This window comes from Sitophilus oryzae, unplaced genomic scaffold (genome assembly GCF_002938485.1).
Source record: "Sitophilus oryzae breed Bouriz unplaced genomic scaffold, Soryzae_2.0 scaffold_1621_pilon_pilon, whole genome shotgun sequence".
In the NCBI taxonomy this organism is placed as follows: domain Eukaryota; kingdom Metazoa; phylum Arthropoda; class Insecta; order Coleoptera; family Curculionidae; genus Sitophilus; species Sitophilus oryzae.
Window position 1 is genome coordinate 1,250,664 of NW_022146305.1, and position 72,089 is coordinate 1,322,752.

Sequence of the window (72,089 nt, forward strand, 5' to 3'; positions counted from 1 at the left end):
CCTGGACACTTAATTACTTTATTATTATTAAAATAATTATTTACTGACACTTAAACATTTTTTCTACACGTACACGTTGTATACGATCTATAAACAGGAAAAATGTTTCCGTTCATATCAATCAAGTGCTTATCAAGTGGTTTGATAATAAACTCAAAAAAAAAGAATTAAAACCAATTAATAATTTTATTGAAATACAAATAAATTAACTAAAAGCATTTTTTCAAACACATAATATTTTTTAAAATTGGTTTTTTTTTTAAAAAATAGTGTTATTCTAATAATTACTTCGTACTATAAAATAACTAAGGAGGCTTTTAATTAAAGAATTATACCTTGATTGAAATTACATGGAAATAAACTAGTAAAGTGAAAAACGTATTCAGAGAAAATTCAGAGAAAGAAGTAAACAAAGAGGCATCCCAAAAATCATTTGAAGCCATTAAACCGCATCACTCTTCGAAAAAGTTTAAAAAATATGAAATTTTTTGGAGTAGATGCTTGTAAGCTCTTCCAAATATTTTATATGTTTTATTAGAGACTTTTATTTGCATTTTACAGATGGTATGATTCAGTAAATCGGTTATAAAAGTCGTACCTCTAGGCTTCCTATATCGTACCTACCATATCAATTTTCGAGACTCATCAAAATTTATAAACGTTCCTTTCTTCGTAATCAAACATAATTTACCTTCAAGAAAATCTGTTACTTGGATAATGTGACTTTCTAGGTTTTCCTAGTTCTCTCGGGTTCTCAGAGTTTTTAGACCTGTTTGATTTTATGATCTACCAAATACAAACCTCTTGCTCTTCTGCAAATTAACAGCAATTAGCCATATTTAGTGACCAATTCCACTTTTTTATCACAACCAGTTCCCTTTAATTGTCAATCAATCAAAAAAACTCGTACAAAATCAAACGTTAAATAAATACTAAAGAATTAAGGCCTTAAAAAAATATTTATAATTTTTGGAGGAAAAAAACTGCCTGTCAAAAATATGTATAGCCTAAACATCAAATTTAGTGATTGCCACAGCCACTGTACCATAAAGAGAAAACATATGGGTATCTATTTCTAAAATTAAATTGTCCGAATGTCATATAATAATGGCCGCAGCTGTCATGGAATTGAGCGCCCGCCCCCGCCCCCTCCTTAATCCGTCACTGAGCATTTACAAGCTTTTTTTGACAGGCACTCTGTTTCCTCCAAAAATTTAAAATATTTTTTTATCTCAAAAACAGTTATAGAGTGTTTGATATCAAAATTCATAAAAATTCACAGAGAAATTAAGTGTGTAATAAAAAATAAGGGCACCCATTTAAAATAAGAAAGTTGCTGTCAACTTCCTGTATTTCCGGAAGTGACGTCATATTGAGAATATTTTTAATCGATACTGATCTCGTTGTGAAAGAACGATGTGCAAAAAATCTTCGATCTAGATAATATTATAGTTCCCTAGAAACTTCAAATGCACGTTCGACCTACACCCTGTATATCCTCAACAATGGCATTATGGTGCACTGAACCGATGAATTACTCGATATATCTAAATACGTGTTCAAATAATATCCTATTGCAAAGTATACAGGGTGTTTCAAAACAAATGCGAAAAACTTCAGGGGGTGATTCCTTGTTCAAAATAAAGGGTAGTTTGCTTTATAATCGTTGGGTCAAAGTCCACCATTAGGGAGATATCGCGGTACAAAGATGGCGGAAAAATAATGTTTTTATTTTTTATCTTGAAAACGAAAAGAGATAGAGTAATGAAATTTTATGGAAGCATTACTGTTATGAAAACACACTTTCAGGTAATTTTTTACTTTTTAAAATGAGTGGAAGGGGTTGAAATAAACTACCCCTATCATTCTTGTTAACGAAATTTAAAGAAAAATTTTATCAAACACATGCAAATGCTTTAATTTGGATGGTTTAGTTCGTTTAGAAACTTTTTAAACTCACCGATTGGAAATTAAAAAATAAAATGTAAAGCATTACATGTCAGGACAAAAAACATTTTTAGATTAAGAATCTAGTGATAATAACGATAATAATAATCATCTAGATAATAACGTATTGCAGTAGAGTAATGTCAAATAAAATAATATTAGGAACATCCTAAAAAGTAACAGCGGCCGACTAGATTTTTTCCTAAAAAAATTACAGCAGCCCACTAGATTCTTTATCAGAAAATGTTTTTTGTCCTGACATGTAATGTTTTACATTTTATTTTTTAATTTCAGATCGGTGAGTTTTATCAAAAAAATACAAGAGATAAAAAAGTTTCTAAACAAACTAAACTATCCAAATTAATTTTTTTGCATGTGTTTGATAAGATTTTTCTTTAAATTTCGTTAACAAGAATGATAGGGGTAGTTTATTTCAACCCCTTCCACTCATTTTAAAAAAGTGAAAAAAATACCAGAAAGTGTGTTTTCATAACAGTAATGCTTCCATAAAATTGTATTAGTCTATCTCTTTTCGTTTTCAAGATAAAAAATAAAAACATTATTTTTCCGCCATCTTTGTACCGCAATATCTCCCTAATGGTTGACTTTTGACCCAACGTTTATGAAGCAAACTACCATTTATTTTGAACAAGGAATCACCCCCTGAAGTTTTTCGCATTTGTTTTGAAACACCCTGTATACCACTGTTATAACACCACGTATTATTATGTATATTAAAAATTATTTAATATTATGTATACATACTACTTTTAATCGGCATGATGTGGTATAACACCATTTGATTTAATAATCAAGAATGTCATTCATGAAAACCACTTAATCAGATAAAGAAAATAATATAAAACCATTGTAATTACTTCAAACATAATTAATATTTTATCGTAGAGTATTTCTGAAAACTATTTTACAGTGATTTCGATATGAAAATATTTACGATTGTTTTTTTAACAGTCCTATCCAGGTAAGAGAGTTTAAACCAGAAAAATAAGTAAATCCAGAGAAGATCTTAGGTAGTTATTGATTTTTTCCCTGTTTTTAGTTGTCTAGCTGCTAAGGAGTTTCCTGAAGACTTCCTGTTTGGAGCAGCTGGTGCAGCTTACCAAATTGAAGGTGGATGGGATGAAGATGATAAAGGTGCCAGTTATTGGGATGTTTTTACTCATATACCTGCTAAAATTTATAACAACGATACAGGAGATGTTGCTTGTGATTCCTACAACAAATACAAAGAGGATGTGGCACTTTTGAAAGAACTTGGACTAAAAAGTTACAGGTATATAATACAATTTTACGATAAAAATATTGGTCTATAACGCTTTATTGTAAAAAAAGCCAAAATAGCTTTTTTAGGGGATTATAACAAAATATCAAGTGTGCTATATTTTTGGAAAGGTAATTTTAAATTCTTTTCAGTTAATTAAAAATATAGAGGGTGTCCCAAATAAAAAATCAAATTTTCTGTTGGTAACTCTTAAATTATTAATTTTAAAAAAATTATACTTAAACCATTAAGTTCTACGTAAAAAGGTGCTTTGGAAATGTTTTTATAGAAATAAAAAAATTTTCATAGCGAAAAAGTTACAGCGATTTGTTAAAAATGCACATTTTTGAAAAACACCCCGTAACTTCGAAACGGTAACAAATATTGATGTGCGGTTTTCACCATCATATTTTTGATGAAAATTGAGCTCCAGACACCGATATTAGTTTTCGTCTATATCCTATAGAAAAGGGTGTTTCCATTTAAAAGCGTCGAATTTGGCCCACCCTGTACAGAGAAAGAAAACACAGTTGTATATTACTTAAAACTAATGACTATATTTATTCATGATGGACTGTGATGGTAAATAGCATTGTACAATTTTAATAATTATTATAGTGGTTATATGTCAACGAAAAAATGGTGTTAAGAATTGTACTAAATATCTATGAAAACAACTATGATAAAATACAAGACATGTAACGTTTAAGAGAATATATGAAATGTAGCATTACTTTAATTAATTCGATATATTTTATATGATGTTAGTGCAATAATAATATCTATAAAAAAGTAATACTATTACAAGGCGTATTGTAATGAAACCTAAGATCAAAATCATATTGTAACTACTAAATCGACATAAATGTTCTTAATAATCCAACCACTAAATATAGTCTGTACGATATTATTTAAAATGTACGTTATTAAGTGTTAAGACTGAAAATTGACTGAAAACCAGAACCTAAATCTACACTTAGCTGTTCTTGAGGCAATCCTGTTTCGAAGAGTAGCAGCGTGAGGTGGGCTCATATCTCTGTACTGTCTGTCGGCGATCCTGTTGGCCAAAAAACAAAAGGGGCCAGAATGAGGACACCATAAATCAATACAGTCGTAGATACTGACTAGGCTTAGAAATGGGAGCGAAGCAGCATGGGGCTTACGCTGTATCCATACTGTGGCAATATGGGGACACTACCCGTACCTTGGAACAATACTAGGACCTTGGATAATGTCCGTAACCTGGGCCATAAGCTTGGACACAGTCCGTCCATAAGACAACGGTACAGGGGAACACTACCCGTACCTTGGATACTATTAGGACCTTGGATAATGCCCGTACCTTGTAAATATTCCGTACCTTGGACCCCAAAAATACGAAAGTCTTGTTTAAAACCAAACAAGGTCTAATAAACAAAACAAACCCACCTCGAACTACTTCCGAGGGCTCAACAATAAATAAAGAAACCGTCCCTTCTCCCATGTAACATTCTGGAGGACAAAAGCAATAATAATAACGAATCTAATAAAGAAAACATCTCATCCTTACCTGTTGCTCCGAAATGGCAGCTGATTCAGATTATACAGCAAAATTTAAATAATCGCCATTTCTAAAAGCCGGGATTTGCAAAAGTGAGGCCAAGCGCGCAGAGTTGACAGAAGCGATGTTGACAGCGCGCGCCTCCACAGAACAGTGAAACGATAGCAGGGTTGGCGACTAGGGAACGTAAAAATTATACCAAGCGTGCCAAATAAATTATCAGGCCTGAACGATACGGAATCCGATGACGATACGCCAGACATCACACAAATCATATACAAAAAATACATGTAACGAACTAAAAACGTTTACATAATCAGTTACTGAACGATGTGTTTTTTGCTGCCTTATCTAGGGGCACAGTAGTGTCATCGTACCGTACCATCTTTTTCTCGAAGGTATTAGCGCACTTTTGACCACCCTGTAACTTCGTTGTGAATAAAGCAAAAATATTAATGTTTTCTTCGGATACTTCTTTTTATTCAAAATATTTTTTTAGGTTTTCTATATCATGGCCTAGAATTCTGCCCGATGGTACCCCAATAAAAATTAACCAAGCTGGTGTCGATTACTACTTGAACTTATTAAAGGTACGTACTAGGTATTCTAGCCAAGAACCATACAAAAAAGCATAGACCAAAGTTACAATTAACCCGTTTTTAGGAACTGAAAGCTGCAGGTATTGAACCAATAGTCACATTGTACCATTGGGACTTGCCTCAGTACCTCTCTGACCTTGGCGGATGGCTCAATCCACAAATAGCTGATTACTTTGGTGATTTTGCTCGTATTTGTTACAAATTGTTTGGTGATTACGTCAAATATTGGATTACAATGAACGAACCGTCGTCCACCTGTGTTAATGGCTACGAACAGGTATTAGAAATATTATTTTATACGCTTTTAGGTTGCAAAAATAAGTTAAATATTTGTCTATTATTAATGAAGGAGGTTTGAAAATTGTTTCTATTGTTTTTAGGGAATACATCCTCCAGGTGTGCCACTACCTGGTGCAGGTGCCTACCAATGTGCCTACGTACAAGTATTGGCGCATGCAAAGGCATGGCACATTTATGATGATGAATTCAGAGCCCAACAAAATGGTAAATAATAAAATTTTCTTTGTAGGGCCATTATAGATATACTGTGTGTCTGCTTCTTCAGTCTCAGGGCTTTAAGATAAGGCAGAGCAGGTATCTGAGACGGTTAGTTAGTCGTACCAAAATTTATGGCACGAATGTTTGTCGTCTCGGCGCACTCAAATCTGCATTTGCCGTTGTTTCATAGCTTCAATCTACTGAGATGTTCATTGAGATAGTGTCCATACTCCTAAGATTGTCTTTACTTAAATCAAGAAAAATTTCTCATTTTTCTCGGTCGTAAGTTCTGAGAAATTCCTTCGAGGTGTCTTGGAGAATTCCCATTCCAGGTTACGGAAGGAATTTTCCAGGTTCTTGATTTCCGATTTAAGATGGCTTCCACTTTAGTCCAGTTAGTAGAGTGTTATTGTCACTAAAAAGAAAATATTTGTTTACGAAGAAGCTATTAGATTCAGAATCCTCAGTAACAAATTTCTAATTTAAGTTAAAACAACCATTTAAAAAAGTATTTTTTCAAATTTGCAAAGTTGTTTTACTTTGTCCTGATTTACCAGCCCATAAAATAATTGTTCACTAATTTAACACACATCCAGTATAAACACTTACTATTACAGGTAAAGTTGGTTTGAACAATGTTTGCAATTGGCTCTACCCTAAAAGCAACTCAACTGAAGACCTAGCTGCCCAAGACAGAGCCATGGAGTTTACTGTGAGTATATTAAAAAAAAATTAAAAAAAACTATGAATATACCGGGTGCGTCTCAAAAGTGGCTCACCCCTATAACTTCTTTATTTTTTCAGATAAAACAACGAGATTTGGTATGTTACATATACTAACATACCAAATATCATTGTTTTATCTGAAAAAATAAAAAAGTTATAGGGGGTGAGCCACTTTTGAGACGCACCCGGTATAAGCTACCACAGAAAAGCAATATAGGCACATTTTACAAAAATATTAAAAAAAAAATCTTTCTAAAAGCAATTAAAAATATATTTTAGTGTGGACTATATGTCAACCCTGTATGGAATGGTAATTGGCCTCAGGTCATCATTGACAGGGTGAACTACACGAGTCAGAAGCAAGGGTACTCATTCTCTAGGCTTCCAGAATTCACTCCAGTTGAAATAGATTACATCAATGGAACATCCGATTTTTTTGCTTTAAATATGTAAGATCAAAGTATATCAAAGACCAAGACCAGTCTTGCTCTTTACTAAAGTACAACCATGTCCATACCTAACTTTGTAAACCTCGTAAGTACTCAAAACCTGTATTTGCAGGAGCAAAAAATAACTCTTTCAATTGATGTCTACAAAAAAGTGTCTACAATTATCCCAAAAACGTTGTTTCGAATATTTGAAACATTATTTTACAAAAAAAAAGTGTTTTATATCTTGTTTATCTATAGAAATGAAATAATATTTAAATTTTAAAGAGAAAAAACACGAAAATAATTCGGATAAGGCGGGTTTTGTTGCAGTATGATGCATATTACGGGTTTTTGCTACAGCAAGAATATTAGATATGATATTTTAATAAAATTAGGTACGGATTTGAAATGGATAAGACGTAAGTAATATTATCTATACTAATATCACAGATAACACATAATTATGTGTTATCATATTATGTGTTATCTGTGCTAATATATAAAATCCATACTGATTAATCACGATCCTGCTCAAACCACTCAACGTAAGAAGCTCCATTTTGGTATACAGGTTGATTCTAGGGTGTAGAAGTTCGATAACCTAGAAGTTCGGGTAACCCTCAAATGTTACATTATTTTTTATTTAAAAAACGGTCAAGTTTCAGAAAAAACGCTTAAACACGTATATTTTATTTTGTTTTTTTACATATTTTAAGATTTTTTAAAAATGTATACAGGGTGCTTCGAAAAATCTGGTCATTGATTAATCACGATCCTGCTTAAAGCGCTTGACGTAAAAAGCTGATTTTTGGAAAACAGATTGACTTTAGGGTGTAGAGGTTCGATAAGAAGGGATTTTTCGAAACTCGAATTCTAAGGGGGTGAAACTATCCCTCAAATATTAAAATATTTTTTATTTAAAAACCGTTGAGTTTTTCGGAAAAACTCTTAAACACGTATATTTTATTTTGTTGTTTTACATATTTTAATTTTTTTTATAAATTTATACAGGGTGTTTCATAAAATATGACCATTGAGTAATTAAGGCTCTGTGAATGGGTTAGGAGTGAGACGTTCCGAGACTGGAATGACAGTCCCGGAATGGAACATGCCAAGAAAATCCTAGCAGGGCCATCCAAACATAGAACAGGAGAACTCCTAAAGGCCGGTAGGAATGGAACGCGTGTGCTCACTGCAGTGTACACGGGCCACTGCCGGCTGAGATCTCACCTACAGAGGACGGGACTGGTGGAAGACGCCGAATGCCGACTCTGTATGAAAGATGATGAAACAATGAAGCACGTTATGTGTACCTGCCCCGCTGGGAGCAGGACCAGGTTTGAGATGTTTGGCAAACCCATGCTAGACCTATCAGACCTAGGAGACATATCGCCCTCAGACATAACGGCTTATATTAAGAGGCTGGGTCTTGAGGATGAACTTTGACGCTCTTGTAAATTAGAGCTTGTAGAAACTGAGCCACAATAGGCCCTCGCGGCCTCAGTGGAGGGTCCCCTATGGGACCCACTCTTAGTCAAATACAAAATACAATGTATCCCATTAGACCTTTTTTTTAAATTACATGGTTTTCAAAGGAAGGTATCGATAGTATGTCCCTCATTAATTTATTTACATATTTTCTTGATTAAGATATACGAGTTACCTAATTGAAAATGTTGCTGAAGAAGCTTTCCCAACCCCATCTCTTGATCAAGACGCCGCCTACAATATTTCCGGAGATCCATCTTGGACTCAAAGTGATGCTGCCTGGCTCTATTCTGTACCTGATGGTGCTAGAAAGGTCATCAACTACGTCAATGAAAAATACAAGCCCTCTGAGATCATAATCACTGAAAATGGATGGGCTGATTTGGGCCAGTTGGCTGACCAAGGCAGGATATCATATTTGAAAGTAAGTTTTTAAAAAATAAAAAAGGCTTGACCTAGGTAAAATTATCATCGGTTGTAATTCCCAACCGTCTTTGACGTCGTTTCTTTTTCGATCTTATGCTGTTAGATGTCATTTTGTAGGACTACTTAAGTAATATTCTCGATGCTATATTGGAAGATGGTATAAATGTAACTGGATACACCACTTGGAGTTTGTTGGATAATTTTGAATGGACTGATGGATATTTGTAAGTGTTTTTGTTTATTTTTGATAATAGATGTATATAGTGTGTGCTAAAAAATTGTCATATGAAAATACGAAGTGTCAATAAATGATGGTTTATTTTTTTAGATACAAATTTGGACTGGTCCAAGTGGACTTCAACAGTGCCAACAGGACTAGAACGATAAAGGATTCAGCAAGATGGTACCAAAATATAACTAGTACAAGACAACTTTTCGACTAAAATAGTACTGTTGTTAATATAAATTATAATAAAACCTTGAAAAAAATCTTGTTATGAATTTCAAGACAAGACAAGACTTTAATATGCAAGAAATTTCAAGAGTCTTGCAAGATTTCTTGAATTCAATATTTCTTGAAAGTTAGAATACATTTTTTTAAGTGATAATTAGGTCTTTGCGTAAGTTATGTCGAGTTTATAAAACATTTACATAGTCGTAATCACAATCATAGTCATAATCATAAAAGTTCAACTATACAATTCTTATAAACCTGTTGACATCTACCATGAATTTGGCCTTTAATTATGTTACCCAACTTCACTGATATAGAAATTATGATTATGAAAATGTTCTATAAACGCACATTAAAATTGCGTTGTGATTATGACGATGATTAAGACTGTGATTATGATAACGACTTATGCAAATGTTGTATAAACCCGGCATTAATATTGACCAGTGTTCATTTTTTTTTCTATCATGACCAGTGTTTTAGAGTTGAGAATGAAATAAAATAAAATCGAGGCAACAAACCGTATATTGGTAATTTGTATTATACACAAAATTATATTGGTATAATGGTATTATAAAAAAAACTAACGGTAGTTGAAACTAATGGTGGTTTCGTGGAGCACGCTATTTGCGCTATTTGGTACTACTTTTCATGCACGAAATTGCTCCGCGAACAAAAAGTAGTATCAAATAGCACAAATAGTACACTCTAGCATGACCTTTTCGTACACCCTGTGTCCAAACTTTTCCAACCAATCTTCCATAATAAAAAAATAAAATAAATACCATAAAAAATACAATTAACAAACGGGTAACCAAAATATGCTTTCTATGAAATAAAATATAGAAATATTATTACCTTTTTGTTAGAATGTAAAATTTTTCAAGACATTCAAAAAATTTCAAGAGTCTTGCAAGACAAGACAAGACTGTGCCATTTAAGAAATTTGCAAGACAAGACTTTGAAAATTTCTTGTCTTGAATTTCAAGACAAGACAAGAAATTGAGAGACTTTCAAGACAAGAATTCTTGTCTTGTGCAACATTAATTGTCATATTTTATGATAAAATAATTAAAATTATCTAATAGTAAAACAATACACGCTTTTTTTGAGTTTTCTTTATTTTTTCTTAACAAATAGAAAATCACAGTAAAATCAGTCAACGATTTGCCTAGAGGCTACCACTTCTTTGTACCATTTAGCAGAACTTTTCAAGGTCCTCGTTCTATTGGCATCATCGAAATCCACTTGAACCATTCCAAATCTTTGCCTAAAAAGAAAAAAAAAAGAAATTATGTCATGTTATATCTATTAAGAGTCGTGAAGCACTTACGAGTAACCTTCAGCCCATTCGAAATTGTCTAGAAGGCTCCAGGCAGTGTAGCCAATCACATTGATACCATCTTCAACAATGGCGTCCAAAATATTGGTCAAATATCCCTAGAAAACAAAAAAAGCATCCATAAACACACCGAATTTTACAAAAAAGTCTTGTAGCAAGTTTATTCTTGTACATAATTTTGTTCTGAGCAACAATATAAGCCAATATTTCTATCCCTACTTACTTTCCAATAAGCCAATCTGCCTTGGTCATCCAGATCTCCCAAATCCGACCAACCATTTTCAGTTATGAAGATTGCTGGTGGATTGTACGTCTTGCTGAGGTAATTCAGAAGGTATCTGATACCGGGTGGATCAGAAAACAGCCAACTGGAGGCGCTAGTAGGCCATGAAGAGTTGACAGTGCCTGCTACACCTGTTTTCGGTTTAAAAATTGAGATATATTTTTTTTTTTTTGTTGTTATATTATCATAGTAAGTTATTTTCAGGTAAATATTATGTTGATTGATATAAATATAGATTATAATACTCTGTAAAAAAATATATTATTTACCTAAATCGTTCCAAATAGAAGGCGTGCCTATAGGTTGATCATCCAGATAATTTACAATGCTACTTGTATACCTAGAAGAAATTATACAATATAATTTATTAGTATTTTCTTGAAAATTGCCATTTTTTTAAATTTTTTAAAAAATCGGTCATCTTTTTATGAAATTCAGCGATAAGTACAGGATGTGTTTGGAAGAAGTGCAAGTATAGTACTAATATATTTCGATCCCAGAAACACACCCATGAAGTTTTTTTTGCAAATAAAATAACTGTAGAAAATGTTATATTTTTTAAAAAATTGTACTTGCACTTATTTTAGACAAACCCTGTATAATTAAACACATATACGGATATACTCAAAAATTAATAAAACTTAAAAACTACCCTTATAAAAAAAATCAAAAATTGACTTACATGTTCAGAGACAAGAAGTCGGCAGTGCCGTTGATATAATCAATTTCTTCCTGAGTGAATTCTGGCAATCTAGAGAAGGAATATCCCTCAAGTTTGCTACGGTTGGCAATCCTGTCAATCATGATCTGAGGCCAATTGCCTTTGAAAATAGGCTGAGCATAGACACCACACTGAAAATACCAAAAAGCTCTTAAGCTGTGTTCGGCAGTTTCAAACGCTCAACGCAAGTTTAAGGGAAGGTTAATAAAAAGAAAAATACTCACATAGAAGTCCAAAATTCTTTGCTGTGCTTCCTTGTCTAGGTCGCTATCTGTAGCGGTATAGTACCATGAGCAAGCGACGTTCAAAGTGACTTTACCACCTTGTTTTTCTTTGAACTCCTTCTCGTAGATTCTGTAAGCCTTGGCATGAGCCAGAAGACTCACGTAAGTGCACTGGTGAACTCCTTCACCTGGCAGTTTCAAACCTGGGGCATGAGTACCCTCGAAATTAAAAAAAAATACTATATACAAGGTGTTATATGCTCCACAAACAGAATAAATGGTACAATAAGAAGTAAAAACCGTTCACTGTTTCGAACTAAACGAAGCAAAAATCTGAAAGGCGCATATTGACTCTCTATCTCCAGTAGTTTCCGAGATGCCCATAGAGAACATCGTAGGAAACTCACCCTGTATAACCGAGTTGTTATATTCAAGTGCATAGTAAATATGATCAGCAATCAAAAAACTATTCCCACAAAGCTTTTGAGTGGTTCATAGATTTATCTTTTAGTAATTTCCACTAATTTAAAACCACTTAAAGTTAATTTTAGCTTTATTAATTAATATAAATAATTTAATTGAAATAGTTCATTCATATATATTTTGTCATCTTATAACATTATAAAAATTATATAGCATACCCATCTATATACCTAGATGATTTTTGAACATATTTTAATCACTATATGCTATATTTCTTTGTTGGTACTTACATATTCATAGCCCTGGGTACAAGTGGTTCCCGGCTCGTTCAAAGTGATCCAATACTTGACGTACTCTCCGAAATTCTCGTAGCAAATCCTGGCAAAATCGCCAAAATAGTCTGCCAGTCTTGGATTGAGCCAACCGCCTAACTCCAGAAGATATTGGGGCAAGTCCCAGTGGTACAATGTGATCAAGGGTTCGATACCCGCTGCTTTCAGTTCCTTTAAACAAAAAAATAATTTAGAAATACTATAATTTTTATCAATAAAGCCAGCAAATAGTATTTTGCTAGTTTAGACCAACAAAATCCTGTTTTTAAAGTTATTAAAATTTTTATTAGATTTTTGATGTTTTTTTTAATAGGTACTTACTTTGATCAAATTTAAGTAATAATCTATTCCAGCTTGGTTAATTTTGGTTGGAGTGCCATCAGGAAGAATTCTAGGCCAAGAAATCGAGAACCTGGAATAATACTACATTAAAAAATTCAGTTGGGATTAAACATGATGATTAATTCTCATTGTTACATGACTTTAACAGTCAATAGAATATAGGTACTAAGGGCTGGCAAAGGTTAGTCTTGGGTCGAGATTTCCGTATGTAAGAAGAGTACAATGCGTTTATAATGTACTGAACAAAGAGAGGACAGTAAACACGTTGCCAAACGTATCAAATAAACCGAGAAACTGTGCACATCGCTAAGAAACGTGGAAGGGGATATAGCAGATTTGTCGCAGTTGACCGGTCGACCCAATCAAGACCTCTATCATTACTTAAAGTTCTAGGAAAAGGTGCACGTCATACGTTCAGCTTCACGATTTAATTACGTCTCGTGATACTTAATTTGTTTATTTATTAACGACGCGCGTTTTCAACATCGCTTCTGTCAACTCTCTGTGATTTAACGGCACTTTTGGTTTGACCGTTTTGGCCTGTCAGACGCCATTAGTCCCAATTTTTTAGAAATGGTGATTATTTAAATCTTGCTGTATAATCTGAATCAGCTGCTATTTCGAGGCTTCAGGTAAAGATGAGTTATTACCTTTTATAGATTCGATATTATTATTGAATATTTTTAGGGTAGGAGTTACGGAGTATTTGTATTTTGCTGGCACGTTGGCGTCCCTTTTCTTTTGTCCTCCAGAATGTCACATGGAAGAAAGGACAGGTTGTTTATTATTTATTGAGCCCTCGGAAGTATTTCGAGGTAGGTTTATTTTGTTCATTAGACCTTGTTTGGTTTTAAACAAGAGTTTCATATTTTTAGGGTCCAAGGTACAGAGGTAGTGTCTTATGTACGGACATTATCTTATGTACGGATGTCCTGTGGACGAGTGTCCCCAGTAAGAATGATTTTTTCTTACATATAAGTGCCACAGCGTGGATGTAGCTTGAGTCCCATGCTGCTTCGTTCCCAGCTATAAGCTAGTTAGTTACGGCTGTATCAATTCATGGTGTCCTCATTCTGGCCCCTTTGGTTGTGTTGGATGGCTGAGTACAGAGATGCGAGACCACCTCACGCTGTTACTGTTTAAAGCAAGATTACATAAAGAACAGCTAAGTGTAGATTTAAGTTCTAGTTTTACATTTAACATTTAAAACATTTACAGTCTTAAACAATAACGTACATCTTAAATAATATCGTACAGACTATGTTTAGTGGTTAGTTGTTAAGAACATTCATGTCGATTTAATATTTAATATAAATATTAATATTAAATATAATTTAGATCTTAGGTTTCATTGCATTACATATTGTAATGGTATTACTTTTATAGATATTATTATCGCACTATTTTAACAGAGGAATAACCAAACATAGATTCTAGAATCTACAGGTTGCAACATCTTCGATTTAGCATCATATGGAATATATCAAATTAATTAAAGTAATGCTATATTTCATATATTCTCTTAAACTTTACATGTCTTGTATTTCATCGTAGTTGTTTTCATTGATATTTAGTACGACTCTTACCACCACTTTCTTTGACATATAACCACTATATATTTATTAGAACTCTACAATGTCATGTACCATCTAAGAACATCATGAATAGATATAGTCACTAGTTTTAAGTAATATACAACTGTGTTTTCTTTCTCTGTACATGCCTGGCGCCCAATATTTATAATTTCGAGTTATTATTGTTAATTAGTTTCTTTCCAGTGAAATACCTTATCCACGACTGCTCTACCAACGAAAAGCTGCCGTTCGCAGTGGTAATGTTTTAAAAAAACGCTACAGTGCAAGCTAGAAACACTTGCATTTTTGGTAAAAATAAGTGGAATTGAGTGGGTGTTCGATAGTGGTCACGCTATTAAAACTCTGAATTCAAAAATCGACATCTCGAAATCTATTTGAAATAATAGATTGTAGTTTTTTCAAGAACTTTGTTAATATTTCTGCTGTAATTTCTTTGTAGACAGTATGTGAAAGTCTTTATCAATGAAAAAATTACACGATTGCTGAAAATTGCTATGCTCTAAAAGTAAATGGATGGATTGTTTACAATTTTTGAATGGAAAAAACAACCTCTTCGAATTTTTCTTATGTAAACATATTGTAAAATATCCGATCTTGAAAATAAAAAAAGTTTCAATATCTAAAGTTTTTCTTGAGTTGAGTTTGAAAGTTGAGTGAAAAGTTGAGTTTTATCGCGATTACTGACGTTTTCTCGTTATAAAAAAATGACACCCTAACGATATCCTTATAATTCCATTTCAGATGCTCAGAAACATGTCTAATGATTTTATCTAGTTATCTCTTGAAAAAAAGTCGTTTAAAAATAAGCGGTTTGCGATCGTGATTTTACTTTACTTGATAGGGAAAGGCGTATCGGCAACGCCGCAACAGCACACCGTCGCATTTCTCTCACTCCGACTTAATAAGATCCCTATGCGATTTACTTCCACACATGTAAATGCCGACCCAAAAGTAACAGTTGCCAGCACGGTATATTATTATTGTGCTGTACGTACCTGTATACTTTGAAACCCAGTTCCTTGAGAATGGCAACATCCTCCTTGTATTTGTGATAGGAATCACAGGCAACATCTCCAGTATCGTTATTTTTGATCTTACCAGGTGTATGGGCAAAAGTGTCCCACATGCTGGGTCCTTTGCCATCTTCATCCCATCCGCCTTCTATTTGGTAGGAGGCTCCGGCAGCACCAAAAAGGAAATCCTCGGGAAACTCTTTGACGGCTAAGCATCTTCAAATCCAAAAGAAAAATATCAAAATTTTGAGAAAAAAACACTTTTCTGCATTTTTTAAGTCAAATTTACCAAATTCTGTATTTTGTAAATGTGTACAGGGTGGTCGAAATTGGTCTGTTTTAACAGAGAAAACCTATTTCCTGACTAGATAGAGCAAAACCAACATAGATGCCATGGGCTCGATTTCTGAGACATGTTTAATGGCGTAAGCCTCCTGTTGATATTTTCACTGCCAACTAAGAACTGCCAACTTTTTGAATTTTTTACCATTTTGAAAATTGCCCATAACTTTTTTATTTCGCGGTATAATAAAATTCTGTAAAAACGTTCTAAGGCACTTTTTTATGCACAATTCAGTGGCGTCGTCAGTTTTTTTTCTATACTTGCTCTTTTTGTCAGAAATGATAAAAAATATAATTTTTTAAATGGAAATCATAGTTGGCTATGAACTTAAAAAAATGCTGGCCCTTTCCAACGATATAAAACCTAACGTTTCTCTCATTTTTAGAAATAAATAACGCCAGCATTTTTTTTTAAGTTCATAGCCAACTATGATTTCCATTTAAAAAATTATATTTTTTATCAAGAGCATGTATAGAAAAAAACTGATTACGCCACTAGATTGTGCTTAAAAAATTGCCTTAAGAACGTTTTTACAGAATTTTATTATTCCGCGAAATACAAAAGTTATGGGCAATTTTCCAAATAGTAAAAAATTCAAAAAAATCCCGTATCTCAGTTGGCAGTGAAAATATCTACAGGCGATTTACGCCATTAAACGTGTCTCAGAAATCGAGCCCATGACATCTATGTTGATTTTGCTCTATCTAGTCAGGAAATATGTTTACTCTGTTAAAACAGACCAATTTCGATCACCCTGTACACTATCTATTAACGAACTAAATACAGCCAGCAATAAAGTAGATCTCAAAATGAATTTGGCAAGAACTAAAGTAATATACAACGAACTAGTAGACAGACAAGACATGCTAATAAATGAAGATAATGATGATAATATCTATCACAAAAATACGATAGGAAAAATAATTAAAAAAATGATCCATACCCAACTATGGTTGCCAAAAGAACCGTTACGGTTTTAACAAACATCTTCAAGGATGTACGTACTACTAATTACTAAAATAGAAGAAAATCATTGTATCTAAGGTTATATATATTAGCAGTTATCATTAAGAGGCTGATAAAAAAGAATTGAAGTACTCAATATTTGTAAATAATTGAAAAAATCAACATAACAAAAATCGTTCGAGTGGAGTTCCCAACTTAAAAAATGTTAAACTTTGAAAATCCGCATCACGATTGGCAGGGTACTTGAAAAGATTATTTTATATCATGAAGTGGTATAGTGACTATATGGTTGTATACCTTGAATGTGGTAGATACTGATTCAGTATTGAAAATAGAAAAATTTCGAACTTCCATTCTTTTTTTTTTTCATTTTATGTTGTGCAGTTTTGACCAACATGCTTTGCAATACCTGACTTCATTGTTTCACTTTTTTTAAATTATTTTTGTGCTTGTTAAGTCGTACAATTAGTCTCTCTAATATACCTGGCAAATGCACTATTTCTCTTGTTTCAATGACTCCGGTCTTGTTTTTGTTAATAGGCTGATCTTTTCCGACGTTCCTTTTACATATAGAATAGTCAAGAGAGAGAGAGAGAGAGAGGTCAATTTCCTTTTGCCTAATACGTAAGCATGTATCAGCTTCTCAAGAAAGGCCATCTCACACTTATCCACTCAGGAACGCGGAGCAAGATCTTTATCTACCTACCCCACGCTCAGAGTTAGTTAAAAAAAGTTCAATATTATACAACTCGAAAAAAATGCACAATCACCTGCCATTTGAAATCAAATCCATAACATCATTTTCTTCACTTCCCAAAGCATTGAAATCTTATTTCCTATAGACAAGGCTTTCTACGCCGTAAATTAATCCGTATAAAGTCCTTAAGTGACTGACATACTGATTAATCACGATCCTGCTCAAACTACTCAACGTAAGAAGCTCAATTTTGGCATACAGGTTGATTCTAGGGTGTAGAGGTTCGATAAGAAGGGATTTTTCGAAATTCCAGTTCCAAGAGGGTTAAACCACCCCTCAAATATTACAATATTTTTTATTTAAAAAACGGGCAAGTTTCCGAAAAAATGCTTAACACGTTAAACGCCATGGTGGGCCCCAGGGACCTCCAAAGGAAGTACCCTCTACGCCACGGAGGTCCCCAGGGACCGCTCGGTATTCGGTTCAAATTAGTTTGTTCCATAAGCCAGCGGTCCTTGTTTAAGCCTGTTTGAGTATGATGGGCGAACCTCTCTGGTTTGTGCAGCATATATACCTATGCGAACTTTTTGATTTGAAAAAAAAAAATTTTTTTTTGAATTTCAAATGTTGAAAGTATATGACAAAATTATAACTTGGCCCAGAGAGCATTTTTTTTAAATTTTGACTGGCGCTTAACGTGTTAAACACGTATATTTTATTTAGTTTTTTTACATATTTTAAGAATTTTTAAAAATGTATACAGGGTGTTTCGAAAAATCTGGTCATTGATTAATCACGATCCTGCTTAAAGCGCTTGACGTTAAAAGCTGATTTTTGGAAAACAGATTGACTTTAGGGTGTAGAGGTTCGATAAGAAGGGATTTTTCGAAACTCGAATTCTAAGGGGGTGAAACTATCCCTCAAATATTAAAATATTTTTATTTAAAATCCGGTGAGTTTTTCGGAAAAACTCTTACCACCACTTTCTTTGACATATAACCACTATATATTTATTAGAACTCTACAATGTCATGTACCATCTAAGAACATCATGAATAAATATAGTCATTAGTTTTAAGTAATATACAACTGTGTTTTCTTTCTCTGTACATGCCTGGCGCCCAATATCTATTTTTTTGTTTATTGTTCTTAATTAGTTTTCTTTCCAGTGAAATACCTTATCCACGACTGTTCTCCGATGAAAAGCTGCCGTTCGCAGTGGTAGTTGTTTAAAAAACGCTACAAAGATCCCTATGCGATTTACTTCCACACATGTAAATACCGACCCAAAAGTAACAGTTGCCAGCACGGTATATTATTACTGTGCTGTACGTACCTGTATACTTTGAAACCCAGTTCCTTGAGAATGGCAACATCCTCCTTGTATTTGTGATAGGAATCACAGGCAACATCTCCAGTATCGTTATTTTTGATCTTACCAGGTGTATGGGCAAAAGTGTCCCACATGCTGTGTCCTTTGCCATCTTCATCCCATCCGCCTTCTATTTGGAAAAACTCTTAAACACGTATATTTTATTTTGTTATTTTACATATTTTAAGATTTTTATAAATTTATACAGGGTGTTTCATAAAAATATGACCATTGAGTAATCACGATTCTGCTTAAAGTGCTTGACGTTTAAAGCTGATTTTTGGCAAATGGATTGACTGTGGGGTGTAGAGGTTCGATAAGGAGGGGTTTCTCGAATCACAAATTCCAGGAAGGCGAAAACGCCCCTCAAATATTACAATATTTGTTATTTAAAAAACGGTTAGTCTTTCGGGAAAACGCTTGGACAAGCATAATTTATTTGTTTTTTTTTACATATTTTGAAATTTTTTAAAAAATCAAACAAGGTGTTCCAAAAAGTTGGGTAATTCATTAACCACGATTCTGCTTAAACTGCTTGACGTAAAAAGCTTATTTTTGGCAAACGGATTTTTCGAAAGTCAACCTACCCCTCAAATATTACCAAGTTATATAATAATATCGCCATATTGTTTTTTCTCATGCTGACATAAATGTGAGAAAACTTTATCCAGTTTGTATGTTACACGCTAGTTTACTATAAACTTACTAAATATTTTTGAATCTAATTTTTATTTTTTTATTCTTTGACATCGTAAACATTTATAAATGTTTATTTTAAACAATAAAACTGGCAATGCAATTTGTATACTTGTTTTGTATTCTCTTTTGTTTGTTTACTTTACCTTTGTCTACAAATTGTAAAAATTTTTGACATTAAAGGCATTTATTTATTTTTTTATATTATATAAAGTTGTTTCGTTTATAGTCACAATTGATAAATAAAATACCATTGTTGTTATTAATACACTTACCTTGAAGATAATATCACTCAAAAGAGCACAAACGTAATCATCTGATGGCATATTTTCAAAGCGTGTTTAAACTTTCAAGTTTTTACTAAAACAAAATCCATTTGCAAATGTTTTTTTGATTAAATTCGCTTTTTTCCAATAATTTTCTCAAGTATTTGTTTCACAATCATGTTTATAATAATACTTGAAATATTCAAATTGATAAAAGAAGAAAAATATAATGTCCTTTAAGATACAAGCACTTAAAGATGGTATGAGAGTAGTAAATGATTTTTAGATTATTCACATTTAATTCATCATCAGAACAACGACAGATTACCATTTCTAGATGTATTAGTTATTAGAAATACTAATAATTGCCTGGAATTTGATATCTATAGGAAAAATACGACCACACGCAGATATATTCCTAATGAATCACATCATAGTGTTAAACATAAAATGGCTAGTTTAAATTTCTTAGTTCATAGATTACTTAGTTTTCCACTTTCCAACGAAAGTTATGAAATAGAAAGAGATTACATTAGGAATGTAGCTGAGAGTAATGGATATTCTCCTTCACTGGTTGATAAATTAATAAGAAAACGTAGGTATAGGTTAATGATTTCTGAAAATTCGACTTTTCAAGTGGAGAAAGATACGTCTAAATATTTTTCGATACCGTTTGATAGAGAGTTATCCCGTGGTCTAAAAGGAATTTTTAAGAATGTCAATTATAAACTTGTGTATAGTGCTAATAATAAATTACAACAATTATTAGGTAATCCAAAAGATAAAACACCTCCACTGGAAAGGTCGGGTATTTATGAAATTTCTTGTAAAGATTGTAATCAGAAATATGTTGGGCAAACTAGGAGATCAATATTAACTAGATTTAAAGAACATTTAGCTCAGATAAGATATGGTAGACCGGATAAATCTTGCGTTGCCGAACATATTGTTGATAACGAACATTGTATAGATCTTAATAATTTAAAATGAATTAAACAAGTCTCAAATTACAGGCAATTAAATGCATATGAAAGCATCAGAATTAATAAATGTAAAGATAGTATGAACAGAGTCAACGGTCCAATTCCTTCAAGTTCTTTGTTCCTACTACTCTAGTGGCGGAAATCTAACTGTTACGCTCAGTGGGATCTGACTCGGTTGGCTAGATTTTGCCACGCCTACTCGGTGCCCACTGAGGGAGTACATAAACGCTCAACTTGTAGATTGTACTTTAGTTTATAATCATCTGCTGATGATGCTAATATGGTTAGCGAAACGGGCGTCCAATGTAAGTCCAAAAGTGTTTTTGTGTATTGTGGTGATTTAGTGTTTTTATTTTGCTGTGTAACACCAAAGGTTCCAACCCTCAACTGTAATCATCATCTCATTTTTTTTTCATCTCTTTATTTATTCATCATATAAAAATAAATATATCCTCATTAATCGTGCTTATTGCAACATTTTCTTTATTGATTTTTCAAGATATATAATAAAATACATAAAAGCTTTAATCCACGATTTTTCGGGCAGCAGCCAGTCTCTTGTACCAGTAAGCTGAATCCTTATATGTTCTTGTTCTGTTTGGGTCGTTAAAATCCACATCTACAAGTCCAAATTTGATCCTAGAATACATATAAAATTAAAATACACCCTGATAGTCGAAAAAAATAAAAATATATTACTCGTAGCCGTCAGTCCACTCAAAGTTATCCAATAAGCTCCATATGACGTATCCAGTGACATCTACACCATCTTTGACAATAGAATCCAGAATATTTGTCAAATAACCCTAAAATTTTGATATATTTAACTTAAACATAAAGAAAAAGTAAAAAGCAAAGTATGTATTGATTTATTGTCATAAAGAAAAATAATAATAACAATTAGGCATATTAGACTAAAATAAAAACGTGGGGCCCCTCTGAAATCCTACCTATGGCAAAGCATATCTTTATACTTTGGTAGATCATGAGCTCGGGGTTCGCTGGTGAAGCCGCCACGGCTGGTTATTGATTGTGAAAATCTCCAGTTACGATTATAGTAAGTCGATGCAATCCACACTTAGTATAGAAGAAAGTATTACAGCAATAGTTAATGGGCCCCACGTTTTTATTTTAGTCTAATATGCCTAAAAGCTATTCTGCCTAGTACTAAAATATTTCTGAACTAGAAGTTCAAAATACCTAATTGTTATTATTATTTTCTAGTTTTCAGATAAAGTAAACGGTTTTATCTTATGTACACATAAGATAAAACCGTTTAACTTAAAAGTTTTTTTACCGATTTTTTATTTTCTAGTTTTTAGTATTTAACGGAAATGCCTACCGAATATTCCTCATTCTATTTAATTCATTATTATATAAATTAATATATATAACAATTAATTATAACAATAAAATATAAATTATAATAATTAATTATATTTAAAATACCTATTTGTTAATATTTTATTATTTATATTTATTTTAACATTGATATTATTATAGAGAATAAAAAAAAACGCTATTTAACGTTAATTTTTTACACAACTGTTCTGGATACGACTACTCATGCCCTCACCTAATACGCCATTTTGTAACGACGTCCATCTTGGATTTTAAATTTTGTCATAATCACAGTAGTCTACTAGTGTAGCCCTTTCATTTGATACCCATATTGAGGGGGTTGTGAAAAAATATGAAATCCGCCATTTTGTACCGGCGGCCATCTTAGATTTACAATGTTATTGATATTAGTATATTGTATTGTCATCGGAACTAAAGGTGTGTACCAAATTTCAGATCAATCTGACAACACGTAGGTACTTAAATTTCAATTTCTAATTTTGACCCAAATAAATAAATACCATACGGGTCGAGCTAAATAAAACCGTTTAAAAATGTACTTACTTTAATATAGGATATTCTGCCTTGGTCATCTAAACCCTCTTCAGCCCAACCATTTTCAGCAATAATTATATCAGAGGGGTTGTAGGTGTCTTTTATGTATTTCAGGAGATGTCTGACACCTGGTGGATCAGATGTCAACCATGATGCGGAACTCAAGGCCCAAGAAGATCTTGTAGAAAGGACTACTCCTTTAATAAAAAAGAGAAAACAGTTAAAAAGGGACCTACACGCAACGACATCTGGGAGATTTGAAATGTACAGTCTTTGGCTTCAGTAGTTTTTTTTTTTGTAAAAAATATTCCATTTTATTTCTTAAAAATATTATCTGTTGCTGGAACAAAACATGGAACTGTCGCAATCCCTATGCGGCAGTTTTGATGGAAGGCTATAATTGTGTGTTAACTATCAACATTTTTTTTATTTTTTACGCAATGATTTGTCTCGTTCCATTTAAAAAAATACAACTTTGATATTTTTTATTTATTTGGGACACTCTGTATCTTGTAAATATATTTTTAAATTGTAGCTCTAATAGTCCTTCAACGAACCCAAAACTTACAATTTGTAAAAATCTAATTGTTTAGCTACAATACTCCGTGTCGTATGTGGTGAACAACCCTGTATAGTACGGCTAAGATCAGATTTCCCCAACGGACTACAAAACTTTTGATTGCGGATTGCTTCATGCAAAATAGAATTTAGATTAAAATTATAAGTTAGAATGATATACATCCGGCATAACTGCATCCTGGATGTAGGTCCATGGAACTTAATGTAACTTCAGACCTGACTCTTTTAAATCTGCCCATCTCTAGTAGCTAAATAACCAAAAAAAAACTAGTTTAAAATGTTCAGCATGCTTACTTGAGTCTGAACTAAGAGACGGGGTGCCTGGATCCGGTTCTGCCCTGTTGGCAACCACCCTATTAGTGTACCTACAACACACATGAAAGTAGAAAAGCGTCTAAATAAAACTACAGTCTGTTTAGTGATCGTTCAACGCTACGTCATCATTAGTTCCGACAAGTGAAAGAGAGTGAGTTCGATAATATATTATGACGTACCGTTATACAATGATTGAACAGATTTTACAGTAGAAAAATATTAAAGTTTACACATTTAGGGCCAAATAATCGTAGGTTCCTTTGATGTAATTTATTTCTTGTCTCGTAAAAGAGGGTAATCTTGAAAAATTGTAGCCCTCTAGATGGCTTCGGTAGGCTATGCGTTTTTTTAAACCTGCTGGCCAATCGCCCTTATACAGGGGATGAAGAAAAGAGTTACACTAAAATTAAACAAAACAAAAGTATATATAGTATGACACTGAATTCTAGATGAAAATGTCTACAGGGTTGTTTACCAGATACGACACGGAATATTGTAGCTAAACGATTAGAGTTTTACAAATTGTAAGTTTTGGGTTCGTTGAAGGACTATTAGAGCTACAATTTAAAAATATTTTTACAAGATACAGACTGTCCCAAATAAATAAAAAATATCAGAGTTGTATTTTTTTAAATGGAACACCCTGTATATTATTACATTTTTAGTTTCTACGATTAAAATAAAGGTCAATTTGATAAAGGTTTATTACGCTTAAACCTTGCCGTTTTTGAAATATTTTCAATTTTGTGAAATTGCAGTCAAAATGTTAAGGCTTAAGTTCTCCAAGGGTATCAAAGTTTTTAATATTAAATATTTACTGAAGTTTATTTATTGATCAGTTATTGTTTTGCAATAATAAAAATTATACTACCTTATACAGAGTGTCTAAAATTTTATTTTAAATAATTACTAGCTTTAAACTGCAACAACTTGTTTAATTTAAATGGAACATCCTGTATATTTTATGAGAATCAGATGCACAATTTAATTGTCTATCAAATTGTATTACACCATTTTTTACCTATCTCTTCAAGTTTCCGTAGAAAATGCATTTTCTTGTAATTTAAAACTCATTTATATACCCATGGAATACTGACATTTTGAATTATTCTTAAAGATATACCAAATTTTTAAAGAGTACAGATACTAATATTGTCGATATAGTTTATTTATTTCATTAAAAAATAAAAAAAAATGTTTAAATATTTGTTAAAGAGGACCAATTAATATGATTCCAGTTTCAAACTACATTAACTGACTGTTTGCGTTGATTAATAATAATTGTTCCAGATACTAAAAAAACTGAATTTTGTATGTGTATTAGTCAGTGTGGTAAAAAAACACCTTTAAAACGATATTTCATTTTTTGACAAATGCTTATTTATAACAACAGAGACATTCATTTTCATAACTTATTATTATATTGATTTCTGATTCAAATCGACATTTATTTAGAATAATTTATTAACGAACATAATTAAGTATGTAATTAATTAGTATTTGGGTGGAAATAATGGTGGTATATTTAATTATTGGTATACTCTTTTATAAAGATTTAAATAGTTTTCTTTTTGCATACAAATGATAATATTACTAAGCTGTACATTTTGTATCTTTGCTGCTTTAAAAACAATCTAAACTGTCAATATTCCATGGGTATATTGATAAATGAGGTCTAAATTATAAGAAAATGCATTTTCTACTAAAAACTTGCAGGGATAGGTAAAAAATGGCATAATACAATTTAATAGACAATTAAATTGTGCATCTGATTCTCCTAAAATATACAGGGCGTTCCATTTAAATTAAACAAGTTATTGCCGCTTAAAGCTAGAAATAATTCAAAACAAATTTTTGGACACTCTGTATGAGGTAGTATTATTTTTATTATTGCAACACAATAACTGATCAATAATAGACTTCAGTAAATATCTAGTTTTAAAAACTTTAATACCCTTGGAGAAATGAAACTTTAAAATATTTCAAAAACGGCAAGGTTTAAGTGTAATAAACCTTAATCAAATTTACCTTTATTTTAATCGTAGAAACTAAAAATGCTATAATATACAGGGTGTTCCATTTAAAAAAATACAACTTTGATATTTTTTATTTATTTGAGACACTCTGTATCTTGTAAAAATATTTTTAAATTGTGGCTCTAATAGTCCTTCAACAAAACTTACAATTTGTAAAAATCTAACCGTTTAGCTACAATACTCCGTGTCGTATGTGGTGAACAACCCTGTATGAAGTATATTGTTGATAAGTATACGAAGGGTGTCGGAAAATGCTACAATTTCCAACTCGCCTTGTATTTCAAGAACTAAAAGGGCTAGAAGAAATATGTGTGAAGGATCTTTACTTTCATAAAAAAAAGTAGCAAAATAATGTAAAAACCGCATCTTTGTACATCTACTTATAAGCGAGACACCCTGTAAAACACCTGAAAATGAGACATCCTGTACTTATAAACCTACATCGATGTCCAAAAGTCTTTGTTTGGCCTCCTCGTCTTCGGTACTGTTGGAATTGGGATAAAACCAAGCACAGGCATGATCCAATGATATTTTTCCTTTTTGGACACCTCTGAATTCATCGTTGTATATGTGGTAAGCCTTGGCGTGAGCCAGGAGATGCACATAAAAACATTGGTAAATTCCTTCGCCAGTTAGTGTCAAACCTGGTGCATGAATACCCTGAAAATACTCATATTAGTATTAAATCTATTGATTTATATTTCGACAAAAATCTTACATATTCGTAGCCATTTGCACAGGTAGTAAACGGTTCATTTAGTGTTATCCAGTATTTCACGTATTTTCCAAATTTTTCGAAACATATTCTGGCAAAATCTCCAAAATACTCTGCTATCCTCGGGTTCAACCATCCACCAAAAAGGCCCAAATGTTCTGGGAGATCCCAATGGTACAATGTGACCAGTGGTTCAATGCCAGCTTCCTTGAGTGCCTGGGCAAAATTGTAAAATGCAATCGACGCGCTACTTTTAATGTTTTTGTCATAACTATATATACAGTGTCCCAATATTCCGTGGACATAAAACTACTACGTATTTTTGTTAATCAAAATAAGTTGTAGTACCACAAATTATCTTTATTATTACTTTATAAGAAGCTTAAAAAATGTATTAACTTTTTTTTTATTGATACCTTCTAACGGACAAACAATGCACTTTTGTATGCAGGTAAATTATGTTATTATTTTGATTCAAAAAATACGTACCGGGTGGCCAACTAAGAATGGACGCCGGCTGTATCTCACAAGCGACAGCCTAACATAATTTCTTCTCTTAATATCTCCGGTTAGAGAGTAGGTAGAAAGTTGCGGTTTACGCTGATATTTTGGAAATTTTGTGCTCTATTTAACTGTGTAAAGGGAAATATAGCCTCCCATTTGAATTTTTTATGCAAAAGCGCAATATCTGTTATGATGTCAAATAGCGCACTCTAGCTACCACGAAAAAAATTGTGGAAACACAATTTATACTGGAAATCATTAAGGAAAAAAAGCTCTTTTTAACGAGCCCTAGTTTGTTTAAATCGGATAACCTAAACCAGAGTTATCCTTATTTTAATAAAAGCAAGTTTAACCTTCCCCCACCACTTTATTTTATGAGACAGAGCAAAATACTCTGTATCAAAAAAATTACAAATTTCTCGATGTTTACAATAGTAATATTTAAAATACCTGTTCACCTGCATATTTTTGAGAAAAACCCTGTTTTCTGATTGGCTATCGGAGAAGCACCCCCTAGCGGTCATTTTTCGAACTTGAAAATAATTTCCAGCCATTTCTCTTGGCTGATTTACTTATTAGAATTTTTTTCGCAAAGTTATACGATAAGTAGTTTCTGAGATACAGCCGGCGTCCATTCTTAGTTGGCCACCCGGTACTTTTACCCGGAGTATTTTGAATACATAAAGCAGTTAAACTTTGGTATAGAAAATTAGTTGATTTATGAAAAATAATTTTGAAAATGTAATTTATACTCTCATTTTCATTCTAAACTGATCAGTATTTTTGAAGTTTAGAAAAAAATGTTGATGAAACACTTAACGAAAAATAATAGTTGTATTTTAATTACTTTGAGCAAATTTAGATAGTAGTTTACGCCAGCCTCGTTGATAGATACGGGAGTACCATCTGGGAGGATCCTAGGCCAGGAAATTGAAAATCTACAAACCAAAAACAATTTTTAACAAATTTTTATAGAACTCATATATACAGGGTTGTTCACCACATACGACACGGAGTATTGTAGCTAAACGATTAGATTTTTACAAATTGTAAGCTTTGGGTTCGTTGAAGGACTATTAGAGCTACGATTTAAAAATATTTTTACAAGATACAGAGTGTCCCAAATAAATAAAAAATATCAAAGTTGTATTTTTTTAAACGGAACACCCTGTATATTATTACATTTATAGTTTCTACGATTAAAATAAAGGTAAGTTTGATAAAGGTTTATTACACTTAAACCTTACCGTTTTTGAAATATTTTCAATTTTGTGAAATTGCAATCAAAATTTTAAGGCTTCATTTCTCCCAGGGTATCAATTAATTACAATTTGTAAAAATCTAATCGTTTAGCTACAATACTCCGTGTCGTATGTGGTGAACAACCCTGTATATATAAAACACAATATTATACCTGTAAAATTTGAGTCCAAGGTCCTTCAAGATAGCTACGTCCTCTTTGTATTTGTGATACGAGTCGCAAGCAACGTCTCCTGTTTCGTTGAGGTATTCATGGGCAAAAACATCCCACCAGCTTGGACCTTTGCCATCTTCATCCCAAGCACCTTCAACCTGATAGGCTGAAGAACCAGCTCCAAAGACAAAGTTATCGGGAAATGTGTCGTTAGAGAAAACACTAAATAAACATAACTTTAGACAGTTTTAAAGGGTATAGCCGGATTAATATGGGAAATCTCAGTGGCGTTGCGTGAATTTTTGCTTTAGGCATGCACTATACGAAGTAATAATAATATTAAAAAGCGTGAGCCCGCAGAAGGCGGATTTTTTTCGGTGCTGGGTCCAATTTTCGCCTAGAAATCGTTTAAAATCGTTAAAAAACAACTGGATAAAATTTTCTCACATTTATGTCAGCATGAGAAAAAACAATATGGCGATATTATTATATTTTGGCAGTTACTAAATTACCGTAAAATGGGGGGAATAGAAACATAGTGGTGAATAGAAACAAAATTTCTGAAAAAAATCAAATCACGATTAAAAATATTCAAAGTAAAAAGAGTCGACATATCTAATTTTTCTATCATTGGTAATACACAACAAAATGTAAAAACTATATTTTTATCTGTGGCAGCACTGTTTCTGTCAATAAGCTGATCAATAAATGTGAGATCGATTTATCACCTATTTTGTATGGCGCGAAAACTTTATAAATAAAATATTTATTTTTAAAGTAATACATAAGCTGGTACATGTAAGTTGTTATATTATATGTATTGTTAATTATTGTTAAACCTACTTAAATATGTAATAATTTACTATTTCTAATCACCTTGTTGGAAATAGAACAGATAAAAACCTTAACATCAATGTGTGTTTCTATTCTCCCGAATAGCAGGTGAATACAAACACAAATGTTATTTTTATTTAATATTTATATGCATATTTTTCAAAAATCAAACTATAAGTATACGCAAAGAACAAACAAAGACCCATGTTTTAAAATATTCGGGAAAATAATACCACATTTTTATCAACCGGTATATCGCTAATAGCCTACGAAACTGTTTCTATTCACCCCATTTTACGGTACCCAACTTTTTGGAACACACTGTATGATTTTTTAAAAAATTTCAAAATATGTAAAAAAACCAAATAAATTATGCGTGTCCAAGCGTTTTCCCGAAAGACTAACCGTTTTTTAAATAACAAATATTGTAATATTTGAGGGGCGTTTTCACCCTCTTGGAATTTGAGATTCGAGAAACCCCTCCTTATCGAACACCCCACAGTCAATCCGTTTGCCAAAAATCAGCTTTAAACGTCAAGCAGTTTAAGCAGAATCGTGATTACTCAATGGTCATATTTTATGAAACACCCTGTATAAATTTTTAAAAAATCTTAAATTATGTAAAACAACAAAATAAAATATACGCGTTTAAGAGTTTTTCCGAAAAACTCACCGGTTTTTAAATAAAAAATATTTTAATATTTGAGGGATAGCTTCACCCCCTTAGAATTCGAGTTTCGAAAAATCCCTTCTTATCGAACCTCTACACCCTAAAGTCAATCCGTTTTCCAAAAATCAGCTTTTTACGTCAAGCGCTTTAAGCAGGATCGTGATTAATCAATGACCAGATTTTTCGAAACACCCTGTATACATTTTTAAAAAATCTTAAAATATGTAAAAAAACAAAATAAAATATACGTGTTTAAGCGTTTTTTCGGAAACTTGACCGTTTTTTAAATAAAAAAATATTGTAATATTTGAGGGGTGGTTTCACCCTCTTGGAACTGGAATTTCGAAAAATCCCTTCTTATCGAACCTTTACACCCTAGAATCAACCTGTATGCCAAAAATGAGCTTCTTACGTTGAGTGGTTTGAGCAGGATCGTGATTAATCAGTATGTTTATATATTAGTATAGATCAGTCCAAGAAGATTTTAGAAAAAAAAAATTAGAAAAAAATAATCAGTAATGTCAACACTACAAATAATGTGGTTGTAATGCTGACATTACTGTTAACAATTTCAAATGTAATTCATAAAATACTGTTGATAACTTACCTTGCTAAGAATGTCAGGAATATAATACAGCTTGCAAAATTCATTTCTAATTCAGAAAAAAAACTGGTCAAAGATTCAAATAAATTTCACGTTTTATATGTTTAGACAGAATTGAAAAACGTACCGTTATAAATTAATAAAATCTGATAAAAAAAACAACTTGTATTATTATACTGAATGGTGCTTTTTTTTCTATTGAATTTCTCAAATTAAAATAAATACCATATACTAAAGTTATGTTAGAATTAGCCAATGTGAAATTTCTGAAAATATTTGAAAAAAAATTGGCAATTTTCATTTTGGGTTTATTTTATATACTAGGGTAAAATTAGTGATTATGTGTAATTACCAGTTATTATTAAATTACCGTATCACGAAAAATGCCTGCAAAATTGATAAACAATTTGAAATTAATCATTTTAACCGGTGACTTTATCATAATTCCCCATTAATTTTGTAGTGCCCGTGTCTTGTCAAAAAACGCGCGACCTTTGGATTGGTTTTGTGCGTTCTGTGATAAATTTTTCATTAGTAGACATAACATAAAAATTCACACATAGAATAACCCCTGTATTATACTTTTTATTTTCCTTAATTTTTAAGTAGATGGGTACTTAAAATCGTCAGCTTTTAGAAACTAATGTTTTCCGCACATCAAAATATGACTTATATTTTCTATTTTATACTATCCATATGCCTTTCCATTATAATTAGTACTCAGTGCGCTAATAAGCAGTTGTAATTAGTGGTAGTTGTTCTTTAATGGCTTTGTTGGAATTTGCAATAATATATAATTTATCTGCTTTATTTTACACGGTACTAGTATATGATTTATTAAAAAAATTGTTCTAGTTCTATCTAAAAAAGTTTTTTACAGTAAAAACTTATTATTATAAATATAAACCCTCTGTAAGTATCATACTGTATTTTTTATGATTTAATTACAAATGTCTATCTAGTTTTCAGATTTTTTCTTAAACTTGTATAAGACGATTTTGGGTCAACTTTCGCTTAGCTGAAATCAGTTATTAGAAAAAAAAAAAATTTTTGTCTTTAAAAAGCTACTGTGAACTACGGAAAACAACAAATTTTCCTGCGGAAATGCGTAATTTCCAAATTTCGCACTAGAATAACTGAAATCTGCTATAAAAAAATACATTTTGGGTTTTATTTTTAATATTTTTCTGAACATATAAACACAAAAATTTTCCTGCGGTAATAAGCTGTTTTCATTTTCTAAGGAAATTTATTAGACTTTAGAATAGCTGAAATCAGTTATATAAAAAATAAATATATTTTTGCCTTTTAGAAGCATTCACAACTGAGGAAAATAAAAATGTTCCTGCGGAAATAAACTGTATCTATCCATTTTCTGAGGAAATTTAATAGACTTTAGAATAGCTGAAATCAGTTATATAAAAAATAAATATATTTTTGCCTTTTAGAAGCGTCTACAAACTCAGGAAAATAAAAAATACATAAAAAATATCTTTTTATCACTTTTGAACCAAAAAAAATCATTTAAAAGTGTCTAAAATGCAAACCAATCTAATAATAAATCTAATAATATTTTTACAAAATCACAGTTAATTATTAAAATATAAAAGAAAACTGCATGATCCAATGATTTTTTGTTTTGAATCAGCCCTATTTACGTAAAGCTTTAATAAAAAACAAGAATAAGGCAACATTCTGAGGTACTTACAGTTTACAAGAACCTATATTATCATTTCTACAAGAATTGTTATTCCTCTGAAAGATATTTTCCCCACCCAGCACCCCTATTCGCTCCCGGGTCCCGTAAGCTGCTAAACTGAAAAATGTATGAAAAACAAAGTGCACAAAATGACATTGACACATTTCCGCAGGATTTTTTTTGTATTTCTTTGCTCGTAATAAGTTCATTTTTCATGTAACTGATTTCGGCTATTCTAAAGTCAAAGCATTTTTTATGTTTAGAAAAATATCTAAAACACACCCCGAAGACTAGTTTTGATGTAACAAATTTCGGCTATTCTAAAGTCCAAAAAATTAAAATGGCGCATTTCTGCAGGAAAATTTTTGTATATTTGTACTCCTAACGCCTTCTAGAACGCATATACCTATAGTCATTTTTTATATAACAGATTTCAGTTAAACGAAAGTTGAGCCACGATTTTGGCGGATTTCATAGTTCTACGCAAAGTTCAACGGAAAATATTCTATAAATTTTGATTTTCTTGAGAGTGTTGAAAAATATACGTTTTTGCGGCATTAGCATCATCATCGTTTTCAGCGTATTCAACAAGAATTTTGTTAAATTTTAATAAACGCCCTGTACATATACACTATTAAATCAAAGCCTGTAAAAAATTAAGTATAGAAAAACCTTACAACTTGGTCATACGTTTTAAACAAATATAATATAATCATTTAATATAGTAAAACAGCACAAAATATATCTTTATAATGGTTTAATCATTACATGTAGTTTTTTTATAATCGTGATAAGCTCTTTTAGTATCAGACCCTTTGATTTAATCCTATTATTTTATTATACACTAAAGCAATAATTAACTAAAATTGTTAAACTACTTATTAATGATTAATAATAAATAATTTTGCTGCCATGGCAACAAGAAAAAGGGAAATATTGAAAAATGCGATCGAAACAAAAACTAAACTGTTTGTTTACATTTGGCCTGTTTATGTTGGCTCAAAAACACCCATGTAGAGAGGGAAAAAGTACGGAAAGGATAAAAAACCACCCCTAAAGCTGTGTATAGTTGTCCCAAATATTTATGTTCTTCTACTACACACACCGGAAAATCTAGGGATATCATTTTATTAAAGTTAAAAATAAATGTTTTGAATAAACAACCACATATTTGTAGGCCGATTCTTTCTACTTCGATTGGAACGAAGTAGTCACACTAGTTATTTCTAAATTTGGGATATTTGCAGAAGTGTTTGTGCATTTTTTGTCAAATGTATAAAAAGCACCTAGCATCAATTGTTCGAATTTAACCTGTACTGGCTATGTTTTTATGATAACTGACCAGAATTCATTCAAATAACTCTGTTTAGTATTAAACGACATTATGGAGCGTAGACATCTTAACAGAGACGAAATGCTAAGGGGCATGGGTATGCTCGAAGCTGGAATGCGCCAAATCGACGTAGCTAGAGCATTAAACACAACGCAAAGTGTAATATCGCGATTAAGTGCACGCTACCGTGAAAGTGGTGTCAAATTAAATGCTCGACGCCGACCGACTCTTACAGCACCAGAGCTTAGTTTAATTCTCCAGGAAACACATAATGTAACCGTTAGACCTGACACTGTTCGCAATAGATTAAGATAGGTCAACTTAAGAAGCAGACGCCCCTGGAGAGCTCAACCCTTAACGAGAGGAAATCGAGAGGTACGATATTTGTGGGCTCAAGATCATGTTCAGTGGTCGAATGAACAATGGGCCAATGTTTTCTTCACGGATGAGTCACGCTTTGGAATTCATCCGGATTCGAAAAGGCTTAGGGTATGGAGAGAACCGGGAAATCTTATTCGGTTGGATCATGTTCAGGAAGTGGACCCTTATCAAGGTGGAACAGTTATGGTCTGGGGAGGAGTCCAGTTAGGCCGAAAAACCGATCTCGTTTTTCTTGAAAGGTTTCTAACAGGAATCACATATCGTGATTTAATTCTTGAGCCTATCGTGTTACCATATGGCAATGATTTTGGGAGAAACTTCATTCTCATGCATGACAATGCACGGCCTCATACAGCCAGAGTGGTAAATGAGTTTATCAATGCTCATCAATTAAACATCTGACCCTGGCCGGCACAATCTCCTGACCTCAACCCCATCGAGCACGTATGGGACGCGGTCCAAAGAAGAATTTTGAGAATGGGTATGCCTCGTGAAACTCGTAGGGATCTTGTTCGGGCCGTGAATGCAGCGTGGCAGGCTGTACCTCAAGAAGAGATCGACAACCTGATCAAGAGCATGGAGAGACGATGTAGGGCTGTAATGAACAGCAGAGGAGGCCATACCCTTTATTAAGTAAAAATGGTTTTATTTTTTTTTAATTCACAGTTTAGAATAAAAAAAATGTGTGTATTTTTTTGAGTTCAATAAAAATCAAGGTAAATTAGAAAAATTCGGTAAATTTCGCATTTTTATTTCCAATACGTCCTGTAAACTATTTGTTTATTTTAATTTTATTATATCAGAAATGCAAATAATACAACAACTGACGATGGCTGGATAAAATTGTAATATCATTAGACTTTTTCGGTGTGTGTATTTCCGCTTTAATTTTCAAAAAAAATCCGTTTTTTCAAAATAACTCAGCAATCCTTGAAATTTTTAAAACTTTTTTGATGATTTGAACATAACTTTTTTGATGATTTGAACATCCCAAGGCGCAACTATCGTATCTATTACGGTTTTCGAGATAGCAATGCTCGCACCTCGAATTTGTAGCGCCCTGTATAGTAAATTTTATTAATTTTACTGTAGTCTATCTTTTTTACATGTCTATATGGTACTACTAGTTAAAGAGCAAGTTAGTACAGCACAGGAAAAATTACATTTAAAATGAAATCACTATTACGAGTATTGCATACGCTGCTATAACTTTAATTTATTGCCAAATATAAATGCATAAAATTAACGAAAAACAATTAAAACCGAATAAAAATGTTGCGAAAATCAAATAATACGAACAAATATGTACACGGTATATGTACCTGTATGCTCCGATGCTTCTAACAATCTAATGGTAACCATAGATCAAAGAGATAATGCATTAATTAGTGTTTTTTCGTAACACGTAGATACATATTTTTTTATGTATATATGTACCATTATATTGTTCCTCTATATTTCGAATCGATAGGTTCCATTAGCGATATACAAACGAACTGATATGTAGAAGTATGTTATGTCAATCAATAATATTCAAGTAAAAAAATCGAACTTCTTGAAACATTCTCTTCAATTAAAATCAACACTTTCTATAGGTACCACATCATTTTTTTAAATGTCTGAATTGTAATAAAATATACAGGGTGCTCCACTATTTGTCTCAAAACTTTCAGAGTCAATAGAAAAATCTTAAATAAATAATAACAAAAAGTCAAGTTAGTTTACACCATGTTCTGATAGTTCTTATGTAACTAATGATATTTTCAAATTATATTACCCTGATTCTGATATCATTAACATTTTCCTGCATTACCCATCATTAAAACAAATGTAATTAGATGAAACAAGCTCTTATATTGTCAGGAAAGCATCACTGCTTTCTACCAATATTTCTCCGTTTTTATCTCAACATAATAGACATTGTGGTACTAATATTTCATAGGTATGCCACCGTTACTGCCGGATTTATGCTCTTGTGATTTTTATTGGTACTAAAGTATATTATATCGAAACAATCTTCGCTTTGAGAGGATAATTTGAAGTGATTATGTTAAATTAGGGTATATTAGATGATAAACGTGCCCAGAGGTGGTATAACAAGGAAATTTAAATGGATTTATATTGTTTTATCATTAAAAAAGCGTTTGATTTATGAATTATGGCATGATAGAAGTTATACATCATTGATTACGTAGTTTCATTCATGCGTATCAATAAAATTTTTGTTAGTAGGTGACTGTACCTCCAAAATGACACCTTTTTTCATGCTAAAATACTTTTTTTGCATAGAGGTCAATTCTAAACTAGTATGAGATTGTGTGAGTGCTCTAAATACATTGGTGAACGTAGCAAAACTTAGTTTGGGCACCAGGACACGAGGATCACAAATGTAACGAAAAGACAGATGAAATAGTCAAACAAGGTTCAGCAATGCCATTTATAAGCCTAGAACCGTGCTAGAACCCTTCTGGGACCCCAAAGAACGTTTTTAAGTAACGTTTTAGCAGTATCTGTTAATAATTTTAGATTTTTGAGTATTTATTACATAGTAAATTGATTATACCCGGTGTTGCATCGTCGGACGGGACATAAGAAATCCCATGCAAATTTTAATGGGGTCAATTATTGACTTCCCTAATTATTTTAGAGAATAATTCTATTTAAGTTTATTGAAGAGCACTAAAACCCACATTCAAAAGAATAACTTTAGATATGTTTGATTAGCTCGTTTACGAGTTATCGCCGATTTCTTTTTAAATATTTCTCCTTTCTTATGGCCCTGTATTTTCTTATGAGCACCAGTCAGGGTAAAAGATAACTGTCAAATGAAGTTGTCATTTCAGAAATTTACCTACTGAGTGCTTTATTATTATTGAAAACTCATTCCTACATCGGAAATCTTAAAGGTGTATTTATAAATACAAATTCATATGAATTCAAGTAGATTAAAGTAATCAATTACAAGGTTAATTATAGTATTATTACAATATTCAATAACTTATTAATTTAGGTAGGTACTATTAAATTGTTAGAACTTTAGGATTTAAGAAGATGTTCAAATATTCCTCAATTGACTGTTAGACAATAACCCAGGCGATCATAAAATTCTCTTCTTACATTCGCTAGTTGGTAAACTGAAATTCTATTGCATTCGGCAGAAATAGCATCGTCTAGATTTGGGTATTTTGCATATTTTTTGGGTATCTTGTATATCCTGTTTTTTAAATGGCCCCAGAGAAAGAAATAATTTGGCGAAGTATCAGGAGACCGTGCTGGCTAATTTACTGTATGATTTAGGCCAATAACGTTTCCGTTAAAACTTTTGTCTAAATATTCCCGAACAGCCAGGGTACTATGTGCCGGGCAGCCATCCATTTGGTACCAAGCTTCCTGATTTTCCCTAGCGGCATTATGTAAAGCAGGTAAAATATGATTTTCGAGTAGTTCCAAATAATATTCTGCATTTAAATTTCGCGTAAGAAATAATGGCCCGATAATATTGCGTCCGAATATCCCTGCCCAAACATTTACTTTCTGTGGATATTGCATCCTTGTTTCGACAAACCTGTGTTGGTTTTCTTTGTTCCAATATCGATAATTTTGAACATTGGGATCATTATTTAAGGTAAACGTGCTTTCGTCAGTGAAACATATGTTTTTTAAAAATTCCGTATCCGTGTTTGCTCTTTCCATCATATCAAAACAAAACGCCTGCCGCCGTATTTCGTCCCCATCTCGTAGCTCTTGGTGCTTTTCATATTTGAAGGAATAGTATTTATGTCGTTTCAAAATTCGAAACGCTGTAGTGTGATCTATTCCTATTTCATCCTCAAGTTTCCTTGTGCTGATCTTTCCATCGTTCTCTTCCACGCACAATAAAACTTCCAAGTCGGTATCATTTCTGGCATCTTCTCTTTGTTCCTGCCTTGCTTCACATCTGCAGCTATTTATTAGGGTACCTTTGGTCTCAAATCTCTGGATATTCCTTGCGATTGTAGATTTTCCAGGTATCGGTCTATTCGGATACAGAGCAGCAAACATGTCCGACACCTTTTGATAAATGTTTCCTTGATAATACCATTTAATCATCAATACTTTTCCTTCGGTAGTGTAATTCATGGCTAATATTTTCGATGTAGGTATGAGTTTTTAATAATAATAATAAAGCACTAAATAGATACATTTTTGAAATAACAACTTCATTTGACAGTTATCTTTTACCTTGACTGGTGCTCATAAGTAAATACAGGGCCATAAGAAAGGAGAAATATTTAAAAAGAAATCGGCGATAACTCGTAAACGGACTAATCAAAAATATCTAAAGTTATTCTTTTGAATAATTGGAGAAGCCAATAATTGACCCCATTAAAATTTACTTGGGATTTCCTATGTCCCGCTCGACGATGCAACACCCGGTATGTACATATATCTATCCTACATCAAAATTTTTTTCCAAAAATTTAAGTTTGTTTTGAGAATTTAATCTCTCGTATGACATATAGAGTTAGAGTCGGACAAAATGTATCATCGATTGTCATTTCAAAAACCACTATGACGCGCTTTTTTCCTCTATCATAAACGGTAGTTCTCCCGTCAAACGACATACAATAACTCTTTCCTTATAAGGATCACGTAACAGATCTTCTAGATGATCTAGTTACACTTATTCTTCCTACCCCAGAATTATTAATTTCTGGTATACCGAATAGTACTACCACGTTAGTACCCCACCAAAGAAGTCTTATTATTGCAGTATAAATACACAACGGCAAGTACCATGAACATTAAGAACGATTCTTCATCTTCAATACATACATCTTTCACTTTATTAGTGCAACCACCCCAAATTTTGTAAGTACTCGTAGTACCACATCATATTGTACAAAAACTTATATTTGTAAATTTTTTTTAATTATATTTTTATGATATTAATTTTTTTTATTTTCAAATTTTGTACAAATATTTTGATTCTATTATACTAATGAATATTTATCATTTTTAATTTATTGTTTTTTCGTTAGTATTTATGATCGATAAAAACGGCGTCGAGTTGGTTTGGAAATGAACATCGATGACATTCCCTATATAATTTCACATATAAAAAGACAGCCATCTGCATTTCACAGCCATCGCTGACGCCGCTTTTTTTTGAACATGTTGTATTTGTCTGATATTGTTTATTATATAAATCTATATCTATACTAATATAGAAAATCCTTAAGTGACTGACATACTGATTAATCACGATCCTGCTCAAACCACTCAACGTAAGAAGCTCAATTTTGGCATACAGGTTGATTCTAGGGTGTAGAGGTTCGATAAGAAGGGATTTTTCGAAATTTCAGTTCCAAGGGGGTGAAACCACCCCTCAAATATTACAATATTTTTTTATTTAAAAAACGGTCAAGTTTCCGAAAAAACGCTTAAAAACGTATATTTTATTTTGTTTTTTTACATATTATAAGATTTTTAAAAAATGTATACAGGGTGCTTCGAAAAATCTGGTCATTGATTAATCACGATCCTGCTTAAAGCGCTTGACGTAAAAAGCTGATTTTTGGAAAACAGATTGACTTTAGGGTGTAGAGGTTCGATAAGAAGGGATTTTTCAAAACTCGAATTCCAAGGGGGTGAAACTATCCCTCAAATATTAAAATATTTTTTATTTAAAAACCAGTGAGTTTTCCGAAAAAACTCTTAAAAACGTGTATTTTATTGTGTTGTTTTACATATTTTAAGATTTTTTATAAATTTACACAGGGTGTTTCATAAAATATGACCATTGAGTAATCACGATTCTGCTTAAACTGCTTGACGTAAAAAGCTTATTTTTGGCAAACGGATTTTTCGAAAGTCAAATTCCAACGAGATGAAACTACCCCTCAAATATTACCAAGTAATATAATAATATCGCCATATTGTTTTTTCTCATGCCGACATAAATGTGAGAAAATTTTATCCAGTTTGTACGTTAATGGAAATTCTTGCTTTGCTTTATCATCACCATAACAAATGATTAATTCGACGCGAACGAAGTCGCTGGTACACGCTAGTATAATATATAAAAGATTCATTAGTACATCAAAAAATGCTTAATAATATCTAATTTAATCATTCATTTTATTAAAAAAAAAAGTTCATTAGGTACCCAAAATTTTTAGATATTTTTTACTTTATAATAATTCTTTTTAAAGATACTCTATACATATATAGATACAGTATTATTATTTTTCTTATTTAACCAATCTATATATTGATTGACACTTTAACAGATTAAAAATTATTAACTCTCTTATCATTCAAATACAAATCATTCATCAAAAAAATATAGAAAAGTTTCTTTAGACATGGTTTTATTGTTATTTATTACTTATTTTTCTAAGCTTTTATTTTTATTTTTTTGTTATTTGTTGATATCTGTTTCAGGCCAAGATGTTCAGGTTTTTCATACTAGCAGCTTTTTCTGGTGAGTTTTGTATTTTAAAATTAATTTTTTCAAAATATCTTAAATGAATTTTTTTGCATTCTTTTGTAAATTGTGTCTTTTTGTTTTTAGTGGCTTTTGTGACAGCTGGCCGACAGCAGAAGACGATTAGACTTGTAGTTCCTGAACAGCAAGTGCAAGCTTCAGGTCATTATGAAGAAGTCAGTAGCTACGGGGGTGACTATTCAGGTAAATATATATTATTGTAGAAAGAGAATATTGTAGAAATTTGAAAATTTCATTCAATATATCTTCGCATAAACTGGGGATTTTTAATAAAATAAATATGAAGCCTAAATACTTTATATTTTATATGTTTTAATATTTTTAGGTGGACAAGAAGGGCATGCCGTGGACGTAAATAAAGAAGCTTCAGGTGCTGAACTAACCAGCTTGGCTTATTCGTCAGCTGTCCAAGCTAAAAAAGCTGTCCAATCGCAGCACACCGCAGGAAGCCAGGCTGCTTTTGGTATTAAGAGCACCTTAGCCAGTGCAGCCAGTGGAGTAAGTCTATTTAAACTGCATCAATCTCATAAAAAATCGCATTTTTTTTCTTGAGATGTAATATTTTTTTCTTAAGATGCGACATGTTTTCTTGAGATTTAATATTTTTTTCTTCAGATTTGCTATTACAAATATGTACACGAAAATGAAATTAATTTTTATATAGATACTTTTTTAAACATATTTTTTTCTTGAGATATTTTTTTTTACGAGATACCAGACCAAGTTCAATAAAAAATGTGATCTATAAAAACGATTAACTTTTCTAATAAAAATAATAATAATAATTTCTGAGTACATTTTCCTGAGAAAATATTTTTTCTTGAGACATTTTTATGAGACTTTTTTAAGTAAACTGACTTTTCTCAGGCTGCTCAAACCGCTCAAGCAGCTCTTGTAGGTAAACAAGCCCTAGTCTACGCCCTGAAGAAACAAGTGTCTCAAGCTGAATCTCAACTATCTGCTGAAGTAGCTCAGCTGCAAGAGACCCAGCAAGCTGCCGAATTAGCTCATCAAGCCGCTCAGCAAGCTCAATCCGAACAAGCTACTCTCAGCGCTGCTCTAGCTTCAGCTCAAAGTAAGTGAAATATGTCTATATATGAAATATGTTATAATTTCACTTTTTATAATAGGCGGTGGTCAGATCTCCGAAAAAGCAGCTGCTGCAGCTGCCAACGTTGCAGCTTCGCAACAATCCATGGTGAACGAAGCCAAACAACGCTTGGGAACGTTGATCCACAGACTGCAAAGTGCAGTAGCTGAGCTCAGCGAAACTGAATCTGCGTACTACAAAGCATCCGAAGCTGCTCAGCTGGCTCAGTCCAATGCTGCAGCTGCTGGAGCGGCTGTTGTAGCTGCAAGTGCTAAGTCTGCCTCTTCTTCTTCGTCCCATTCTGGAAGTTCAGGAAGTTACCAACACCACTAAATTAAGAAGATTTGATGAGGAATATTGTATTTTTTAATGTACTTTTTATGGTCTCATTGCAAAAACGTTGAAAGCCTTTTGTAAATAAACTGATTTAAATATATTTTCTGTTGTTTTTAATTTCTACAAATTTAGAAGGTTTGAATGTTTTCTTTGTTATTTAAGTGATACAAATGTCTTTTGGTATCAACGCATTAGAATATGTTAAAAATAAATTATCCATTCCATCAGCATCTGAAGACATGGAGGACTTCTTCTTGTATAGCTTCTGGTTGCGAAAAATTCCAGGGGATGTTAAAATCAAAAACAAGAGTTGAAAACGCTTAAATTTGTCAAAAATGTAATAAATATATAAAAATATACAGGGGGTTCTCGCTAGAATAGTCTCTTAATGGCATGTTCCATCAGCATCTGAAGACATGGAGGACTTCTTCTTGTATAGCTTCTGGTAAAAATTCCAGGGGGTGTTAAAATCAAAAACAAGAGTTGAAAACGCTTATTTTTGTCAAAAATTCATTAAAGATATAAAAATATACAGGAGGTTCTCGCTAGAATGGTCTCTTAATGGTTTGTTCCATCAGCATCTGAAGACATGGAAGACTTCTTCTTGTATAGCTTCTGGTAAAAATTCCAGAGGGTGTTAAAATCAAAAACAAGAGTTGAAAACGCTTAAATTTGTCAAAAATTCATTAAAGATATAAAAATATACAGGAGGTTCTCGCTAGAATGGTCTCTTAATGGCCTGTTCCATCAGCATCTGAAGACATGGAAGACTTCTTCTTGTATAGCTTCTGGTAAAAATTCCAGAGGGTGTTAAAATCAAAAACAAGAGTTGAAAACGCTTAAATTTGTCAAAAATTCATTAAAGATATAAAAATATACAGGAGGTTCTCGCTAGAATGGTCTCTTAATGGCCTGTTCCATCAACATCTGAAGACATGGAAAACTTCTTCTTGTATAGCTTCTGGTAAATATTCCAGGGGATCATAAAATCAAAAATAAGAGTTGAAAACACTTATTCTTGTCGAAAATGCATTAAAGATAAAAAATATACTGGGGGTCCTCATTAGAATGCTCTGCAAATGGCCTGTTCCATCAGCATCTGAAGACACGGAGGACTCCTTCTTGAATAGCTTCTGGTAAAAATTCCAGTGGGTGTTAAAATCAAAAACAAGAGTTGAAAACGCTTAATTTTGTCAAAAATGCATTAAAGATAAATAAATATACTGGGTGTTCTTGCTAGAATGGTTTCCTAATGGCCTGTTCCATCAGCATCTGAAGACATGGAGGACTTCTTCTTGTACAGCTTCTGGGAAAAATTCCAGGGGATGTTAAAATCAAAAACAAGAGTTAAAAACGCTTATTTTTGTCGAAAATTCATTACAGATAAATAAATATACTGGGAGTTCTTGCTAGAATGGTCTCCTAATGGCCTGTTCCATCAGCATCTGAAGACATGGAGGACTTCTTTTTGTATAGCTTCTGGGAAAAATTCCAGGGGATGTTAAAATCAAAAACAAGAGTTAAAAATGCTTAAATTTGTCAAAAATGTATTAAAGATAAATAAATATACTGGGGGTTCTTGCTAGAATGGTATTCTAAATGGCCTGTTCCATCAACATCTGAAGACATAGAGGACTCCTTCTTGTATAGCTTCTGGTAAAAATTCTGGGGTGTTAAAATCAAAAACAAGAGTTGAAAACGCTTAAATTTGTCAAAAATTTATTAAAGATATAAAAATATACAGGATGTTCTCGCTAGAATGGTCTCTTAATAGCCTGTTCCATCAGCATCTGAAGACATGGAAGATTTCTTCTTGTATAGCTTCTGGTAAAAATTCCAGTGGGTGTTAAAATCAAAAACAAGAGTTGAAAACGCTTAAATTTGTCAAAAATTTATTAAAGATATAAAAATATATAGGATGTTCTTGCTAGAATGGTCTCTTAATAGCCTGTTCCATCAGCATCTGAAGACATGGAAGACTTCTTTTTGTATAGCTTCTGGTAAAAATTTCAGTGGGTGTTAAAATCAAAAACAAGAGTTGAAAACGCTTAAATTTGTCAAAAATGTATTAAAGATATAAAAATATACAGGAGGTTCTTGCTAGAATGGTCTCTTAATAGCCTGTTCAATCAGCATCTGAAGACATGGAAGACTTCTTTTTGTATAGCTTCTGGTAAAAATTTCAGTGGGTGTTAAAATCAAAAACAAGAGTTGAAAACGCTTAAATTTGTCAAAAATTTATTAAAGATATAAAAATATACAGGAGGTTCTCGCTAGAATGGTCTCTTAATAGCCTGTTCCATCAGCATCTGAAGACATGGAAGACTTCTTCTTGTATACCTTCTGGTAAAAATTCCAGTGGGTGTTAAAATCAAAAACAAGAGTTGAAAACGCTTAAATTTGTCAAAAATTCATTAAAGATATAAAAATATACAGGAGGTTCTCGTTAGAATGGTCTCTTAATATCCTATTCCATCAGCATCTGAAGACATGGAGTACTTCTTTTTGTATAGCTTCTGGGAAAAATTCCAGCGGATGTTAAAATCAAAAACAAGAGCTGAAAACGCTTAAATTTGTCAAAAATTTATTAAAGATATAAAAATATACAGGGGGTTCTCGCTAGAATGGTCTTTTAATGGCCTATTCCATCAGCATCTGAAGACATGGAGGACTCCTTCTTGTATAGCTTCTGGAAAAAATTCTGGGGTGTTAAAATCAAAAACAAGAGTTGAAAACGCTTAAATTTGTCAAAAATTCATTAAAGATATAAAAATATACAGGAGGTTCTCGCTAGAATGGTCTCTTAATATCCTGTTCCATCAGCATCTGAAGACATGGAAGACTTCTTCTTGAAAACATTTATTTCTGTCGAAAATTCATTAAAGAGAAATAAATATACGGGGTGTTCTTGCTAGAATGGTCTCCTAATGGCCTCTTCCATCAGCATCTGAAGACATGGAGGAATTCTTGTGCCTACAGCCTATGGTAAAATTTCCAAAGTGTATTAAAAACAAAAGTATGATTTATAGGCCATATTTTTTCTTATTTGTTCGAATATATTGTTAAAACTTGCAATCTTGGTGGCATGCACCGTCAAAATCTGAAGACATTTATGGCTTCTTGGTATTTCAACCATTATTTTTCAATGTTTTCAGCATGTATTGTGTTAACGGGTAGTGTTTTGAATACAGTAATGTTTCTTGAAACATGTTCTAATTTGTACTCATCACTAGATTAATTATATTAGAAGATAGGTTTGTATACCCTGGCCTAGCGCATTCGCCAAAAACAAATTTTAAATTATTATTTGATTGTTTTTTTTTGTTTTTTTTTCTCTTTATATTTAACAACTTGATATTTTTTTCTTCAAAAAAATATTGAAAAACCCAAACTTCAAATCAAATAAGTATAATATGTCTTTTTTATTTCAGAAGTTTTATTATAATGTAATTTTCTTGACACAATGGTGAAGGAATTATTAAATAGAAACAATTTTATTTTAAAATATGATAAAAATAAAACCACTTAAATAATTCCAAATAATTTTCTTTATTTCTATATGTTTTTATTCTTTTCTAAACATTGTTATACAATTTCTACAGCTATAATCTAATAAATTAATTAAATATTTATAATATATAATTAAATATTTCACAGACAATAAAATAATATTAAGTTATTAACTAAAATCACATAAAAAGAAATAATAAAAAATAGAATATTACTATAAGAAACATTTGCTTTGTATGGTTTAAATTTACCTAAAACAGAGATAAATACATAATAGTTGGTTTATATACAAAAATATCAACAAAACTATACTTTGTGATCTATATATTGAAGGTGTTTTAGTTTAAATTTTGCTATGTCAATAACTACAGTAAAACTGATGTTTTTGTCAAATATTAAAATTAAAAATTGCAGTATGTATATGTATTACTCTAAAAAATCTCGTCTTTTTTTTACTGTAGCAATATATAGACATAATAAAGCTTGAACTAAAATAATAAAACTAAACAGTTTATTTTTACGAAAGATATTTCAAAAGAATTGAGCAAATATAAGTAGAATTATATTTCTTTATTCATACATAATATCTCAAAAAATCATCGTTTAAAATATAAAGCATATTTTTGAATGTACAAAAGCATGATTTTTTTACTAGAAGAGATAGAAAACAAGATTCTGGCACTTATTTTAAATAAAAAAAACGCAGATAACGTTTAGTGGGTATTCATTAACTAAAAGAATTAAAAAAAATGTTTTTTTTTTGTTACACCATGCTACCAAACATTCTTTTGCCCCTTGTCAACATTAGACTGACAGCCATGACGGACAGCAGGAAAAAGACTAGGCCTAGAAATGACGTCAACAGTCTACACCTAAAACGCCATTTCTTATCGTCTTTCAATCGTTTTGACAGCAATTCTGAACGTGGAACGTCCAGTGTGAAGTCAGCTTCAGGTCGACCACCAGGCTAAAACAATTATTTAGAAAAAATATATTATTTTAAATAAATAAATTTCAATCTATTAAGTATAAGTCAGAGATATAGAGATAAGTCTATAGGGGAATTTATATATCATTTAATTAATTATATACTATTCTGTCCCCTTTCTTGAGATATAAATCATCATACAGTCTCAGTATCTCAGCCAGTATCTGTAACGGTTTGACAGAGCATAGTTCATCTCATAGGGTTACCATAATTTATAAATAGCTCTATACAGGGTGCTACAAATTCGAGGTACGAGCATTGGTATCTCGGAAACCGTAATAGATTGCCAAGTTGCGTCTTGGGATATTCACCAAGATGCTATCAAAAAAGTTTTAAAAATTTCAAGGATTGCTGAGTTTTTTGGAAAAAACGGATTTTTTTGAAAATCAATTTTATTTTTTCCTGTCGTTACATTTTAGAAAATCAAAAAACTAATTGCACATTCTCATAGCCACTTTATTAGGTCTATCTGATAGTATTTTTAGATTTCCAAATTAGCTGATAATTTGGGAGATACAAAGGCCAATTTAATTTTTTTAAATACGGACCTGCATTTTTTGTTTCAGATTTTGAAGGAACTCGGTCTCCTGAGTACAACGATATGTCACACTTTATACTTTTTATTTGTTTTGGGTACCTTAACAACAACAAAACTATTTAATTATTATTTATAATAATTTCCAATCCGACTCTGGCTTTTTAAATTATTTAATCATCTTGATGAACATCCCAAAGCGCAACTTTGCTCCAATTTGACCTTGTTCGTATCTATTACGGTTACCGAGATACCAATGCTCGTACCTCGAATTTGTAGCACCGTGTAGAGTAGTATACTGTGCCACCCTGTAATATGTCAGTGGTTCTATAGTATTTTGTTATGTCACCACGTTAAGACAATGTTTAAACGGTATTAAGTCACCATTTTGTATTTTTATGTGACTGTAGTAATTTCTTTGTTTCAAAAACCCATACAACAAAGAATATTGTGTTCAAAGTGGATGCCAACATAAATATATTATTTAATGTTTTGAATTGAGCACAATACAATAATTACTGTTCTTATTGCATTGTTCTTCAAAAGAATCATTCGTTTAAAGTAAAATAATTGGAGCATTACGTTCATGAAAAGTCAGAAATACGATTTTTATGCTCAGGATGTTAAGTGTGTGCTATACAGGGTGATCCTTATAGCTGAACAGTCGCGTTAGGATTTTCTAGATTAATTAAATATAATCTTTAGCGAGGATTTAAGTTATTTGAGGGATTTAAGATTTTTGGGAGATTTTTCATATAAGAATTAGTATTTTAGAACATCTCTAAGGTCTTATTTCTATGATAGTTTTTAGACACGTAGATACGTATAGGTTAGTGACTTTTTGGTATGTGCGACATATAAAGAAACGACATGTGATTAAAATTCTAGTTCTCAACAGTTTGGTTTTGATTGACATTAAAACAAGATCGATTAAAACCAAATTTGGTATAGGAATGCGCTTCAAAATGAAGCCAATTATAATAAAAGTTTACTTTTTCTTATTCCTACTATCGTTTAATAGCATTGTGATGTAAAGTTTATATACTACTAGCGTGTACCAGCGATTTCGTTCGCGTCGAATTAATCATTTGTAATGGTGAGAATAAAGAAAAGCAAGAATTTCCATTAACATACAAACTGGATGAAATTTTCTCACATTTATGTCAGCATGAGAAAAATCAATATGGCCATATTATTATACAGGGTGTTTCAAAACAAATGCGAAAAACTTCAGGGGGTGATTCCTTGTTCAAAATAAAGGGTAGTTTGCTTTATAAACGTTGGGTCAAAAGTCAACCATTAGGGAGATATCGCGGTACAAAGATGGCGGAAAAATAATGTTTTTATTTTTTATCTTGAAAACGAAAAGAGATCGACTAATGAAATTTTATGGAAGCATTACTGTTATGAAAAGACACTTTCTGGTAATTTTTTCACTTTTTTAAAATGAGTGGAAGGGGTTGAAATAAACTACCCCTATCATTTTTGTTAATGAAATTTAAAGAAAAATCTTATCAAACACATGCAAAAAAAAATAATTTTGATAGTTTAGTTTATTTAGAAACTTTTTTATCTCTTGTGTTTTTTTGATAAAACTCACCGATTTGAAATTAAAAAATAAAATGTAAAGCATTACATGTCAGGACAAAAAACATTTTTAGATATAGAATCTAGTGGGCAGCTGTAATTTTTTTAGGAAAAAATCTAGTCGGCCGCTCTCACTTTTTAGGATGTTTCTAATATTGTTTTATTTGACATTACCCTACTGCAATACGTTATTATCTAGATTATTATTATTATCATTATTATCACTAGATTCTTAATCTAAAAATATTTTTACTCCTGACATGTAATGCTTTACATTTTATTTTTTAATTTCAAATCGGTGAGTTTTATAAAAAAAATACAAGAGATAAAAAAGTTTCTAAACAAACTAATCTCTCCAAATTAATTTTTTTGCATGTGTTTGATAAGATTTTTCTTTAAATTTCGTTAACAAGAATGATAGGGGTAGTTTATTTCAACCCCTTCCACTCATTTTAAAAAAGTGAAAAAATTACCAGAAAGTGTGTTTTCATAACAGTAATGCTTCCGTAAAATTTTATTAGTCTATCTCTTTTCGTTTTCAAGGTAAAAAATAAAAACATTATTTTTCCGCCATCTTTGTACCGCGATATCTCCCTAATGGTTGACTTTTGACCCAACGTTTATAAAGCAAACCACCCTTTATTTTGAACAAGGAATCACCCCCTGAAGTTTTTCGCATTTTTTTTTAAACACCCTGTATAATTTAAGTCTTATGAAACTTTTTTTAAAAAACTTTTTGAAAACCACCCCAAAGGGCTCATGAAACGGCCGCTAAGTCCGGAAATAATAAACTTATAAAAAAAATTCATTAGGCGAACTTATAGAGAATGTTCTTCTGTACAATTTGCGTCTAATTATTTTGTTGTAGTACAGTTTAAAAAAAACACCCATATTGCTCAAAAACCACAAGGGGAAAATTTCCGATTTTGTTAATTTTACACTCAGAAGACAGTCGCTGAAAAACCCAAATACTCGTCAGCGAGTAATGGCAGTAGTAGTACTAATATTATGAGAGATCGATTCAATTTGGCGCGGTATTCATTACCAGTTATAATGAAATAAACATAAGGTACTACTACCATTAAACTTGACAACGGTACGAGTGTATTTTTGATTATTTAATTCAAATTTTGATCTAGATTAAGGTCTAGATCGAATGAGATCACGCTACCATAGAGAAATCTGGTTACATAAAAGAGCTGTTAAGTGAAAATAAATCATGTGTGTGCCCAATTATAAGTCTCTTACGAATGTTGAATTCCATTGATCTGTTGATTGTTGGTCCTGAATACGAGCGATTTTTAATTTATTTGCGTTGAGTTTCACTTGCGTAATAGGCTAAGAAGAACGGTTTAAAAATGATTCATTAAATCTACAGGCACAGCTGCAAGCTCACAGACGACTTAAGTCTTTTTTTGATCATCATTATGTATACTAATATACAGGGTTGTTCACCACATACGACACGGAGTATTGTAGCTAAACGACTAGATTTTTACAAATTGTAAGTTTTGGGTTCGTTGAAGGACTATTAGAGCTACAATTTAAAAATATTTTTACAAGATACAGAGTGTCCCAAATAAATAAAAAATATCAAAGTTGTATTTTCTTAAATGGAACACCCTGTATATTATTGCATTTTTAGTTTCTACGATTAAAATAAAGGTAAATTTGATTAAGGTTTATTACACTTAAACCTTACCGTTTTTGAAATATTTTCAATTTTGCGAAATTGCAGTATAAATTTTAAGGCTTCATTTCTCCGAGGATATCAACGTTTTTAATACTAAATATTTACTGAAGATTATTTATTGATCAGTTATTGTGTTGCAATAATAAAAATTATACTACCTTATACAGAGTGTCTAAAATTTTATTTTAAATAATTACTAGCTTTAAACGGCAATAACTTGTTTGATTTAAATGGAACACCCTGTATGTTTTATGAGAATCAAATGCACAATTTAATTGTCTATCAAATTGTATTATACCGTTTTTTACCTATCTTTTCAAGTTTCCGTAGAAAATGCATTTTCTTGTAATTTAGAACTCATTTATCAATATACCTATGGAATACTGACATTTTAGATTATTTTTAAAGATGTACCAAATTTTTAAAGAGTACAGATACTAATATTGTCGATATAGTTCGTTTAGTTCATTAAAAAATAAAAAAAAACTGTTTAAATATTTGTTAAAGAGGACCAAAATATGATTCCAGTATTGAAACTACATTAATTGACTGTTTGCGTTGATTAATAATAATTGCTTCAAATACTAAAAAGCTGAATTATGTATGAAAGTAACACCTTAAAAATGATATTTAATTTTTTGACAAATGCTTATTTATAACAACAGATACGTTCATTTCCATAACTTATTATTATATTGATTTCTGATTCAAATCCACATTTATTTAGAATAATTTATTAACGAATACAATTAAGTATGTAGTTAATTAGTATTTGGGCGGAAATACTGATGGTTTATTTAATTAATGGTATACTCTTTTATAAAGATTTAAATAGTTTTCTTTTTGCACACAAATGGCCTAGTAATATTATCGTTTTACTAAAAACGATAATATTACTAGCCTGTACATTTTGTACATTTGTTGTTTTAAAAACAATCTAAAATGTCAATATTCCATGGGTATATTGATAAATGAGGTTTAAATTATAAGAAAATGCATTTTCTACGAAAACTTGAAGGAATAGGTAAGAAGTGGTATAATACAATTTGATAGGCCGTTAAATTGTGCATCTGATTCTCATAAAATATACAGGGTGTTCTATTTAAAGTAAATAAGTTATTGCTGTTTAAAGCTAGTAATTATTTAAAATAAATTTTAGACACTCTGTATAAGGTAGTATAATTTTTATTATTGCAACACAATAACTGATCAATAAATAATCTTCAGTAAATATTTAGTATTAAAAACGTTGATATCCTCGGAGAAATGAAGCCTTAAAATTTATACTGCAATTTCGCAAAATTGAAAATATTTCAAAAACGGTAAGGTTTAAGTGTAATAAACCTTAATCAAATTTACCTTTATTTTAATCGTAGAAACTAAAAATGCAATAATATACAGGGTGTTCCATTTAAGAAAATACAACTTTGATATTTTTTATTTATTTGGAACACTCTGTATCTTGTAAAAATATTTTTAAATTGTAGCTCTAATAGTCCTTCAACGAACCCAAAACTTACAATTTGTAAAAATCTAATCGTTTAGTTACAATACTCCGTGTCGTATGTGGTGAACAACCCTGTATAAAATCCTTAAGTGACTGACATACTGATTAATCAAGATCCTGCTCAAACCAGTCAACGTAAGAAGCTCAATTTTGGCATACAGGTTGATTCTAGGGTGTAGAGGTTCGGTAAGAAGGGATTTCTCGAAATTCCAGTTCCAAGAGGGTGAAACCACCCCTCAAATATTACAATATTTTTTTATTTAAAAAACAGTCAAGTTTCCGAAAAAACGCTGAAACGCGTATATTTTATTTTATTTTTTTACATATTTTAAGATTTTTTAAAAATGTATACAACGGTACAGTTGAGGGTTGGAACATGGTTAGCGAAACGCGCGTCCAGTGTAAAAGTAAAAGTGTTTTGGTGTATTGTGGTGATTTAGTGTTTTATTTTGCTGTATAGAGGGTGTTTCAAAAATCTAGTCATTGATTAATCACGATCCTGCTTAAAGCGATTGACCTAAAAAGCTGATTTTTAGAAAATGGATTGACTTTAGGGTGTAGAGGTTCGATAAGAAGGGATTTTTCGAAACTCTAATTCTAAGGGGGTGAAACCACCCCTCAAATATTAGAATATTTTTTTATTTAAAAACCAGTGAGTTTTTAGGAAAAACCCTTAAACACGTATATTTTATTGTGTTGTTTTACATATTTTAAAATTTTTTAAAAATTTATACAGGATGTTTCATAAAATATGACCATTGAGTAATCACGATTCTGCTTAAACTGCCTAACGTTTAAAGCTGATTTTTGACAAACGGATTAACTCTGGGGTGTAGAGGTTCGATAAAACTTTTCTTTTCATATATTTTTATCGAAAATCTTTAACGGCGGCAACAAGTATGTGTTTACCATCTTTAGTTTCATAAAAAAATAGCAACTGTGAGAACCGTATCTTTGTACCGCTGCTCATAAACGAGAAACCCTGTAAAACACACAAAAATGGGACAACCTGTACAAAGTACCACGAAATTTAATTTTATTTAAATTTTATTTAAATGTTTTTATATGTGTGTTTTTGTTTTTATGTCTTTGATGCGTTTATTTTTTTTTTGTTTATTAAAAAATATCTAAATTTAGTTATCGAGTAAGTTATACTCGAATAATACTAATTGCTTTGAATACTAAACGGTAAATCGCTGAATGTTGGCAAATAAAAAAAATAGTACCGAATTGGTACTGCCACCTTTAGAACACGAACTACTAACCTAGAAACGTACTCATTTTGCAACAACAACCTGTATACTTAACCGCGCCTCTAAAATAATGGTACTAAAAGCGGCTAATGGTACTAAAAGAGATACCGTATGTATCGAAAAAAAAAACGGCGTCAATATAACGGCGACAAATATTTTTTCTCGAATTTTTACTCAATATAAAAATAAATTACAACCTTCGGGTCAACTTTCGTTTAGCCTGAAATCAGTTAATAGAAAAAAAAAAATTTTTGTCTTTAAAAAGCTACTGTGAACATCGGAAAATACAAATTTTCATGCGGAAATGCGTAATTTCCAAATTTCGCACTTTAGAATAACTGAAATCTGCTATAAAAAAAATACATTTTACGTTTTATTTTTAATATTTTTCTGAACATATAAACACAAAAGTTTTAATGCGGAAATAAGCTGTTTTCATTTTCTGAGGAAATTTATTAGACTTTAGAATAGCTGAAATCAGTTATATAAAATATAAATATATTTTTGCCTTTTAGAAGCATTCACGAATTGAGGGAAATAAAAATTTTCCTGCGGAAATAAACTGTATCCATTTTCTGAGGAAATTTATTAGACTTTAGAATAGCTGAAATCAGTTATATAAAAAATAAATATATTTTTGCCTTTTAGAAGCATTCACGAATTGAGGGAAATAAAAATTTTCCTGCGGAAATAGGCTGTATCCATTTTCTGAGGAAATTTATTAGACTTTAGAATAGCTGAAATCAGTTATATAAAAAATAAATATATTTTTGCCTTTTAGAAGCATTCACGAATTGAGGGAAATAAAAATTTTCCTGCGGAAATAAACTGTATCCATTTTCTGAGGAAATTTATTAGACTTTAGAATAGCTGAAATCAGTTATATAAAAAATAAATATATTTTTGCCTTTTAGAAGCATTCACGAATTGAGGGAAATAAAAATTTTCCTGCGGAAATAAACTGTATCCATTTTCTGAGGAAATTTATTAGACTTTAGAATAGCTGAAATCAGTTATATAAAAAAATTAAAATATTTGTGCCTTTTAGAAGCGTTTACAAACTCAAGAAAATAAAAAATTTCCTGCTGAAATGCTTGATTTTCATTTTCCATTTTTGTAAGCATAAATACATAAAAAATTATCTTTTTATCATTTTTGAACCGAAAAAAAAATCATTTAAAAGTGTCTAAAATTCTAACCAATCTAATAATAAATCTAATAATATTGTACTGAAGCTGTGGTTGGTTCCTTGTGAAACATCGTTGAAATATTAGTATTTTAATAAAGCACGCTTTTAGATGTTTCAAAAAACTTTTAATAAGAGTAACTTTAACTCTACATATATGTTTCGGCTTGTTAGGCCTTTTTCAAGAGTATTTTTAAGAACTAATCGTCTAACTACACTGTAACTATATATATATATTTGCTATTGGGGTGGGTTCAGAGAGTTTACAATAGGGGTAATAAAAAATGTGTTTAGAAATCCTTGTTGGTCGTTAACATTATTTTCGTTTTTAACAGATTTTAGTATGTCTAACTGTTCAAAGTAATTTAAGCGTCTACCTTTTGTTTCTCTGTGTAGTAAGTTAATTGAGTTTTCATTAATTTTGTGATTATTTACTATACAATGAGTTGCAAGACCAGAACTATGCTGGAGATTATTAAAATTCTTTACATGTTCTTTAATCCTTATATCTACATTTCTACCTGTTTGGCCTATGTACACGGCATCACAATCATTGCAATCCACCCTATATACACCCGACTTATTTTTGACATTAGTTTTGTCTTTATTATTTAATAAAATTTGACCTAAATTTCTTTTATTTACGTTAATAGTTTTACATCCTATTTTATTGAGATTATTTAATATTTTGTTAGTTAAATTAGGAATGTAGTTTAAAAGTCGATAATTGTTATTGTCTTTAGAATTAGCGGAATAAAATTTTTTCATTAATATTTTCTTTTGTTTTTTCTTTAGCATATTATCAATAAGGGAACACTTATATCCTTTGTTGATGGCGATTTGTTTAATAATATTTAACTCTTTTTTAAAATTCTCTGGGCTCAGTGGAAACATTACTAATCTATGAATTAAACTATGAAAGGGTGACATTTTGATTTGCCAGGATTGGTGTGATTGACTATGTATTACAGTGTCTGTGGTAGTGGGTTTTCTGTAAATATCAAATTGTAATCTATTAAACTGTTTTATAATTGTAACATCAAGAAAATTGATGGTATTACAACAAGCCGAAACATATATGTAGAGTTAAAGTTACTCTTATTAAAAGTTTTTTGAAACATCTAAAAGCGTGCTTTATTAAAATACTAATATAATAATATTTTTACAAAATCACAGTTAATTATTAGAATATAAAAACCACAGCTTAACACCCTCCACAAAGAAAAGCTAACCAAAGCAACCCAAATGTTAACCAATCTAATATTTTTGCAAAATCACAGTTAATTATTAAAATATAAAAGAAAACTGCATGATCCAATGATTTTTTGTTTTGAATCAGCCCTATTTACGTAAAGCTTTAATAAAAAAAAACAAGAATAAGTGCAACATTCTGAGGTAGTTATAGTTTACAAGAATCTATTCTACAAGAATTATTATTTCTCCGAAAGATGTTTTACCCCACCCAGCACCCCTATTCGCTCCCGGGTCCCGTAAGCTTCTAAACTGAAAAATGTATGAAAAACAAAGCGCACAAAATGGCATTGACGCATTTCCGCAGGAATTTTTTTGTATTTCCTTGCTCGTAAATGCTCGTATAAAACAAATATAAGTTCATTTTTCATGTAACTGATTTCGGCATTCTAAAGTCAAAGCATTTTTTTATGTAAAATAAAAATAAAAAATTTCCGCAGACACTTTTTTGTGTTTTTATGTTTAGAAAAATGTCTAAAACACACCCCGAAGACTAGTTTTGATGTAACAGATTTCGGCTATACTAAAGTCCGAAAAATGAAAATGACGGATTTCCGCAGGAAAAGTTTTGTATATTTGTACTCCTAACGCCTTCTAGAACGCATATATAAAGTCATTTTTATATAACAGATTTGAGCTAAACGAAAGTTGAGCCCAACCTTCCAATTGGCAGTAGTCTAAGGCTTGACCTCGTCGAAATTATCACCGATTGATATTCCACCGCCTTCTTTGACGCCGTTTTTTTCTCGATAGTACGATATAATCTGCTCTATAACCTGTAGATGGTAGGAATCTGTTAGAAATCAGGTGGTACTCTAGGCGTACTCGCCGAACCAAAACAATTAACGATCCAATTGAATAATAACCACAATCATAATGGAGAATTATGTCGTAACTACTTTGCATCATTTTAGCGTGAGCTTTCTCGGAACTGACCCACCGGCCACTGGGTACTACCTGTGGTACTACTATAAATTTTCATATTTGTTCTGCATGGCGTAGAGGAAACCATGTGTGTAAGTACTAGATGCACGTTCGCAAAAAGTAGTACCGCTGATATGGTACGCTTGGTTTTATGTCTTCCCGATAGCGTTAAGTAATGTTGAAAGCTACGAAGTTTGCAATAATATAAAAAATGAAATTATAAAAATTTTCAAAGTACTTATTAGTTCAAAACTTTAAGAAAGAATTGATCGAAAAAAAAAACGGCGGCGGAAAATTTTTGTGTTTATATGTTCAGAAAAATATTTAAAAAAAAACGCAAAATGTATTTTTTATAGCAGATTTCAGTTATTCTAAAGTGCGAAATTTGGAAATTACGCATTTCCGCAGGAAAATTTGTGTTTTCCGTGGTTCACAGTAGCTTTTTAAAGACAATTTTTTTTTCTAATAACTGATTTCAGCTAAACGAAAGTTGACCCAAAACGGTGTCGTCTAGGCATAGATCTTGTGTTATCTATGATACAGTACATCGATGGAATGCGAAGCGACGTTGCCAGACCTACGAAAAAATCCGATAAAAGCCCCGAGGCAGCGAATCGGCCTTTGAAGGTTGTCAGGCCGGTGTTTTTTTCGTGTCATAGCACTCTGTGGTACTCTGGTACCGTTGTTGCGTCAGTACGACCCTGAGCGTCGCCGTTTCTTTTGCATTCCAACGGCGCCAAAAACTGTGACAAAACAACAAGTCACGAAGAAAAAACAAACAAACAAACAACAACAAGAAACTAGTCTCCAGAGGTGTTGCGACCTGAATACCTCAGCATCGATACTTAGTTGTCAAAAATAGAACAGAACTTTCAAAAATCAACATTTTTGAAAATTTATAATTATAACGTTATCTTAAAAATAAATTGCAAATGAAGGGTCAAGGAGAAAAAACATTTAGTAGATCTAACTGGTCCCTACAACATATACAGGGTGTCCCAGAAATAAGTGCAAGTATTTAAACTGGTAGTATAGTTCAACTCCAGAAACACGCCTATGAGTTTTTTTTCGCGAAAAAAAAATTGAAAATTCGAAATTTTTTGGAAATTTTTTTAGTTTTTAGTTAAAAAAACATAATTTCTTGATAATATGGCAACATAGGTATATTAGATTAAATTTACAAGAAAGAAAATCCAGAAAAGATCCATTGATTCTCAAAATTTTAGCAAAAAATCATATTTTTTTTCAAATAACTCCGTTATTTTGGACTTATTTGAAAAACGATAAAGAGAAAATATTATGTTTCTTTTATCGAGGTCTACCACCCCTTAAAATACTTGCACTTATTTCTGGGACACCCTGTATAAACTCTGCAGAGCAATAAGTTGTTCAATCCTATGATATATTATGCCTAGTCTAATATAGAATACAGGGAAAGAACCTGACAACCACCAGCCGTCCAGTGCTCTCCTGTCAAATTAGTAAAATGTAAAATGGGGCTTATCATGTTTTCCCCTGGACACTTCAAATACAATGTTGCCGAACCTTTCGTTATTACCTAACACTCGACGACATTCAATTATGCAACTCTTTAACGAGGCTGTGCCACTGACATTTAGGTACACGCGTAATTATTACCGATGTAATTAAAGAATTTCACTCTCCGCTATCTATGCCGATGCAGCAGTACTTCAATACGAGTCCGGCGTTGCCAAATACCTAAATATCCCGTCAGGATTCCATGGAGATTCGAAAAAATAGATGATAGGTTCTGGTCGAACAAAATTTTATCATCTCAATTCATTTTAAGATACATATATCACAATTTTTGTAAAAAATCTGTGTTTTAAAGTTGTCAGACTATAGTAATCGCAAAACATTTTCCGATGCACGTCATCAATCATATCGACATTGACACTAAGTCTATAAACTTGACTAAATAAAATTGTGGCAAAAATGTTTAAATTTGTTGTATAATTTAAGATACCGAGCAGCTCTTTTATTTTACTTTATAGAGCAAATGATTGTAACAGATATTTTATTTAAATTAAAGCTGAAAAAAATTAGTTTTAACCAAATTTTATTATCGCTATGTTGATCACACTGCGCCGGCGCCGTATTCAGCAATGTTGTCCTTTATTATTTGACAATTATCTTTGTGTCAGTCGTCAGTCATTATTTTGTATAATATCGTGTTGTTGGTGAATCTTTGTGAGTAATTCTCGTTTATTTGCCTATTTTCATAGTCTTTTTTAATTACGTAATTTGTAGTAAATTTTCTATAGGAATAGGCAACGTTTACTGCTGTTTGGGACTACATTTATGGAGATTTCAGGATCCACTATTAATATATGTATTAGACTATTTTCTTTAAAAAATGGTTAAGGCGGGTTTCCCAACTTGACGCCGCATTTCAGTGCTTCTATCTATGGCTTTTAATCTCTATACGAGTTAGCAGAAAAGGGGCACGACTATACCAAAGTGGAAAAAAAATGAATCATTACAGACTTTCTCCAAATTGGCAGCCTCGGGCTTAAGTAGGCCTTGGAATTCCTCCGAACCCTTACGTAGGGTCATGGGTTCGGCAACATTGTGTATAATAAAAAGGTAAAACGATAAAGTGAAGCTCTAAAAGTGTTTTTGTTTCTGCACATTTTTTGCCACATAAGGCAGTTAAATATATCGTGGTTTTCTTGTTGTCTTGGTTCGCTCTTTACAGGGTGGTGCACTAAAAATGCACTGCCAAATTCCCCCCGTTTAAAAGTTTTAAACATCCTGTATCTCTAAAATTCAAATTCAAATTTCTTTATTAGACCCCATTAAGTTTTACAGAATAATATTAGTATTAATAAATGTGTGTCTAAAGGGATCGCACCGCGATTAAAAAACCGATACAGAGTGGTCCGACCCCAAATACAAAAGAGAAATAAATTAAATTACAAAAATAAACAGAATTAAAAAAATTAAAATTATATAAAAAAAAGTGAAAATATAATTTTATCGGGGATGAGCGGAGATAAGCAGAGAGGCATAATGAAACAGTGTAAAAACCGGAACAGCAACCAATGACGGGCATATCAGAAGAACAAGATCTCACAAATCAGTCGAAGAAATTATAATATTTACGAATTTAGTAAATGATTTTTAATTTGTTTTTTATAATCTGTAAAGGATTGAAATTTAAAGTTATTAGAAATATTATTCCACAAATGTGGCGCCATGAAACTGAAAGATTTTTGGAAGTTAGCTGTTCGGTGTTGAGGAATTTTAAAATAATGCACTTGTCTAGTCGAATGATCATGGTCAACGTAGTGAAACAATGAGAACAAATAGGGAGGCTGCTCTGTAGTTAAAATTCGATAAATGAATGCCATTAAATGAAATTGTCGTCTGTTAGTCATGGATAAAATAGATAAACTCTTAAGATGTGGCGTTATATGATCTCTAAAAGGAATGTTAAAAGAAAACCGTAGACACGAATTTTGAAGTATTTGGATTTTTCTAGAGAATCTAGCGTTTATGGATGTACCATAAACAACATCGCTATAATCAAATAAAGATAAAATAAGTGTGTCACATAATTGATACTTAATCTTTGATGGTATATATTTCTTAAGAGACGAAAAATTCTTCAACCGTATATAAGCAGCCTTTAATTTGGTAGTTATATGTGCCTGAAATGAAAACTTCGAATCAAAATAAACTCCAAGATTTTTAGTCTCTGTATCAATGGGTATCGCAAACATTATCTATATGGATATTCATGTTACCAGCCGTATTTGTAATTTTGTTTATATCACTACCAAATACTATAACACAAGATTTACCGGCATTTAATTTCAAATTATGATCTAGAGCATTTTTATTAATTTATTAAGATACTATGCATGTCAGGAACTTTTTATATTTTTTAATGAGGAATCTGAGGTATAAGAAAAGAATTCTGTAAGAAAAATGCCAAAAAATTGAAAATACAAAAAAAATTATATAAAAAAATATTCACCTCTTTAAATTTTTTGCACACTTTCATTCGCGCCCTGTATAGGAACTCAGTTTCCTTAAATAATAATTCATGCCATCATGGTGTTTCATAACAAAATCTCATTTGTAATTCCGATAACTTTCTTTCTGTATAAAATCTGAGACGAGACAAGAAAGAAACAACAAAAACTCACACTGAATTGGATTTTCCAAATCATTTTTTTAACCCTGGTTTAACAAACCTCCGGTTAAAGTTCAGATTTAAATGAAGATCTGTATTAAGAATGATAAAAAACCACCATAAAGAAATTTCTTCAGATTTTTTTCAGTGTACTTATTATTGAAATGAAAGATGCTGGAGAAATTATCAGGCAACCGAAAACAATATCATGCGTTGATATTTAAGCATATTAAATTTCACTTTCATTCTGTTGATCTACTGCCCCAGATTTTATATTCTTCATTATATATTTTCGTTTCATTGACAGCATTGAGATTGGCAATGTCTTTTTGATTGAAAAAAAAATCTACTGCTTTCTAAACAAAACTCTCAATCACCATATATCATGCTGAGAATGCGTCTGTTATAAGATTTTTAGATTGACAATTTGATAATGGCTGGATTTCCAAAAAAAATGTTACTTACAAACACGGGAACATCAGTAGGTTTTCCCTGCCCATACTTAGTACACCCTTCAGCTCTGACTCCGTAGTACAACTCCCAAACGCTAGGTTTCTCATCACCTACACCTCCCAAGTCGCCTAATTTGGGTGTCAAGTCACCCAACAACCCGTGTCTATCACAGCCAATTTTATTCTCCAATCTGGAGACTTCCAGTTCTTCAGAACCCACAGTAGAACGTGCTTTTAGAGGTGAAGTCTTCTGTCTACAGAGGGTTCCGTAGATTAGAGCATTTCTAATGCCTCTGGAAACTGTAGAGGTGTCGTCACATGCGAGAGGATTCAGTAAGATTGATGGTTTCCTAGCTAAAAAGAGACTTTATTAACAAAATCTTTTTGTTACAATCCTCTTTCTAGGATTCTTACCATAAAACTGAGGCAACAGTGGTGTGGAAGGCCTTCTTCTTCCCGGGGGTGATGAATCACTGAACCCGCTACTCGATGAACCAGATGCTATATGATACAATTCCTCCTCCTGTCCACTACAAGTCCTTACCCTACCCGAAGACGTCGACAAATCACTTGAAGGACTCCTTCGCAAAGCCCTCAGCACAGAATTCACTTGCCTGCCCCTGCTCAAGCTCACGCACAGTCTGCGCATATCCTCCTCAGTCACACTGCGCAGCTCGTCAAGTTGTCTGCGTATTTTCTCATCTATCTGCCTCAGAGCATCCTCGGGAGTTCGTGCTTCGCCTATACTGGTCAGTAGATCAACTAGAAGGTCCCTTAGAGTCACATCAGCTAGAGATTCTGGTCGATAGGAGTTGGAGGAACTTCCAGGCCACACCGGGAGGGGTATAGGGGTATCAACCTGGCCTTCTGGGATGGTAGTGAGGGTTCCTGCACCGGAAGTAGTCGAATGTTGTGAAGATGAGGCTGTTTTGCTTGTTCGAAGACCTCTTCCTGCAAGCTAGAATAGAGAATTTGTTCGAATTAGCTTTTTAGATATAAAGAAAATTGAAAACTCACCCTTATCGATTTAACGAAACTTCCGTTCTGTTCCACGACTCCTCCAGAGTCATCTACAGGTCTCAGACTAGTACCAAATCCATTTTCAGAACTGCTGCTTCCGCTGTAACCGGAACTAACAGAGTTATGGCGAAGGTTACTCTTGGTTCGTGCATCATCGTGATAATCGATTTCTGGCGACTTTTCCCGAACGTATTCGGCATAGCTCGTGGCTGACGACAAGGGGGCGTGATCTGGGGAGGGGTTTTCGCATCCTGGGGGTGTAGGACGTGGCTTAGAAGAGAGAAACGAGGGCGTGGTCAAGTTAAACAGAGGATTTACCCTGAAAAATTAGAAAATATAGAAGAATTAAGTCATTTTTCGATAAAAACTTTTGGTTATACACTGGTATTTTAATCTAAACGAACTATTAAAGCGTTGGGTGAAAAATTCGACCGGATTGTGTAATTTTTCAGCTAGTCGTGCCCGAGGGGACCAGTTTCTAGGGCAGTGCAAGTGCACAACGCGTCTCTGGGGAACGGATTTGCGAAACTAGTCTTCGTTATCGAGCCAGATGTTTAAAATGTAGTACCAGCACAAAGAATAATATCAGAAATCGATTTAGGTACAAAGAAATTATCGAAACAAATCATTTATTTGAGGTATAAATATGTTTTTAGTGGATTTAAAAAGTTTTTAAACACAAAATACGAAATTTAGTCTTAGATCATGTAACAACTAGAATATAAAGTCTTAGTCTTCTCTCAGGATATTGTAGTCAAGAAAAATTACAATGTACATAACGTAAATGGTAAAAAATATTAGAATTCTTTCTATGTTAGACCATGCAACATCTAGACCTTTCTTAGCTGCATTCCCTATCCAAGATAAAGTACATTATGATTATCAGAGAAATAAATAAATGTAGAGGAGTTCTAGACAGGGTTCGGAAGTAGTTAATTAAGACATAATTTACCTGATTAACTACGTGTAGTTTTTCTTCAAAACTACGTCTTTTTGCCGTTCATTAACTACAAGAAAACTACGTTAATAAACTATGTATCGGTATTATGAATAATTTTCGTTTATATGAGGTGTAATAGAGATAATATGATGTAAATATTATATTTAAAGCCATATTTCTTCTGTTTTCTTAAATACATTATGTGTTTTTAAAGCTTCAACTTATTATAACCTCACCTCAAACCTTTGATATTTGGAAGTTACATACATAGGTTACATAAACTACACCCACTACATAAACTACATTAACTACATGTAATGTAGTTTATGTAGTTTTTGTTGCAATGTAAGGTCTACATTTTATACAAAAAATAATTATTAACTATTGATAAGTGTTGTTTAAGTTCTCCAAACACTGTTTTGTTGATTTTTTTATCTCGTTTTAATACAGGGTGACAATTACATAAGTGCAAGTTTTTTAAGAGGTGAAAACAAACATATTTTCACAATTCCCCTGAATATGTCAAGAAACACATCAAATTTTCAACAAACGCAATGTTGCATGCAATTGACTTCAAGCCAATGATATTCATAATGTTAGAGCGCATCTATATTTCCTTATATCTCTGAGTTTCTTACAAATCCACGATTGCATTTTGTATGCTCAAACGTGACGTTGACACATACAGATAGATAGATTCCGCTTTTGTGATTTAAAAAGGAACACATACGTTATGTAACGTCACGTCTACTAAGCTTTGTTCATGTACAGCTTAACGTATCTAAGCTTTAAATAACTGTAAAGTACAAGGAAGTCACGATGTATACAGGGGGTGAAATTATACTCAAAACTATAACTTGTCATATGCAGAATGTGATATTCTACCAGAATATGTCTTAGTTTGGTTGAAATCTTAATAGTGTTGAGGGAGAGCCCGGGAGAGACAGCGGTAGTTCCGCTTATTTTGTCTTAAAGCTGAAAATACAGGACCAGTATTTCTACCGTTGAAAAAAAATATTAATAAAATTCTGAAGGAACTAAAACTATACTTGTCGCATGCAGAATTTTATATTCTGTCAGAATATGTCTTAGTCTGAGCTGAAATGTTAATAGTGTTGAGGGAGAGCCCAGGAGAGACAGCGGTAGTTCCGCTTATTTTGTCCTAAAGCTGAAAAAACAGGACCAGTATTTCTACCGTTGAAAAAAAATATTAATAAAATTCTAGATCTAGATCTTATCTTATGCAGAATTTTATATTCTGTCAGAATATATCTTAGTCTGAGCTGAAATGTTAATAGTGTTGAGGGAGAGCCCGGGAGAGACAGCGGTAGTTTCGCTTATTTTGTCTTAAAGCTGAAAAACCAGGCCAGTATTGGTACCATTGAAAAAAATATTAATAAAATTCTAAAGGAACCCAAGCTATACTTGTCGTATGCAGAATTTTATATTCTATCAGAATATGCCTTAGTTTGAGCTGGAATGTTAATAGCGTTGAGGGAGAACCCGGGAGAGACAATAGTAGTTCGACTTATTTTGTCTTAAAACTGAAAAAACAGGACCAGTGTTTGTGCCGTTGAAAAAAATATTAATAAAATTCTGAGGGAGCCCAAACTATACTTGTCGTATGCAGAATTTTATATTCTATCAGAATACGTCTTAGTTTGAGCTGAAATGTTAATAGTGTTGAGGGAGAGTCAGGGAGAGACAGCGGTTGTTTCGCTTATTTTGTCTTAATGCTGAAAAAACTAGACCAGGTTTTGTTAGGTTGAAAAAAATATAAATAAAATTTTAAAGGAATCAAAATTACACTTGTCGTATGTAGAATTTTATATTCTATCAGAATATGTTTTAGTTTGAGCTGAAATCTTAATAGTCTTGAGGCAGAGCCTGGGAGAGACAGAAGTAGATAAAGTACCTGCTCACTGCGTAGACCTGAAGGTCGCTCTTTTGTCGTCCAGTGAGTCCTAGGGCTGCCAGGGGATCATCGGTGACTCTTCCAGGGTCGGGGGGTCCCGGAGGAGGCTTCCTGGGGGGTTCCCCCGACCATCGAGTCATCTCCTCGCCTTCCAAGGTCGCAGAGACATTCTTTGACACTTATCTGAAAGAGAAACATTTTTATAACTTCTATTTCTCAATTATCACTTATCGGTTCTATAATATATAAATATTTTTTATTAGGGTTAACACATGAAAAATTACTTTAAGTGCAGCAACATTCTGTATGTACAAGATAAAATTTTATAGCTCTTTTAAAGTATGTTGTAAGAGTAACCTTAGTATATATGCATATAGTTGCAACAAATCCGATGCTTGACGATGGATGTCGTCAATGGCGAAACATTGCAAATGCATACGTGTGAACATAATGTATGTGATATAGTCGTTTTGGTCATCTTTGGCGAGTGAGCTTGACCCTAAACTATTTTGCTATTTCGCTGTGAGGTCGTCAACATGCATTGTTGCCATATCTTCAGATCTTGGAAGGAATTCTTGTTATTTGATTTTTAAAAATGTCATTGAAAACAGCGAAAATATTTTTGCATTTTTTAATTTGTTTATTATATTTGCTCCCACACTGCTCGAATGACATACTTTTAAATTAATTTATAATTAAACTAGCGTGTACCAGCGACTTCGTTCGCGTCGAATTAATCATTTGTAATGGTGATGATAGAGCAAAGCAAGAATTTCCATTAACATACAAACTGGATACCATTTTCTCACATTTATGTCAGCATGAGAAGAAACAATATGGCGATATTATTATATAACTTGGTAATATTTGAGGGGTAGTTTCATCTCGTTGGAATTTGACTTTCGAAAAATCGGTTTACCAAAAAACGTCAAGCACTTTAAGCAGAACCGTGGTTAAGAAATTACCCAACTTTTTGGAACACCCTGTATGATTTTTAAAAAATTTCAAAATATGTAAAAAAACTAAATAATTTATGCTTGTCCAAGCGTTTTCCCGAAAGACTAACCGTTTTTTAAATAACAAATATTGTAATATTTAGGGGCGCTTTCACCCTCTTGGAATTTGAGATTCAAGAAACCCTTTCTTATCGAACCACTACACCCCAGAGTCAATCTGTTTGCTAAAAATCAGCTTTAAACGTCAAGCAGTTTAAGCAGAATCGTGATTACTCAATGGTCATATTTTATGAAACACCCTGTATAAATTTATAAAAAATCTTAAAATATGTGAAACAACAAAATAAAATATACGTGTTTAAGAGTTTTTCCGAAAAACTCACCGGTTTTTAAATAAAAAATATTTTTATATTTGAGGGATAGTTTCACCCCCTAAGAATTCGAGTTTCGAAAAATTCCTTCTTATCGAACCTCTACACACTAAAGTCAATCTGTTTCCCAAAATCAGCTTTTTACGTTAAGCGCTTTAAGCAGGATCGTGATTAATCAATGACCAGATTTTTCGAAACACCCTGTATACATTTTTAAAAAATCTTAAAATATGTAAAAAAACAAAATAAAATATACGTGTTTAAGCGTTTTTTCGGAAACTTGACCGTTTTTTAAATAAAAAATATTGTAATATTTGAGGGGTGGTTTCACCCTCTTGGAACTGGAATTTCGAAAAATCCCTTCTTATCGAACCTCTACACCCTAGAATCAACCTGTATGCCAAAATTGAGCTTCTTACGTTGAGTGGTTTGAGCAGGATCGTGATTAATCAGTATGTCAGTCACTTAAGGATTTTATATATTAGTAAGATAAACAAAATTCCCTTGATTGCGAGATTTTGGCAAATATACAAACTCTATCTCTTTTTTATGATCTATGATTTAGAAAATATCATACAGTGACCATAAAGACATTTTTATTATGACTATTATATCCACTGATCAACGATAATATTTTCCTTTATTTGCCCTCGTGCGACGTCACATTGTAATTTATCTTGGCTTCAGAAAACCTATCAAAAAAATATGTCTAGTTGTAGTATGGTCTAAGGTTTAGAAAAGAATGTATATAGACAAAAATATCCACCGATCAACGATATTTTACCTTATTTGATCTCATGTGATAAAAAAACATATCTAGTTGTAGTATGATCTAATAGGACACAGTTTTGTTCTCTCTATTTGCCCCTATGTGACAGAATTTGGGCAAAAGTTAAATCTCTAGTTCAATGATGGTCTAACTTTTACAAATGAATCTATAGAGACAAAAATAGCGTTTAATGTTCCATTAATGAACCAGAGACATTCTTGTTATGACTATTACTTAACAAGAACGCGTCACAGACAGAATAGAAAGCGTTAATAAGCGAGATAAGTTTATCCGCGGCATTGGGTAATGAATTGGCACCTCCTACGTAACATCCACCCACTAATTGAAACAAACAAACCTTCAAAAATCCGTTTGATTTGTTATTTTTAACGATTAATGCGAATTTTTTCTCTTTCTCTGCTTTAACAGGGTAAGGACATTATTAGATATATGTCAGACCCAATCAAGTGGATATTTTTGAATTACCAAGGGAATATACATATCTATAGTTCATATCAAATAGACTTTTAGTCACGTGATTAAGCTTGACCGGCACAGCGTTGCCCAATTTTACATATTTTCTTTGAATCAAAATATTTCAGGAAATAAAAATAAATCTATTACTGGACATACTGATTAATCACGATCCTGCTCAAACCACTCAACGTAAGAAGCTCAATTTTGGTATACAGGTTGATTCTAGGGTGTAGAGATTCGATAAGAAGGGATTTTTCGAAATTCAAGTTCCAAGAGGGTGAAACCACCCCTCAAATATTACAATATTTTTTATTTAAAAAACGGTCAAATTTCCGAAAAAACGCTTAAACACGTATATTTTATTTTGTTTTTTTACATATTTTAAGATTTTTTAAAAATGTATACAGGGTGTTTCGGAAAATCTGGTCATTGATTAATCACGGTCCTGCTTAAAGCGCTTGACGTAAAAAGCTGATTTTTGGAAAACAGATTGACTTTAGGGTGTAAAGGTCCGATAAGAAGGGATTTTTCGAAACTCGAATTCTAAGGGGGTGAAACTATCGCTCAAATATTAAAATATTTTTTATTTAAAAACCGGTGAGTGTTTCGGAAAAACTCTTAAACACGTATATTATATTTTGTCGTTTTACATATTTTAAGATTTTTTATAAATTTATACAGGGTGTTGCATAAAATATGACCATTGAGTGCCTAATCACGATTCTGCTTAAACTGCTTGACGTTTAAAGCTGATTTTTGGCAAACGGGTTGACTGTGGGGTGTAGTGGTTCGATAAGAAAGGGTTTCTCGAATCTCAAATTCCAAGAGGGTGAAAACGCCCCTCAAATATTACAATATTTGTTATTTAAAAAACGGTTAGTCTTTCGGGAAAAGGCTTGGACAAGCATAATTTATTTGGTTTTTTTACATATTTTGAAATTTTTTAAAAAATCATACAGGGTGTTCCAAAAAGTTGGGTAATTTCTTAACCACGATTCTGCTTAAACTGGTTGACGTAAAAAGCTTAATTTGGCAAACGGATTTTTCGAAAGTCAAATTCCAACGAGATGAAACTACCCCTCAAATATTACCAAGTTATATAATAATAGCGCCATATTGTTTTTTCTCATTCTGACATAAATGTGAAAAAAAATTATCCAGTTTGTATGTTAATGGAAATTCTTGCTTTGCTTTATCATCACCATTACAAATGATTAAGTCGACGCGAACGAAATCGCTGGTACAGCTGGTTCCAATAAAATTGAATACGATTTAAAACATATTTTTATTATTTTGGGCAGTATATTATATGATACCTGTCCCCCATTTCTCTACTCATCTCATGCTGACGTTCTGAAAAAGGTATTTGCCACTTTGTCAAAAGCAAAGTTGTTTTATACAATGTCACAATAACCTTAATATGTTAAAATACTTGACACATAAGTATACACTGCTCAAATATTCGAAAAGAATGTGGAAAGAGTCGTATTCATTTTTTTTAAACCAGCTGTACACGCTAGTTAAATATAAATATATAAACAGTTATTATTTACATCAACAAAATTCACCTTCTTAACAGCACTTAGGGGGAGTTTTTTACGGCTATTAAGCTATCTTGTACCACAGTCTTTAAACTGTGCTTCTACCACTTCGCACTAAAAGTGGTACTAAAAAAACAATGTTCGACTGCAAGGTCTGTTAGTAAACATTTTTAAACCTAAAGTATCACAACACTGTTTATTTAAACCCCAAACCCCGAAATACAAAACTAAAGTATCAAAACGAATGACAGTGTCAGGGAATAAATAAATAAATGTGTTACATACAGTTCTGGGTGTTCCATTTAAAATAGTAGATATAGAAAAAAATAAGAGTATCTAGTTTTGACTCTCCCTGTATATACTATAGAAGTGTAAAATTAGATTAATGACGTAGTAAAATCTTTATAGACATAATGAACATGTATTTGCGTTATATGTACCAGCTGGGTATGTATATCACATGACCGATAAACCATACTAAAAATAACATAAGATAAATCGTATATCTAGGTCATTTCACAATAATTCAATTCAATGCAGCTTTTTGAACATTTTTTATACTTTCGGATTTGATATGAGCCGACTCCGTGTTCAAGTAATTGTTCTCTTTAATTACTGAAACAATTATGCATATACAGGGTGAATCTAAAATAACGGCAAATATTTTCAGGACTGGTAGGGACAGATCTCGATAAACATTTCACCGTTCTTCAAATAAGTACAAAATAACCAAGATATTTTACTTTGAAATTTAAAAAAAAATGATTTATTTTGAAAAAATTTTCAGAGACACCGGATTGTTTTTATATTGCATTCCTTTTAGTGTCGTAACATAGAGTAAAGCCGTAACCCTGGTAATATCAAATATTAAAAAACACCGTGGGAAAATTTGCAGCAAAAGTATTCTAAAATATACAGGAAATTTTTTAAAAAAAATACACGATTTTCAACATCTTTTCTTCCACTCCTAAAAATATTTGCACTTATTTAAGACTCATCCTGTATGTATTACAAATAATACGTATGATCGAAAAAAAACGGCGTCAAAGACGGCTGGGGAAAGACAATCGATAGTAATTTTGGCGAGGTCAGTCTATAGACAATCTTACTAGAAATTGACATAATAAAACTTGTCGAAAATTAACGCTAATTATAGAATGATTAATTAATAAATTAATTGCCAGACACGAAAATCTATTTCCAAAAAATCATTTAAAAAAATTTAAACTACAAATCATTTTTACTTAATATAAAAATAAGTTACAACCTTGTTAAGGTCAAATGGCAGAACAGAAAATAGAGAAATACATAAAAGTATTAAAAATATAATCATAAAAAAACGATAAAGCACAAAAATTTACGATTTAATTAATCTTACCTTCAAATTTGCTCAGAACTCACATGTTCACTAGTATCCTTCTTGAATATATTTCAGCTAGTTTACCGCTAGAAAAATGTCAACAAGATCACTAAACACCACGTCGCAAGAAATTTTGACAGAAAAAACTTTGAAACATAAACAACAAATTAATCTTGAACCCAATTTTAAGTGTATTACAAAAACAACAATTCTATGTAGGTTTTACAGCTTGTGTTCTTCACTTCAACCCAATTTTAAAGTCTTCTTCTTTCAGTGAGCATATAGAATTGGTACCAACAACTTATTTCTATTGAACGATTTTACACTCTTCTTGATTCAGTGAAATTAAAATTATCCAATTATAATCTTTAGAGCCTCTCATATGCATTAGATATCAAGTTATTTTGATTGTTTCTCCAAGAATTCAGTTTTGCTGGTATGAATACAGCATACTTCCTTTAGTGAACATAAAATCAGTATTATTTTGTCTCTAGAAGCTCTCTTGCATCAAAAATCTGCCTTATTTTGAGTTCTTCTTTTAAAATTGTATTTCTACTGGACTAAATACAGTTTGTTTCTTCCAGTTAACTTAAAGTTATTGATTAACTATATAACTTAATTATTTCTTTTAAAATTCAATTTCTTCTGGACCAAATGTACTCTTCTTCCTCCAGTAATATTCAAATCAATACTGTTTTTATACAGAAACACTAATAAATAAAAAAACTGACTTATTTTGAATAAATCTTTGAAAGTTCAATTTCTACTAGCCCATATAGAACCATCTTCATCCAGTGAACCTAAATTTGGTTCTATTTTGCCTTCAGAGTCATCAAATATCGGACTTTCTTTGATTGCTTCTTTTAAGTTTCAGTTTCTACTGGACCAAATACACTCTACGTCTTCTAGTGAACTTAAAACCATCTCTATTTTGTCTCCAAAATCTCTCCTACATCCAAAATGGACTGAATCATATCTTCTTTGTCCAGTGAAGTTAATAACTGTTCTCACGACGTTTTAGGAGAGTCAGGTGTATACATATATCCAAATTATTTTAATAGTTTCATTGCTTCTTCTAAAATTCTATTACTACTGGGCTAAATAGACTTTACTTCATCCAGTAGACTTAAAATTAGTACTACTTCGTCTCCAGAATATCCACTGCATCGAATATCGTACTTAACCTGATTGTTTCTTTTAAAATTCAAATTTTACTGTACCAAACACACTCTACTTAATCAAATGAACTAAAAATTAGTACTATTTTGTCTTCAGAACGTCTCCTGCCTCAGAAATCGAACATATTTTAATGCATTCTTCTAAAATCCCATCTCTAGCGGACCAAACGATGTCATCTTAATTCGGTAAACTTTATAATCGGTACTCACGTCGTGTGCGGATAGTTTTGTGCCATTCAAGTGACCCACTACGCGTACCGCGCGAAATGAAACTGAAAGTGATCTCAGCGAAGCGTGGTCGATGTCCTAGTACTACCAAACTCTGAGGTCTGGGTTGTTGGAACCGCAAAGACAGACGTCAAGGGAGGGTATAGATTATATTCTTTCTGTCTTGTGATAATGATTAAAGCATTTAACATGTGTCAGTTTTAAAAAAGTTCTATAAAAAAGGCGGACTTGATTTATAGAAAATGTGACACAGAGTTGCAATGCAAAAATTATAACGAAAAAACCGATAGCCCCTCGAAAGATAAAATATACTTTTTTTAATTCAATCTATAATCTCATATAAATGAATGTATTCCTCAGTCATCTGCATTAGATAGGCATTAGTATTGTATAGCTATTGC

General features: G+C 32.0%; 4 protein-coding genes across 5 annotated transcripts; 2 read left to right on the plus strand and 2 right to left on the minus strand.

The window, feature by feature from the left end:
- The first annotated feature begins 2,822 nt into the window (after positions 1–2,822).
- LOC115880338 (myrosinase 1-like) lies at positions 2,823–9,653 on the plus strand. Its single transcript, XM_030897541.1, has 10 exons — positions 2,823–2,929; positions 3,008–3,241; positions 5,269–5,359; positions 5,433–5,645; positions 5,749–5,872; positions 6,484–6,578; positions 6,872–7,041; positions 8,674–8,935; positions 9,055–9,161; positions 9,266–9,653. The coding sequence occupies exons 1-10, from the start codon at positions 2,889–2,891 to the stop codon at positions 9,378–9,380; spliced, it is 1,452 nt and encodes a 483-aa protein (XP_030753401.1). The 5' UTR covers positions 2,823–2,888; the 3' UTR covers positions 9,381–9,653.
- Positions 9,654–10,493: 840 nt separating this feature from the next.
- Positions 10,494–30,690, minus strand: LOC115880282 (lactase-phlorizin hydrolase-like). The gene is made up of 20 exons (XM_030897465.1): positions 30,560–30,690; positions 28,449–28,670; positions 27,882–27,972; positions 26,534–26,746; positions 26,257–26,475; positions 24,010–24,179; positions 23,759–23,829; positions 22,895–23,082; positions 21,689–21,795; positions 21,517–21,628; positions 19,009–19,187; positions 15,649–15,882; positions 13,038–13,128; positions 12,675–12,887; positions 11,962–12,180; positions 11,699–11,868; positions 11,286–11,356; positions 10,957–11,147; positions 10,725–10,831; positions 10,494–10,661 (listed from the first exon to the last, which is right to left on the minus strand). Exons 1-20 carry the CDS (start codon positions 30,601–30,603, stop codon positions 10,547–10,549), a joined length of 3,027 nt encoding a protein of 1,008 aa, XP_030753325.1. The 5' UTR covers positions 30,604–30,690; the 3' UTR covers positions 10,494–10,546.
- An 8,019-nt stretch (positions 30,691–38,709) lies between these two features.
- On the plus strand, positions 38,710–41,946 carry LOC115880357 (tol-Pal system protein TolA-like). Its single transcript, XM_030897568.1, has 6 exons — positions 38,710–38,820; positions 40,396–40,435; positions 40,526–40,642; positions 40,785–40,957; positions 41,327–41,534; positions 41,590–41,946. Exons 2-6 carry the CDS (start codon positions 40,402–40,404, stop codon positions 41,880–41,882), a joined length of 825 nt encoding a protein of 274 aa, XP_030753428.1. The 5' UTR covers positions 38,710–38,820; positions 40,396–40,401; the 3' UTR covers positions 41,883–41,946.
- A 3,832-nt stretch (positions 41,947–45,778) lies between these two features.
- Positions 45,779–71,745, minus strand: LOC115880334. 2 transcript variants are annotated; one of them, XM_030897537.1, is made up of 6 exons: positions 70,301–71,745; positions 64,809–64,991; positions 61,951–62,272; positions 61,348–61,891; positions 60,947–61,287; positions 45,779–46,362 (listed from the first exon to the last, which is right to left on the minus strand). In XM_030897537.1, the coding sequence occupies exons 2-6, from the start codon at positions 64,946–64,948 to the stop codon at positions 46,159–46,161; spliced, it is 1,551 nt and encodes a 516-aa protein (XP_030753397.1). In that variant the 5' UTR covers positions 64,949–64,991; positions 70,301–71,745; the 3' UTR covers positions 45,779–46,158. The 2 variants fall into 2 exon arrangements, with proteins under 2 accessions (XP_030753397.1, XP_030753398.1); XM_030897538.1 differs by lacking the exon at positions 70,301–71,745 and adding an exon at positions 65,093–65,114.
- Between the last annotated feature and the right edge of the window lie 344 nt (positions 71,746–72,089).

Bases quoted from the DNA above. Each gene is read 5' to 3' on its own strand.
- LOC115880338 (XM_030897541.1), top strand. From the start codon at position 2,889: ATGAAAATATTTACGATTGTTTTTTTAACAGTCCTATCCAG. The intron at 2,930-3,007 runs GTAAGAGAGTTT...CCCTGTTTTTAG, and splicing joins TTTTTAACAGTCCTATCCAG to TTGTCTAGCTGCTAAGGAGT. The intron at 5,360-5,432 runs GTACGTACTAGG...ACCCGTTTTTAG, and splicing joins ACTACTTGAACTTATTAAAG to GAACTGAAAGCTGCAGGTAT.
- LOC115880282 (XM_030897465.1), bottom strand. From the start codon at position 30,603: ATGAATTTTGCAAGCTGTATTATATTCCTGACATTCTTAGCAAG. The intron at 15,883-19,008 runs GTACGTACAGCA...TTGGATTTGAAG, and splicing joins CTGGGTTTCAAAGTATACAG to ATGCTTAGCCGTCAAAGAGT. The intron at 10,832-10,956 runs GTAAGTAGGGAT...TTTGTTTTCTAG, and splicing joins GCAGATTGGCTTATTGGAAA to GGATATTTGACCAATATTTT.
- LOC115880357 (XM_030897568.1), top strand. From the start codon at position 40,402: ATGTTCAGGTTTTTCATACTAGCAGCTTTTTCTG. The intron at 40,436-40,525 runs GTGAGTTTTGTA...TTTTGTTTTTAG, and splicing joins CATACTAGCAGCTTTTTCTG to TGGCTTTTGTGACAGCTGGC. The intron at 41,535-41,589 runs GTAAGTGAAATA...TTTTTATAATAG, and splicing joins TGCTCTAGCTTCAGCTCAAA to GCGGTGGTCAGATCTCCGAA.
- LOC115880334 (XM_030897537.1), bottom strand. From the start codon at position 64,948: ATGACTCGATGGTCGGGGGAACCCCCCAGGAAGCCTCCTCCGGGACCC. The intron at 61,288-61,347 runs GTAAGAATCCTA...GTCTCTTTTTAG, and splicing joins ACTGTTGCCTCAGTTTTATG to CTAGGAAACCATCAATCTTA. The intron at 46,363-60,946 runs GTAAGTAACATT...TAATTGTTTTAG, and splicing joins CTACTGATGTTCCCGTGTTT to CCTGGTGGTCGACCTGAAGC.